This window comes from Antedon mediterranea, chromosome 4 (genome assembly GCF_964355755.1).
Source record: "Antedon mediterranea chromosome 4, ecAntMedi1.1, whole genome shotgun sequence".
NCBI classification, from domain to species: Eukaryota; Metazoa; Echinodermata; class Crinoidea; order Comatulida; family Antedonidae; genus Antedon; species Antedon mediterranea.
In genome coordinates, this window is record NC_092673.1 from 10,652,353 (window position 1) to 10,724,441 (window position 72,089).

Sequence of the window (72,089 nt, forward strand, 5' to 3'; positions counted from 1 at the left end):
GAGACGTTTTATACCATTTTGTGCATTTCGATGAAACTTGGTTACACAAAAACATCAAAGTGCTTAAAATCACATTTGAAACCATTTTAGACCATTTTGAGCATTTCGACAAAACTTTTTCACACAAAACATCAAAATGTACAATTTAGCTTCAAATCGCATTTGATGACGTTTTTGACCATTTTGTGCATTTCGATGAAACTTGGTTACACAAAAACATCAAAGTGTTTTAAATCACATTTGAAACCGTTTTAGATCATTTTGAGCATTTCGACAAAACTTTTTCACACAAAATATCAAATTGTACAAAATAACTTCAAATCGCATTTGGAGACGTTTTAGACCATTTTGAGCATTTCAATAAAACTTTTCACACTAAAACATCAAAGTGCACAAAATAGATTAATATCGTATTTAGAAACGTTTTAGACCATTTATCTCTATTGAAATAGCTTCAAATCGAATTTGGAGTTTTTTTAGACAATTTTGAACATTTCGATCAAACTTTTTCAAACAAAACATCAACATGTACAAAATATTTTCAAATATCATTTACAGACGTTTTAGACCATTTTGTGCATTTCGATGAAACTTGGTTACACAAAAACATCAAAGTCCATTTTGAGCATTTCGATAAAACTTTTCACACAAAAACATCAAAGTGCAAAAATCGCTTAGTATCGTATTTGGAAACGTTTTAGACCATTTTGAACATTTCGACAAAACTTTTTCACACAAAACATGAAATTGTACAAAATAACTTCAAATGGCATTTGGAGACGTTTTAGATCATTTTGAGCATTTCGACAAAACTTTTTCACACAAAATATCAAATTGTACAAAATAACTTCAAATCGCATTTAGAGACGTTTTAGACCATTTTGAGCATTTCAATCAAACTTTTCACACTAAAACATCAAAGTGCACAAAATAGATTAATATCGTATTTAGAAAGGTTTTAGACCATTTTGAGCATTTCGAAAAAAACATTTTCACACAAAATATAAAATTGTACAAAATAGCTTCAAATCGAATTTGGAAATGTTTTAGACAATTTTGAGCATTTCGATAACACTTTTCAAACAAAACATCAAAATGTACAAAATATCTTCAAATCTCATTTAGAGACGTTTTAGACCATTTTGTGCATTTCGATTAAACTTGGTTACACAAAAACATCAAAGTGCTTAAAATCACATTTGAAACCATTTTTGACCATTTTGAGCATTTCGATAAAACTGTTCACACAAAAACATCAAAGTGTACAAAATAACTTCAAATCGCATTTAGAGACGTTTTAGACCATTTTGAGCATTTCAATGAAACTTTTCACACTAAAACATCAAAGTGTACAAAATAGCTTAATATCGTATTTGGAAACGTTTTAGACCATTTTGAACATTTCGACAAATCTTTTTCACACAAAACATCAAATTGTACAACATAACTTCAAATCGCATTTGGAGACGTTTTAAACCATTTTGAGCATTTCATTAAAACTTTTCACACTAAGACTTCAAAGTGCACAAAATAGCTTAACATCGTATTTGGAAACGTTTTAGACAATTTTGAACATTTCGACAAAACTTTTTCACACAAAACATCAAATTGTACAAAATAGCTTCAAATCGCATTTGGAGACGTTTTAGACCATTTTGAGCATTTCAATGAAACTTTTCACACTGAAACATCAAAGTGCACAAAATAGATTAATATCGTATTTAGAAACGTTTTAGACCATTATGAGCATTTCGATAAAACTTTTTCACGCAAAACATCAAAATGTAGAAAATAGCTTAAAATCACATTTGAAACCGTTTTAGACCATTTTGAGCATTTCGATAAAACTTTTCACACAAAAACATCAAAGGGCACAAAATAGCTTAACATCGTATTTGGAAACGTTTTAGACCATTTTGAGCATTTCGATAAAACTTTTTCACACAAAACATCAAATTGTACGAAATAGCTTCAAATCGTATTTGGAGACGTTTAAACGTCAAATTGTACAAATTAGCTTCAAATCGCATTTGGACACGTTTTAGACCATTTTGAGTATTTCGACAAAACTTTTTTACACAAAACATCAAATTGTCATTACCAGTCTAAGCCTGGCTAACCGTTAGCTTTTAGTACCCCGGCTAGCCCAGGTAGTAGTTGTGTCTTTTTAATTAGGCTGACCATGAGTAATCATTTTACCATGATATATTAGGTGCAATCACCACCACCGAAAGGCTATTCACTATGCATCAGTAAACACAAGAAATTTGAGAACGCCTCTTTCTCTCAGTGATTAGATTGTTATTGAGCGCGAAATGTAGTAGGGCATTACAATATACTTATACTATTCCTTCTGTGTGAATTGTTATATTCCACTTTTAATAAAAATGTACAATACACCAGAATAAGAAATCTCGCCAGTCCAGGCCAGTGTTATATAGCAACGTAAAATCAAAACGTTTAAATCGGAAAGCAATGAATATTTGTCTCACCCACGTTTGGAATATGTATGTCATGTGACCAACCACCAGGCTATCCAACCAATCATGGTATAATTAGCAGGATAGGTACAGTATTGCTTTAATAGTAAGGCAGCTCTTAATATTGTACCATTCTCAAACACTTCACAATCGGAGAATCCGACTCCCACATTATTTAATCTAATTATTTTCTTTTATTTCAAAGTTAAAGATAATAATGTAGTCCCGGTTTATATAATCTTAATCAATCCATTAGTTTAAACATGGCACTGCAACACACTGGGCATCTTCGATGGCCAATAGATAATATCCCTTGCATCGAAAGGAATGGTGTTGTATACTTAGAAGTTAGGGAATCGTTTCAATTCCTTGGAATATGGCGTAGAAAAGAAAAGTATGGGTACGGACAAATTGATAAATTTATGAATGAGAACGGAATTGTTGTGAGAAATGAAATACTGACCAGCAATACTGGCAAAAGAACACATATAAGAAAAAAACAAACCTATACAGACATTCAAGAATATACACAAAAAATATTTGAGTTACGAGACTTTCTCCTATTAAAAGCCACTACCGCCGCAGTAAACCAAAGGGTTGTTATTGACGAAGATGACCCTATTATTATTAATCAAAACACAAGGCAAAAAAAGTCCACTTCCAATCTAGTAAGTGCCCTGGACAGAGCACCTGGAGAGAATGGGTATTTGCAACCCAAAAGTCCATCCCAAAAGCAATCTGTGTGGCGTTTGAATCGTCGAATCGATACGCAGCGAACTGCCTTAAAGAAACTTGCTTCCGATGTTCATGGGGGCTCAAAGCAAGACCTACTTCAGGGACTGGTTTGGTATGTATCATAACATTGATATTTAAATTCAAATAATAAATTCGTTAGGCGTCACAGTAAGACTCCTCTAATAATAATATATTTAATAAATTAAGTTCATACCGGTAATAAGCAAAAGTTAACATTTCTAACATAGCAGTATAATTTGCATAATTGAGTACGAACAAACCTAAATAATAATTCAACTCATATAAATTAATTATAGGGAGTTATCACGACCGGTGCTTGACAACGAGCCTGACGATTGGAATGGTCGTCTCCGTGCAGATGATCTTGTGTGGGTGTTAAAACAGACTAAGTCATCGTGTAACAAAGATCCGTCACTTTTTGATGAGATAGTCAGGTAAAATACAAAATAGTTTATTTTAATAAGATGTAAATTCTTAAGTAATATACTATGTTTTATTCCATAAAGTGCATATTCCGCAATGTCTATATACCCTGCCTATATGCAACTCCTTGATTTATAAAAGCTATATTATAATGTACACTAGCGGTCCTTTTTTATATTGTTTACACATAATAGGCTTAACAAGATAGGTTTTGTGTCTTTACAGGAAAGCAGCTGAGGATAAATACTTTTTAAGCGAAGAAAGAGTGCTCCATCTTGAAGACACATGCAATGTATCAGATGCAATTTCAGAACTAAGGAAATTTCTTCCCTGGTATGTTAGCTTCTGGATACAAGGTTAAGAAAGTAAAGGAAAAGCATAACAGAAACTTCCGAAACGTTTGGAAACCAATTGAAACAGCTGGAGGCTGGACCTTAAACGTACAAGCGTTATATGAAACACTTTGTATACGGTACGATTTCCTTGAAACGTTAAGAGGACTCCAGCTATGGCGATTATATATCGACGGGAGAACATACGGACGTCGACCAACGACGGTAGTCTCCATATCAAACATAAATGGCATTCAGGAGCTTAAGGGAAACAAAATTCATAGTCCTTCAATGTTTTGGAGAGTTGGGCTATTTAATTTTGGGGACGATCGATTCAACTTAGAAGCAAATCTGATATCTGGCACAGAATGTATTTACAATAAATGGATACGGTCTCATACAGCACAGGGGAATGAAGTCTTTCTCTCTTTTGATGCCAAGTGCCAGGATGCAATAGTTGGCGGCAAGGTGGGTCCATTGACGCAAGATGGGTTCAATATTTATATGTGCTGCACAAAAGAAAGCAACACAAAGTTTGACGCAACGACTGGACTTCGATCAACAATTCCAAAGGCGATCGACCGAGTGCATTCGGAACGTATCTCTGATATTAAGCTGGAAAATATGGGGATATGCATTGATCATGCGATCACCAGAACTATGGAGTATGAGCTCGAGAAGTTGGTTAATGATGTTCACAAGTATTCATTCTTTACTTGATCCATGGATAGCATATTGTTTCAAACTATTATTTTGTTGCAATTAGGCTATGTAAAACAACAGGGAATTGTAAAATAAGAAATACAATACTGTTGAGGGATACAACTGGTTTGGGGACTGTAATATCAAAGAACAGTACCTTGATAACACATTGTTAATACTGTTAAGTGTTATAAACCAAATCGACAACTGTTTTTTGTTGTATTTATAGGAAAACTTCGTTAATTGCTGGAAGAGAGGGCGTCCGATTTCGTTCTGGAAGGTCAAGAAGGCTCGAAGCCAACATTAAAGCCCGAGGTGTACATCGTGACAAAGACGGCGGATTCCACATCCGCTTTGATGAAAATGATAAGCTTCAAAAAATTTCTTTGAACAAGTCGTCAGCCCAGCTAATTCTGTACCCTGCCGACAAGACCTTTTTTGCATACGAAAATGATTGTCCATTTACAGATATTTTTGACGGAGAATTTTCAAAACAACTTGCCCGACGATTTGCAAATTTTGTTAAACGTCAACTATCACTTACAAAAGAGTGCATCAATTGATATTTTACCATCTGGCTATGATGTATAAAATTCTACGACAATGCCCACGTAGAGAGCGAGATGAAAATCTTGTTGAAAGCATTAATGAAGACGATTATGAGTGAGGCCTCAGCAATGACACCATCAAAGAATACACAAGGCACGCCGATTTATTTCATCGTCTTCAGGTGTTTCGGTTCGGCAATAAGTTTTCTCCGTACGAGATGAAGTTAATCGATGTTGTACTAATTTTGCTGAAATCGCTTCCGTTTCACAGTTTGATGCCTTTGTCGACTGAAGGGGGTGAACGTTCACATTATGTCGACATGTGTCATTTTTATCAGCACACGATGCGTGGTGGTGGAAAGGGAAAGGAAGATCCAATACTGAAACTATTTCAGTGGCAGTGGAGAAAACTTGTCCACGAAATATCAGAATGTTTTTGATGATGAGGGCGCTCTGGTCAGGAAACCAAGGTGACAGGCCAAACCAAGCTCTGAGTAAAATAGTTATTTTTACACCATATTTCACTGTAAAACGAGGACTAAGTAAGTAATCCTGATTTACATAAGGATTCTGAACAAAAAGAAGTTTGTCGTTTGGTATATTACGATAATATACTCAAGTTTAACGTGTAAAATCCAACGTAGCTTAATGGCTACATATCAACCGAAATCTCCCGCCGCTTCTACAGAGTCAGCGGGGGCTACGAGCAACCGAGTAAACAAAGCCGGTATGCAAACAACGCAACAACAAGGAGGTGTGAAGCCGGTGTTTTTAAAAGCAGACCAAATTCCAACCGATAAATCGTTCTTTAGAGATGAAGATCTATGCATTACATTAACAAAAATTATACCCGCCGATCACATCGTAGGTGTTCAGAAAATCCGGAATCTCTGGAGAATCTATGTCAATGATAGGAAAGACAGAGTGCAACTAATAACGAACGGTATTAACATAAGAAATTGTAATGTCACAGTGTTCGACATTAATCCATATCTTGCATATAACAAAACGGACAGTACGAGAATCCTCATTAAAGATATTCCGTTGTCTGTAGCGGACTCCGAGATAGCAAACCGGTTAAAAGCATTGGGTTGCAAACCAGTAAGTGATATAATGAGGCAAAAAATCAGAGTCAACGGACAACTGACAAGTTGGCTTAATGGTGATAGGGCTGTCTTTGTTGAAAAAATGTCATCCCCCATACCCAGGCAAATCGTTTTAAATGGTTTCAAAGCTCGTGTGTTTCACGAAGGACAAGAGATCAAATGTAACAAATGCTTGAAAAATGGACACGAAGCTTATCAATGTAAGGCTAATAGAGTATGCTTTAAATGTCACCAAGAAGGTCATACTATGAGCACTTGCAACAATGAAATAGGCCAACAGCAAATATCAGCCAACTCAATGGGATCAACAGGGGCATATATTAACCGTATGTGGGAATCATTTGTGCACACTCCAATACCAAAACAAATAACAGATAAAGACTTAAAGATAACAGATAAAGATAAATCACATGATAATGCAAACCCAAATTCAGACACAGAAATAGATATTGATGAAGTGTTCAGCTCACAAGATACTGCAGATGACAGCAGCGGAAGTGAATCTGATGAAGAACAAGAACATGTAAAAGACAAAGATATAATAATTTTGGACAGTGAGGAAAAGACCATTAGTGAAGCAAGTGAAAGCAAAGAACAGAAGAAGGTAACAGATTTTTTTGTTTCTTCCACTCAAAACTCAAAAAGTAACAATGAAAGGAAAGGGGCTACCACTGATGAAAGTAGAACTGAAAAAGATTTAAAGGAAACATCACCAGAAAATCCACCACAGAAAACCAAAAAAAAAATCAACCTAAGGAAAAGGGTTACAAGGAAGTAAGTTGCAGAACTACTGTATCATACTGTGCAATATGACTTCAAATGTTTATTATTACAATTTAGTTTTTTTATTTAAGATAAATTATAAAGTTTATAAAATGTTTTTATATTTAATAATCATATGACACCAAACATACACCTTTTATCATTAAATGTTAGAGGATTTAGAGAAAAACAAAAACAAATTAGTATTTTTAAATGGGTCAAAGACAACAAAGCAGATATCATCTTCATTCAAGAATCACATTTGACAAATGATAAAACCCAGTCACTGAATGATATATGGCAAGGTGATTCCTACCACTGCTTTGGCTCATCACACAGTAGAGGAACATCCACATTTATTGCTAGTAAAATTCAACACAGGGTAACAAAACAATACAAAGATATTAATGGTAGATTTTTACTTCTAAGAGTTGAAATAGATGACAACTATTTCATTCTTGTCAATTCATATGCCCCAAATTATGTAAAAGATCGATGTTCTTACTTCAGGACTTTACATAAAACAATTATTGACTTCAAAGAAAGCAAAAATGATAAAATAATTATAGGTGGTGACATGAATTGTGCTCTAGACAGAAAATTTGACCAAAAAGGTAGTGTCGATAGAGTAGATAATTCTGTTTTTACAATAACACATTTTATGAAAAATCTGAATCTTAATGACATCTGGAGAAAAAATAACCCGGATACATGTCAATTCACATGGCGAAGGAAATCCACCCAAACATACAGAAGGTTGGACTATTTTTTTATATCTAACGACTTATGTGAATATGTTAACACATGTGATATCAAGCCGTCAATCATGTCTGTAAAGTAAGTTTAACTAATGAAGAAAGAGGCCCAGGATTATGGAAAATGAACAATTCTCACTTAGATAATGAAGATTATATAAACAACATCAAAAACATAATAGAAAGAGCTAGATTAGAAGAACTTAACCCAAAGGATAAATGGGAAATGATTAAAGTAAAAATAAGGGAATTCTCCATAAAATATGGGAAAATGAAAAATAAAAATAAATGCAAAAGAAAAGAAATACTTCAACAGAAAATTGCTATCATTAATGATTTAATTATGAAAAAGGATAATACTGATAATAATATCCAGTATGAAACAGAATTAGATCAAAAAAAGAATGAACTTGAGCAAATTTACCTATTGGAAGCTAAAGGCGCTCAAATTAGGTCAAGAGTAAAGTGGATAGAAGATGGCGAACGAAACACTAAATACTTTCTTGGTTTAGAGAAAAATAATAGTAATAAAAAACATATTAAAAAATTAAAAAAAACAGGACGGATCCATTATATCAAATTCCACAGAGATATTGAAGGAAGAGGTTAATTTCTTCAAAAAAATATATGCAAAACAAGATGTTCCTTACAAATCAATTGATAAGTACCTATCTCATGTTAATTTAACTAAACTCACAGAGGCAGAACAAGAGATGTGTGAGGGTCATCTCTCTCTCTTCGAATGTGAGCAAGCAATAAAGAAAATGAAAAAAAATAAAGCTCCAGGCAGTGACGGTTTAACAGTTGAGTTTTATCAACTCTTCTGGTACCTTATCTGTGACCTTGTTTGTGATGCACTAAATTATGGTTTTGCCACACAAGAAATGTCTGTGTCACAAAGAAGGGGAATAATCAACCTTATTTACAAAAAAGGTGATCACAAAGATTTAAATAACTGGCGCCCTATCACTTTACTCAATATTGACTACAAAATAGCTTCTTTTGTTCTTACAACAAGATTACATCGAGTTGCAAAGTATATAATAAACAATGACCAAAAAGGGTATGTAAAAGGTCGCTTTGGTGGTGACAATATAAGACTAATAGAGGACATAATTACTTACATGGAAAATGAACAGCTTGAAGGTATACTTATAAGTTTAGATTTCCAAAAAGCATTTGACAGTGTCAATAGATCATTTTTAATAGAAGCCTTAAATAAATTCAATTTTGGTATTTCATTTGTGAACTGGGTAAAAGCACTGTATAACAATACAAATTGTATATTCACAAATAATGGTTGGCAATCAGAAAGTTTTGCAATGCACCAAGGTATTAGACAAGGATGTCCCTTGTCTGCTCTATTGTTTATTTTAGTAGCTGAAGTCCTAGCTACAAAAATAAGAGCATGCGATATGGTCAAAGGCCTGATTGTTCCTGCAGGCAATGGTATATTTAAAGATATAAAGATTGCACAGCTAGCAGATGACACTGTGCTTTTTCTAAAGGATATAAATAGTATAGATAACAGCATAAGTATTATTGAAAAGTTTGGAGAGGTTTCTGGATTAAAATTAAATAAGAATAAAACAAATGCTTTTTGGCTTGGCAGTTTAAGAGACTGCAAGGACACACATGGTAACATTTCTTGGACATCCACACCAATTCGGATATTAGGTATCTATGTTGGACATGATAAGGAATATTGTTATCAAAAGAACTGGAAAGAAAAAATAGACGCATTAGAAAATACCCTAAAAACATGGGAGAAAAGACACCTCACTTTTTTTGGAAGAATTACTATTGTAAAAACATTAGCGCTTTCAAAAATTATATACAATTCCTGCATTTTGCTAGTACCAGAAAAAGTAATAAAAGAGGTGGATAAATTAATTTTTAAATTCATTTGGGAAACTAAGAAAGAGAAAATAAAAAGAAAAACCATGTGTGCCAATTACAGTCAAGGTGGTCTAAAAATGGTAGAATTCAGATCTCAGGTAATATCTTTCCAAGTTAAATGGTACAGGAGACTGTATGAAAACGATGATGCCAAATGGAAATATTTACCTACATTTTATATAGAAAAGATAGGCCCAAAATCATTAACCTCAAATTTATCAAAAGTTCCGTGTAATATATCCGTACCACCATTTTACCTCTCAGTTATTAAGTCTATAGCAGTAGCTAATGCTTGTAATAATAGATTAAATAAGGAACCAATAAGCTATGATGACATTATTAATCAATCATTATGGGGTAATGAGTTTATATGTATTAAAAAGAAGCCGTTATATAACTGTAACTGGATTAGTTCAGGGTTTTTAAAAATATATGATGTAATAAATAATAATGTGTTTAAGCCTGCGATAGAGATAAAAAGAAGGTTAAGATGTACACAAAATTGGATCAGTGAATATTCATGTATATTGAAAGCCATTCCAAAAGAATGGAAATGTATTTTAAAATCAACACATGACATTAATGTAAATGATATACCTATTACAAACAATAAGGTCTTAAATATGACGTCTAGACAATTATATAGATTCATAATAGATGCTCAATATATTACACCTACGGCACAGGTTAAGTGGGAATCCATATTTGGTAATATGCCATGGACAAAAATATGGGTTAAGAAAGTTTCTGGTCTTAAAAAAAAAAAACTGGCACATTTTAATTTTAAATTGTTGCACAGAATATTGCCAACAAATGAAAGATTACATAGGTGGAGACTTGTAAATTCCCCATGTTGTGACACATGCAATGTTATTGAGAATGATAAACATATGTTAGTAGAGTGCATAACAGTAAAATGTTTATGGAGAGAGATAAAAGAAATAATTAGAGCAGTAAGCATACATATTCCTGTTTTTTCTTTCAAAAGACTTTTATTTGAAACTGACAATAATTACGTAAATAAATTATACACTTTAGGAGCATTTTGTATTTATAAAGTAAAGATATTAAGTTTATTGGAAAAAGAAAAAAAAATCAATCTCCTACAAATGTTTAAATCTGAAAAAAAGATAAGAAATATGTAAATCTGCAGGTATACTGTATATGCTCAACCAGATTAAGGAAGAAAATATGTAAATGAGATACCATGAATGATGAATCTATTATGTTTTTTTTTTTTTTTTTTTTTTTTTTTTTTTTTTCTACTATACTGTATATTTTGTAAATATGTATACCTTGATGATTTGAAAACAAAAAGACAAAATGTGAAAAGCTTTTTATAGATTGATGATAAAAAAAATGATGAAGGATAAGAAGGTTTAGGTTTAAGTGGTGAAGTGTTTTCATCAAAGCTTTCATATTATAGGTATATACCGTATATATGTAATTTGCACATTCTTACTGCATGTGGAATTTTGAAATGATAAAATGGTTAAAAAGAAAAAAAAATGTCAAATTTTGTTAATGGATCATTAAACACAAATGTTGTTAAATGATAATGTATGTATAAAAAAATAATAGAATAAATAATAAGTAAAAAAAAATAATTGAATGAACCCACATAGGAAAAAAAAGTTAAATGAAACTTTGATGGGTTATACTGTAGATGCAAAAAAGGATAATCTGTTGGAAATAAATTTTGTAAACATTTAAAGATCAAAAAAAAATCAATGTTAAAGGATGAGGAAAATATAATGTTAACAGTAAAAAGTTAGTAAGTAATTAGTATAACTGAGAATATGCATTGTTTTAAATGAAAATATGTTTGCATAGATAAATCCAAAGAAAAATAGAATGGGACAAACCCATGGGATGGATTTATTAAACATAAACGTATTATAATTGTATGAAATAAATATGCATGTAGATGAAAAAAAACCAAAAACAACTATGTAAGAAAAAATAAGCTTTGTTATTGAAAATGTGTTATAGATAATATGTATAAAAAGAGGAAACTATGTAATCAATGTGGTTAAATGATAATGTATGTATAAACAAAATAATATATGGAAATAGTTTTTTTTTTTTTTAAAGAAAATAAGTAAAAAAAAAAAGTGGAATGAATCCACATAAGAGAAGAAAGTAAAAAAGTTAAATGAAAATTTAAGAAGTTATAGATGCAAAAAAGGATCTGCTGGTTCTGTAAACATTAAAGAACAAAAATATTAATATTAATGTTAAAGGATGAGAACAATATTATGTTAACAGCAAACATTTAGTAAGTAATGAGTATAACAGAGAATATGCATTGTTAAATGAAAATGTGGTAGATGAAAAAAAATCAAAAACAACTATGTAAGAAAAAAAAAAAATAAGCTTGTTAATGAAAATGTGTTACAGATAATATGTTTAAAAAGAGGAAGCTATGTAATCAATGTGATAATATGTAAACAAATGAATAAAACTCTTTAAATAAGTATATGTATACAGATGATTAAACAAACATTGTAAATATAATGATATGTATAGTGTATAGTGAAAAATATATGTAAAGAGAACAGTGGTATGGAAATAAAAGTGGGATGAACCCACATAAGATAAAAAAAAAAATATCAGAATGTTCGGACACCGTACAGGAACGTTTCACTAAATTGGTAAACGACTCAGTAGCAGAGAACAATGAAACAGATAACAATTTAGATGAAACAATAGGCCCGAATGACGTGGAAATACACGATCTCACCAACCAACAATTAGATAGTGAAGAAGCAGCTCAACAATCATCGATGTGTGTTCTTAGTTGGAAAACAATCGTTCTTGCCGGTACGCTTTACAAATTGCAGAAGGAAATAGCTTCAACGAAACTTATTACGAAATTCGGGGGAACACTCTGGTCTATATCAAAGTCGACTTTGCCATCCCCATACATTCCACATCATAACCTAATCGTTGTGTCAACACAAAAAGAGTGCGACAAGGCCCATGGAAAAGTCCCTACTTTGCTTGCGGAGGCAGCACGACGCGGGGTTACAATTGTCAGCGATAACTTTTTGAAAGATATTGAGAACGGATGTATCGGAACACGGTCTCATAAGGATTACCTCCTTGATACATCGACATCCGAAAATGCACCAACAATGACTTTGCAGAGTTTACCACAGGATACTACACTTCAACAATATAAAAGGTACGTCAGGCTTCTTTTATAGTAAACAAACTAAATAATTATTTAATAATTTTTGTATGAGCCGACATACGCGTTAAAGTAGCAAAATCGTTTAATGCACATTACGTGTTATGTTTAATGTGATATCTAACCACCGGTGATCTAACACGATAAACAAATCAAAACTACAATGGTTCGAAATACATAACACTGGGCCCATTAAAGATAACATTTAAATAATAATATATAACAAAATCAGAATCAAATTGGTATAGATAATAATAATAATATAATGTTCTTTAGCAAACTTGTGGATAAATATCTATAATGTTTTGCGTTTAAAGTTGATATATACTGTATCCGTGTCGCAGTACAGTAAAGTAACTTCCAATGCGCATTACAGTACCTAGTTTTAATTGTATTCGGGGTGTAAACGCATTTTAATTCATTTTTAAAGGTTCAAGTTCAAGATGAAAATACACCTATCATAGCACAGAATCGCTTGACTAGTCAAAATCGAAGAGACGTTGAAAGATGGAATAATCTGACAAGGGACGAGAAGGAAGTGTGGAATACCAGAGCGCGTCTACTTAATGACAACAGACCGTAGGTAAAGCAGTTATTGAAGATGAAATAATTAAACTAAATTGGTAACAGAAACAAAAAACGCAAACTCCTGTATTTATTTATAAAAATATTAATATTTTAATATACGGTATTCACTCAATATTTAATTACCTAATTTAAATAGTGTGCTATCCAATTGAAGTGTGCTATCCAATTGAAGTAGTGTGCTAATCATTTGGAATGATGTGCTACCCAATTGAAATAGTGTGCTATCCATTTGGAATGATGTGCTACCCAATTGAAATAGTTTGTTATCCATTTGGAATGATGTGCTACCCAATTGAAATAGTGTGCTATCCATTTGGAATGATGTGCTACCCAATTGAAATAGTGTGCTATCCATTTAGAATGATGTGCTACCCAATTGAAATAGTGTGCTCTCCATTTGGAATGATGTGCTACCCAATTTAAATAGTGTGCTATCCATTTGGAATGATGTGCTATCCAATTGAAATAGTGTGCTGTCCATTTGGAATGATGTGCTACCCAATTGAAATAGTGTGCTATCCATTTGGAACGATGTGCTACCCAATTGAAATAGTGTGCAATCCATTTGGAACGATGTGCTACCCAATTGAAATAGTGTGCAATCCATTTGGAATGATGTGCTACCCAATTGAAATAGTGTGCTATCCATTTGGAATGATGTGCTACCCAATTGAAATAGTGTGCTCTCCATTTGGAATGATGTGCTATCCAATTGAAATAGTGTGCTATCCAATTGAAGTGTGCTATCCAATTGAAATAGTGTGCTATCCATTTGTGATGTGCTACCCAATTGAAATAGTGTGCTATCCATTTGGAATGATGTGCTACCCAATTGAAATAGTGTGCTATCCATTTGGAATGATGTGCTACCCAATTTAAATAGTGTGCTATCCATTTGGAATGATGTGCTATCCAATTGAAATAGTGTGCTGTCCATTTGGAATGATGTGCTACCCAATTGAAATAGTGTGCTATCCATTTGGAACGATGTGCTACCCAATTGAAATAGTGTGCTATCCATTTGGAATGATGTGCTCCCCAATTGAAATAGTGTGCTATCCATTTGGAATGATGTGCTACCCAATTGAAATAGTGTGCTATCCATTTGGAATGATGTGCTATCCAATTGAAATAGTGTGCTATCCAATTGAAGTGTGCTATCCAATTGAAATAGTGTGCTATCCATTTGTGATGTGCTACCCAATTGAAATAGTGTGCTATCCATTTGGAATGATGTGCTACCCAATTGAAATAGTGTGCTATCCATTTGGAATGATGTGCTACCCAATTTAAATAGTGTGCTATCCATTTGGAATGATGTGCTATCCAATTGAAATAGTGTGCTGTCCATTTGGAATGATGTGCTACCCAATTGAAATAGTGTGCTATCCATTTGGAATGATGTGCTATCCAATTGAAGTAGTGTATAGAGAGAGAGAGATAGATCAGAAAGAGAGAGATAGATCAGCGAGAAAGAAAGATAGGTCAGCGAGAGAGAGAGATAGATCAGCGAGAGAGAGATAGATCAGCGAGAGAGAGACAGATCAGCGAGAGAGAGATAGATAGATCTGCGAGAGAGAGATAGATCAACGAGAGAGAGATAGATCAGCGAGAGAGAGAGATAGATAGATCAGCGAGAGAGAGAGATAGATCAGAGAGAGATAGATCAGCGAGAGAGATAGATCAGTGAGAGAGAGATAGATCAGCGAGAGAGAGATAGATCAGCGAGAGAGAGATAGATCAGCGAGAGAGATAGATCAGCGAGATAGAGATAGATTAGCGAGAGAGAGATAGATAGATCAGCGAGAGAGATAGATCAGCGAGAGAGAGATAGATCAGCGAGAGAGATAGATAAGCGAGAGAGAGATAGATCAGCGAGAGAGAGAGAGAGAGAGATCAGCGAGAGAGAGAGAGAGATCAGCGAGAGAGAGATAGATCAGCGAGAGAGAGAGAGAGATAGATCAGCGAGAGAGAGAGATAGATCAGCGAGAGAGAGAGAGAGAGAGATCAGCGAGAGAGAGATAGATCAGCAAGAGAGAGATAGATCAGCGAGAGAGAGACAGATCAGCGAGAGAGAGATAGATAGATCTGCGAGAGAGAGATAGATCAACGAGAGAGAGATAGATCAGCGAGAGAGAGAGATAGATAGATCAGCGAGAGAGAGAGATAGATCAGAGAGAGATAGATCAGCGAGAGAGATAGATCAGTGAGAGAGAGATAGATCAGCGAGAGAGAGATAGATCAGCGAGAGAGAGATAGATCAGCGAGAGAGATAGATCAGCGAGATAGAGATAGATTAGCGAGAGAGAGATAGATAGATCAGCGAGAGAGATAGATCAGCGAGAGAGAGATAGATCAGCGAAAGAGATAGATAAGCGAGAGAGAGATAGATCAGCGAGAGAGAGAGAGAGAGATCAGCGAGAGAGAGAGAGAGAGAGATCAGCGAGAGAGAGATAGATCAGCGAGAGAGTGAGAGAGATAGATCAGCGAGAGAGAGAGATAGATCAGCGAGAGAGAGAGAGAGAGATCAGCGAGAGAGAGATAGATCAGCGAGAGAGAGAGATAGATCAGCGAGAGAGAGAGAGATAGATCAGCGAGAGAGAGATAGATCAGCGAGAGAGAGAGATAGATCAGCGAGAGAGAGATAGATCAGCGAGAGAGAGATAGATCAGAGAGAGAGAGAGATCTAGATCAGCGAGAGAGAGAGAGAGATAGATCAGCGAGAGAGAGAGAGAGAGATCAGCGAGAGAGAGATAGAGAGATAGATCAGCAAGAGCGAGATAGATCAGCGAGAGAGAGATAGATCAGGGAGAGAGAGACAGATCAGCGAGAGAGATATAGATCAGCGAGAGAGAGATAGATCAGCGAGAGAGAGATAGATCAGCGAGAGAGAGATAGATCAGTGAGAGAGAGATAGATCAGCGAGAGAGAGAGATATATCAGCGAGAGAGAGATAGATCAGCGAGAGAGAGATAGATCAGCAAGAGAGAGATAGATCAGCGAGAGAGAGATAGATCAGCGAGAGAGAGATAGATCAGCGAGAGCGAGATAGATCAGCGAGAGAGATAGATCAGCGAGAGAGAGAGATAGATCAGCGAGAGAGAGATAGATCAGCGAGAGAGAGAGAGAGAGATCAGCGAGAGAGAGAGAGAGAGATCAGCGAGAGAGAGATAGATCAGCGAGAGAGATAGAGAAAGATCAGCGAGAGAGATAGATCAGCGAGCGAGAGAGATAGATCAGCGAGAGAGAGATAGATCAGCGAGAGAGAGAGAGATAGATCAGCGAGAGAGAGAGAGAGAGATAGATCAGCGAGAGAGAGAGATAGATCAGCGAGAGAGATAGATTAGCGAGAGAGAGATAGATCAGCGAGAGGGAGAGAGAGAGAGATCAGCGAGAGAGAGATAGATCAGCGAGAGATAGATAAATCAGCGAGAGAGAGATAGATAGATCAGCGAGAGAGAGATAGATAGATCAGCGAGAGAGAGATAGATAGATAGATCAGCGAGAGAGAGATAGATAGATCAGCGAGAGAGAGAGATAGATAGATCAGCGAGAGAGAGATAGATCAGCGAGAGAGAGAGAGATAGATCAGCGAGAGAGAGAGATAGATCAGCGAGAGAGAGAGATAGATCAGAAAGAGAGAGATAGATCAGCGAGAGAGAGAGATAGATCAGCGAGAGAGAGATAGATCAGCGAGAGAGAGAGATAGATCAGCGAGAGTGAGATAGATCAGCGAGAGAGAGATAGATCAGCGAGAGAGAGATAGATCAGCGAGAGAGAGAGAAAGAGAGAGATAGATCAGCGAGAGAGAGATAGATCAGCGAGAGAGAGAGAGAGAGAGAGATAGATCAGCGAGAGAGAGAGATAGGTCAGCGAGAGAGAGAGAGATAGATCAGCGAGAGAGAGATAGATAGATCAGCGAGAGAGAGATAGATCAACGAGAGAGAGATAGATCAGCGAGAGAGAGATAGATAGATCAGCGAGAGAGAGAGATAGATGAGCGAGAGAGAGATAGATAGATCAGCGAGAGATAGATAGATCAGCAAGAGAGAGATAGATAGATCAGCGAGAGAGGGATAGATAGATCAGCGAGAGAGAGATAGATCAGCGAGAGAGAGATAGATAGATCAGCGACAGAGAGATAGATCAGCGAGAGAGAGATAGATAGATCAGCGAGAGAGAGATAGATCAGCGAGAGAGAGATAGATAGATCAGCGAGAGAGAGATAGATCAGCGAGAGAGAGATAGATCAGCGAGAGATAGATAGATCAGCGAGAGAGAGAGATAGATCAGCGAGAGAGAGAGATCAGCGAGAGAGAGATAGATCAGCGAGAGAGAGATAGATCAGCGAGAGATAGATAGATCAGCGAGAGAGATAGATCAGCAAGAGAGAGATAGATCAACGAGAGAGAGATAGATCAGCGAGAGATAGATAGATCAGCGAGAGAGAGATAGATAGATCAGCGAGAGAAAGATAGATAGATCAGCGAGAGAGAGATAGATAGATCAGCGAGAGAGAGATAGATAGATCAGCGAGAGAGAGATAGGTAGATCAGCGAGAGACAGATAGATAGATCAGCGAGAGACAGATAGATAGATCAGCGAGAGACAGATAGATAGATCAGCGAGAGAGAGAGAGAGAGAGAGATAGATCAGCGAGAGAGAGAGAGAGAGAGAGAGATAGATCAGCGAGATAGAGAGATAGATCAGCGAGAGTGATAGATCAGCGAGAAAGAGATAGATCAGCGAGATAGAGATAGATCAGCGAGAGAGAGATAGATCAGCGAGAGAAAGATAAATCAGCGAGAGAGAGATAGATCAGCGAGAGAGAGATAAATCAGCGAGAGAGAGATAGATCAGCGAGAGAGAGATAGATAGATCAGCGAGAGAAAGATAGATCAGCAAAAGATAGATAGATCAGCGAGAGAAAGATAGATCAGCGAGAGAGAGATAGATCAGAAGGCGAGAGATAGGTCAGCGAGAGATAGATAGATCAGCGAGAGGGAGAGAGAGAGAGATCAGCGAGAGAGAGATAGATCAGCGAGAGATAGATAAATCAGCGAGAGAGAGATAGATAAATCAGCGAGCGAGAGAGATAGATAGATCAGCGAGAGAGAGATAGATAGATCAGCGAGAGAGAGATAGATAGATCAGCGAGAGAGAGAGATAGATAGATCAGCGAGAGAGAGAGAGATAGATCAGCGAGAGAGAGAGAGAGATAAATCAGCGAGAGAGAGATAGATCAGCGAGAGAGAGAGATAGATCAGAAAGAGAGAGATAGATCAGCGAGAGAGAGAGATAGATCAGCGAGAGAGAGATAGATCAGCGAGAGAGAGATAGATCAGCGAGAGTGAGATAGATCAGCGAGAGAGAGATAGATCAGCGAGAGAGAGATAGATCAGCGAGAGAGAGATAGATCAGTGAGAGAGAGAGAGAGAGAGAGAGAGAGAGAGATAGATCAGCGAGAGAGAGATAGATCAGCGAGAGAGAGAGAGAGAGAGATAGATCAGCGAGAAACAGAGATAGGTCAGCGAGAGAGAGAGAGATAGATCAGCGAGAGAGAGATAGATCAGCGAGAGAGAGAGACAGATCAGCGAGAGAGAGATAGATAGATCAGCGAGAGAGAGATAGATCAACGAGAGAGAGATAGATCAGCGAGAGAGAGATAGATAGATCAGCGAGAGAGAGATAGATGAGCGAGAGAGAGATAGATAGATCAGCGAGAGATAGATAGATCAGCGAGAGAGAGATAGATAGATCAGCGAGAGAAAGATAGATAGATCAGCGAGAGAGATAGATCAGCGAGAGAGAGATAGATCAGCGAGAGAGAGATAGATAGATCAGCGAGAGAGAGATAGATCAGCGAGGGAGAGATAGATCAGCGAGAGAGAGATAGATAGATCAGCGAGAGAGAGATAGATCAGCGAGAGAGAGATAGATCAGCGAGAGATAGATAGATCAGCGAGAGAGAGAGATAGATCAGTGAGAGAGAGATAGATCAGCGAGAGAGAGAGATCAGCGAGAGAGAGATAGATCAGCGAGAGAGAGATAGATCAGCGAGAGATAGATAGATCAGCGAGAGAGATAGATCAGCGAGAGAGAGATAGATCAACGAGAGAGAGATAGATCAGCGAGAGATAGATAGATCAGCGAGAGAGAGATAGATAGATCAGCGAGAGAAAGATAGATAGATCAGCGAGAGAGAGATAGATAGATCAGCGAGAGAGAGATAGATAGATCAGCGAGAGAGAGATAGGTAGATCAGCGAGAGACAGATAGATAGATCAGCGAGAGACAGATAGATAGATCAGCGAGAGACAGATAGATAGATCAGCAAGGGAGAGATAGATAGATCAGCGAGAGAGAGAGAGAGAGAGAGAGAGAGAGAGAGAGAGAGAGAGAGAGAGAGAGAGAGAGAGAGAGAGAGAGATCAGCGAGAGAGAGAGAGAGATAGATCAGCGAGATAGAGAGATAGATCAGCGAGAGTGATAGATCAGCGAGAAAGAGATAGATCAGCGAGATAGAGATAGATCAGCGAGAGAGAGATAGATCAGCGAGAGAAAGATAAATCAGCGAGAGAGAGATAGATCAGCGAGAGAGAGATAAATCAGCGAGAGAGAGATAGATCAGCGAGAGAGAGATAGATAGATCAACGAGAGAGAGATAGATCAGCGAGAGATAGATAGATCAGCGAGAGAGAGATAGATCAGCGAGAGAGAGATAGATCAGAAGGCGAGAGATAGGTCAGCGAGAGAGAGATAGATCAGCGAGAGATAGATCAGCGAGAGATAGATAGATCAGCGAGAGATAGATAGATCAGCGAGAGAGAGATAGATCAGCGAGAGAGAGATAGATCAACGAGAGAGAGATAGATCAACGAGAGATAGATAGATCAGCTAGAGAGAGAGATAGATAGATAGATCAGCGAGAGAGAGATAGATAGATAAGCGAGAGAGAGAGATAGATAAGCGAGAGAAAGAGAGAGATAGATAGATCAGCGAGACAGATAGATAGATCAGCGAGAGAGATAGATAGATCAGCGAGAGAGAGATAGATCAGCGAGAGAGATAGATCAGCGAGAGAGAGATAGATCAGCGAGAGAGAGATAGATCAGCGAGAGAGAGATAGATCAGCGAGAGAGAGATAGATCAGCGAGAGAGAGATAGATCAACGAGAGATAGATAGATCAGCTACAGAGATAGATAGATAGATCAGCGAGAGAGAGATAGATAGATCAGCGAGAGAGATAGAGAGATAGATAGATCAGTGAGAGAGAGATAGATCAGCGAGAGCGAGATAGATCAGCGAGCGTGATATAGATCAGCGAGAGTGAGATAGATCAGCGAGAGAGAGATAGATCAGCGAGAGAGAGATAGATCTGCGAGAGAGAGAGAGAGATAGATCAGCGAGAGAGAGATAGATCAGCGAGAGAGAGAAAGAGATAGATCAGCGAGAAAGAGAGATAGGTCAGCGAGAGAGAGAGATAGATCAGCGAGAGAGAGAGAGATAGATCAGCGAGAGAGAGATAGATCAGCGAGAGAGAGACCGATCAGCGAGAGAGAGATAGATAGATCAGCGAGAGAGAGATAGATCAACAAGAGAGAGATAGATCAGTGAGAGAGAGATAGATAGATCAGCGAGAGAGAGATAGATGAGCGAGAGAGAGATAGATAGATAGATCAGCGAGAGATAGATAGATCAGTGAGAGAGAGATAGATAGATCAGCGGGAGAGAGATAGATAGATCAGCGAGAGAGAGATAGATGAGCGAGAGAGAGATAGATAGATCAGCGAGAGAGAGATAGATCAGCGAGAGAGAGATAGATAGATCAGCGAGAGAGAGATAGATCAGCGAGAGAGAGATAGATAGATCAGCGAGAGATAGATAGATCAGCGAGAGAGAGATAGATAGATCAGCGAGAGAGGGATAGATAGATCAGCGAGAGAGAGATAGATCAGCGAGAGAGAGAAAGATAGATCAGCGAGAGAGAGATAGATCAGCGAGAGAGAGATAGATAGATCAGCGAGAGAGAGATAGATCAGCGAGAGAGAGAAAGATAGATCAGCGAGAGAGAGATAGATCAGCGAGAGAGAGATAGATCAGCGAGAGATAGATAGATCAGCGAGAGAGAGATAGATCAGCGAGAGAGAGATAGATCAGCTTGAGAGAGAGAGAGATCAGCGAGAGAGAGATAGATCAGCGAGAGAGAGATAGATCTGCGAGAGATAGATAGATCAGCGAGAGAGATAGATCAGAGAAAGAGAGATAGATCAACGAGAGAGAGATAGATCAGCGAGAGATAGATAGATCAGCGAGAAAGAGATAGATAGATCAGCGAGAGAAAGATAGATAGATCAGCGAGAGAGAGATAGATAGATCAGCGAGAGAGAGATAGATAGATCAGCGAGAGAGAGATAGGTAGATCAGCGAGAGACAGATAGATAGATCAGCGAGAGACAGATAGATAGATCAGCGAGAGACAGATAGATAGATCAGCGAGGGAGAGATAGATAGATCAGCGAGAGAGAGAGAGAGAGAGATAGATCAGCGAGAGAGAGAGAGAGAGAGAGAGATAGATCAGCGAGAGAGAGAGAGAGAGAGAGAGAGAGACAGATCAGCGAGAGTGATAGATCAGCGAGAAAGAGATAGATCAGCAAGATAGAGATAGATCAGCGAGAGAGAGATAGATCAGCGAGAGAGAGATAAATCAGCGAGAGAGAGATAGATCAGCGAGAGAGAGATAAATCAGCGACAGAGAGATAGATCAGCGAGAGAGAGATAGATAGATCAGCGAGAGAGAGATAGATCAGCGAGAGATAGATAGATCAGCGAGAGAGAGATAGATCAGCGAGAGAGAGATAGATCATCGGGCGAGAGATAGATCAGCGAGAGAGATAGATCAGCGAGAGAGAGATAGATAGATCAACGAGAGAGAGAGATAGATCAGCGAGAGATAGATAGATCAGCGAGAGAGAGATAGATCAGCGAGAGAGAGATAGATCAGAAGGCGAGAGATAGGTCAGCGAGAGAGAGATAGATCAGCGAGAGATAGATCAGCGAGAGATAGATAGATCAGCGAGAGATAGATAGATCAGCGAGAGAGAGATAGATCAGCGAGAGAAAGATAGATCAACGAGAGAGAGATAGATCAACGAGAGATAGATAGATCAGCTAGAGAGAGAGATAGATAGATCAGCGAGAGAGAGATAGATAGATCAGCGAGAGAGAGAGATAGATAAGCGAGAGAGAGAGAGAGATAGATAGATCAGCGAGAGAGATAGATAGATCAGCGAGAGAGATAGATAGATCAGCGAGAGAGAGATAGATCAGCGAGAGAGATAGATCAGCGAGAGAGAGATAGATCAGCGAGAGAGAGATAGATCAGCGAGAGAGAGATAGATCAGCGAGAGAGAGATAGATCAGCGAGAGAGAGAGATAGATCAACGAGAGATAGATAGATCAGCTAGAGAGATAGATAGATAGATCAGCGAGAGAGAGATAGATAGATCAGCGAGAGAGATAGAGAGATAGATAGATCAGTGAGAGAGAGATAGATCAGCGAGAGAGAGATAGATCAGCGAGAGTGAGATAGATCAGCGAGAGTGAGGTAGATCAGCGAGAGAGAGATAAATCAGCTAGAGAGAAATAGATCTGCGAGAAAGAGAGAGAGATAGATCAGCGAGAGAGAGATAGATCAGCGAGAGAGAGAAAGAGATAGATCAGCGAGAAAGAGAGATAGGTCAGCGAGAGAGAGAGTTAGATCAGCGAGAGAGAGAGAGATAGATCAGCGAGAGAGAGATAGATCAGCGAGAGAGAGACCGATCAGCGAGAGAGAGATAGATAGATCAGCGAGAGAGAGATAGATCAACAAGAGAGAGATAGATCAGTGAGAGAGAGATAGATAGATCAGCGAGAGAGAGATAGATGAGCGAGAGAGAGATAGATAGATCAGCGAGAGATAGATAGATCAGTGAGAGAGAGATAGATAGATCAGCGGGAGAGAGATAGATAGATCAGCGAGAGAGAGATAGATCAGCGAGAGAGAGATAGATAGATCAGCGAGAGAGAGATAGATCAGCGAGAAAGAGATAGATAGATCAGCGAGAGAGAGATAGATAGATCAGCGAGAGATAAATAGATCAGCGAGAGAGAGATAGATAGATCAGCGAGAGAGGGATAGATAGATCAGCGAGAGAGAGATAGATCAGCGAGAGAGAGAAAGATAGATCAGCGAGAGAGAGATAGATCAGCGAGAGAGAGATAGATAGATCAGCGAGAGAGAGATAGATCAGCGAGAGAGAGATAGATAGATAAGCGAGAGAGAGATAGATCAGCGAGAGAGAGATAGATCAGCGAGAGATAGATAGATCAGCGAGAGAGAGATAGATCAGCGAGAAAGAGATAGATCAGCGAGAGAGAGAGAGATCAGCGAGAGAGAGATAGATCAGCGAGAGAGAGATAGATCAGCGAGAGATAGATAGATCAGCGAGAGAGATAGATCAGAAAAAGAGAGATAGATCAACGAGAGAGAGATAGATCAGCGAGAGATAGATAGATCAGCGAGAGAGAGATAGATAGATCAGCGAGAGAAAGATAGATAGATCAGCGAGAGAGAGATAGATAGATCAGCGAGAGAGAGATAAATAGATCAGCGAGAGAGAGATAGGTAGATCAGCGAGAGACAGATAGATAGATCAGCGAGAGACAGATAGATAGATCAGCGAGAGACAGATAGATAGATCAGCGAGGGAGAGATAGATAGATCAGCGAGAGAGAGAGAGAGAGAGATAGATCAGCGAGAGAGAGAGAGAGAGAGATAGATCAGCGAGAGAGAGAGAGAGAGAGAGACAGATCAGCGAGAGTGATAGATCAGCGAGAAAGAGATAGATCAGCGAGATAGAGATAGATCAGCGAGAGAGAGATAGATCAGCGAGAGAGAGATAAATCAGCGAGAGAGAGATAGATCAGCGAGAGAGAGATAAATCAGCGACAGAGAGATAGATCAGCGAGAGAGAGATAGATAGATCAGCGAGAGAGCGATAGATCAGCGAGAGATAGATAGATCAGCGAGAGAGAGATAGATCAGCGAGAGAGAGAGATAGATCATCGGGCGAGAGATAGATCAGCGAGAGAGATAGATCAGCGAGAGATAGATAGATCAGCGAGAGATAGATAGATCAGCGAGAGAGAGATAGATCAGCGAGAGAGAGAAAGATCAGCGAGAGAGAGATAGATCAACGAGAGATAGATAGATCAGCTAGAGAGAGAGAGATAGATAGATCAGCGAGAGAGAGATGGATAAATCAGCGAGAGAGAGATAGATAAATCAGCGAGATAGAGAGATAGATAAGCGAGAGAGAGAGATAGATAGATCAGCGAGAGAGATAGATAGATCAGCGAGAGAGATAGATAGATCAGCGAGAGAGAGATAGATCAGCGAGAGAGATAGATCAGAGAGAGAAAGATAGATCAACCAGAGAGAGATAGATCAGCGAATGAGAGATAGATCAGCGAGAGAGAGATAGATCAACGAGAGATAGATAGATCAGCTAGAGAGAGAGATAGATAGATCAGCGAGAGAGAGATAGATAGATCAGCGACAGAGATAGAGAGATAGATAGATCAACGAGAGAGATAGATAGATCAGCGAGAGAGAAAGATAGATCAGCGAGAGAGAGATAGATCAGCGAGAGTGAGGTAGATCAGCGAGAGAGAGATAGATCAGCGAGAGAGAGAGAGAGAGAGAGAGAGAGAGAGATAGATCAGCGAGAGAGATATAGATCAGCGAGAGAGAGAGAGAGAGATAGATCAGCGAGAAAGAAAGATAGGTCAGCGAGAGAGAGAGATAGATCAGCGAGAGAGAGAGAGATAGATCAGCGAGAAAGAGACAGATCAGCGAGAGAGAGATAGATAGATCAGCGAGAGAGAGAAAGATCAACGAGAGAGAGATAGATCAGTGAGAGAGAGATAGATAGATCAGCGAGAGAGAGATAGATGAGCGAGAGAGAGATAGATAGACCAGCGAGAGATAGATAGATCAGTGAGAGAGAGATAGATAGATCAGCAAGAGAGAAATAGATAGATCAGCGAGAGTGAGATAGATCAGCGAGAGAGAGATAGATCAGTGAGAGAGAGTTAGATCAGTGAGAGAGAGAGAGAGAGAGAGAGAGAGAGATAGATCAGCGAGAGAGAGATAGATCAGCGAGAGAGAGAGGGAGAGAGAGAGAGAGAGATAGATCAGCGAGAAAGAAAGATAGGTCAGCGAGAGAGAGAGATAGATCAGCGAGAGAGAGAGAGATAGATCAGCGAGAGAGAAATAGATAGATCAGCGAGAGAGAGATAGATCAACGAGAGAGAGATAGATCAGTGAGAGAGAGATAGATAGATCAGCGAGAGAGAGATAGATGAGCGAGACAGAGATAGATAGATCAGCGAGAGATAGATAGATCAGTGAGAGATAGATAAATCAGCGAGAGAGAGAGATAGATAAGCGAGAGAGAGAGATAGATAGATCAGCGAGAGAGATAGATAGATCAGCGAGAGAGATAGATAGATCAGCGAGAGAGAGAAAGATCAGCGAGAGAGATAGATCAGCGAGAGAGAGATAGATCAACCAGAGAGAGATAGATCAGCGAATGAGAGATAGATCAGCGAGAGAGAGATAGATCAACGAGAGATAGATAGATCAGCTAGAGAGAGAGATAGATAGATCAGCGAGAGAGAGATAGATAGATCAGCGACAGAGATAGAGAGATAGATAGATCAACGAGAGAGATAGATAGATCAGCGAGAGAGAGAGATAGATCAGCGAGAGAGAGATAGATCAGCGAGAGTGAGGTAGATCAGCGAGAGAGAGATAGATCAGCGAGAGAGAGAGAGAGAGAGAGAGAGAGAGAGAGAGATAGATCAGCGAGAGAGATATAGATCAGCGAGAGAGAGAGAGAGAGATAGATCAGCGAGAAAGAAAGATAGGTCAGCGAGAGAGAGAGATAGATCAGCGAGAGAGAGACAGATCAGCGAGAGAGAGATAGATAGATCAGCGAGAGAGAGATAGATCAACGAGAGAGAGATAGATCAGTGAGAGAGAGAGAGATAGATAGATCAGCGAGAGAGAGATAGATGAGCGAGAGAGAGATAGATAGACCAGCGAGAGATAGATAGATCAGTGAGAGAGAGATAGATAGATCAGCAAGAGAGAAATAGATAGATCAGCGAGAGTGAGATAGATCAGCGAGAGAGAGATAGATCAGTGAGAGAGAGTTAGATCAGTGAGAGAGAGAGAGAGAGAGAGAGAGAGATAGATCAGCGAGAGAGAGATAGATCAGCGAGAGAGAGAGAGAGAGAGAGAGAGAGATAGATCAGCGAGAAAGAAAGATAGGTCAGCGAGAGAGAGAGATAGATCAGCGAGAGAGAGAGAGATAGATCAGCGAGAGAGAAATAGATAGATCAGCGAGAGAGAGATAGATCAACGAGAGAGAGATAGATCAGTGAGAGAGAGATAGATAGATCAGCGAGAGAGAGATAGATGAGCGAGACAGAGATAGATAGATCAGCGAGAGATAGATAGATCAGTGAGAGAGAGATAGATAGATCAGCAAGAGAGAGATAGATAGATCAGCGAGAGAGAGATAGATCAGCGTGAGAGAGATAGATAGATCAGCGAGAGAGAGAGATAGATCAGCGAGAGAGAGATAGATAGATCAGCGAGAGAGAGATAGATCAGCGAGAGAGAGATAGATATATCAGCGAGAGAGATATAGATAGATCAGCGAGAGAGAGATAGATAGATCAGCGAGAGAGAGAGATAGATAGATCAGCGAGAGAGAGATAGATAGATAGATCAGCGAGAGAGAGATAGATCAGCGAGAGATAGATAGATCAGCGAGAGAGAGAGAGATAGATCAGCGAGAGAGAGATAGATCAGCGAGAGAGAGATAGATCAGCGAGAGAGAGATAGATCAGCGAGAGATAGATAGATCAGCGAGAGAGAGATAGATCAGCGAGAGAGAGAGATAGATCAGCGAGAGAGAGAGATCAGCGAGAGAGAGATAGATCAGCGAGAGAGAGATAGATCAGCGAGAGAGAGAGATAAATCAGCGAGAGAGAGAGATAGATCAGCGAGAGAGAGATAAATCAGCGAGAGAGAGATAGATCAGCGAGAGAGAGATAGATAGATAGATCAGCGAGAGAGAGATAGATCAGCGAGAGATAGATAGATCAGCAGGCGAGAGAGAGAGAGATAGATCAGCGAGAGAGATAGATAGATCAGCGAGAGAGAGAGATAGATCAGCGAGATATAGATAGATCAGCGAGAGAGAGATAGACCAGCGAGAGAGAGATAGAACAGCGGGTGAGAGATAGATCAGCGAGAGAGAGATAGATCAGCGAGAGATAGATAGATCAGCAAGAGATAGATAGATCAGCGAGAGAGAGAGATAGATCAGCGAGAGAGAGAGATAGATCAGCGAGAGAGAGATAGATCAACGAGAGATAGATAGATCAGCTAGAGAGAGAGATAGATAGATCAGCGAGAGAGAGATAGATAGATCAGCGAGAGAGAGAGATAGATAAGCGAGAGAGAGAGATAGATAGATCAGCGAGAGGGATAGATAGATCAGCGAGAGAGATAGATAGATCAGCGAGAGAGAGATAGATCAGCGAGAGAGATAGATCAGCGAGAGAGAGATAGATCAGCGAGAGAGAGATAGATGAGCGAGAGAGAGAGATAGATCAGCGAGAGAGAGATAGATCAACGAGAGATAGATAGATCAGCTAGAGAGAGAGAGATAGATAGATCAGCGAGAGAGAGATAGATAGATCAGCGAGAGAGATAGATATATCAGAGAGAGAGAGAGAGAGAGAGAGAGAGAGAGAGAGATAGATAGATCAACGAGAGAGATAGATAGATCAGCGGGAGAGATAGATAGATCAGCGAGAGAGATAGATAGATCAGCGAGAGAGAGATAGATAAGCGAGAGATAGATAGATCAGCGAGAGAGAGAGATAGATCAGCGGGACAGAGATAGATAGATCAGCGAGAGAGAGATAGATCAGCGAGAGAGAGATAGATAGATCAGCGAGAGAGAGATAGATGAGCGAGAGAGAGATAGATAGATCAGCGAGAGATAGATAGATCAGTGAGAGAGAGATAGATAGATCAGCGAGAGAGAGATAGATAGATCAGCGAGAGAGAGATAGATCAGCGAGAGAGAGATAGATCAGCGGGAGAGAGATAGATAGATCAGCGAGAGAGAGATAGATCAGCGAGAGAGAGATAGATAGATCAGCGAGAGAGAGATAGATCAGCGAGAGAGAGATAGATAGATCAGCGAGAGATAGATAGATCAGCGAGAGAGAGATAGATAGATCAGCGAGAGAGGGATAGATAGATCAGCGAGAGAGAGATAGATCAGCGAGAGAGAGATAGATAGATCAGCGAGAGAGAGATAGATCAGCGAGAGAGAGATAGATAGATCAGCGAGAGAGAGATAGATCAGCGAGAGAGAGATAGATAGATCAGCAAGAGAGAGATAGATCAGCGAGAGAGAGATAGATCAGCGAGAGATAGATAGATCAGCGAGAGAGATAGATCAGCGAGAGAGAGATAGATCAGCGAGAGAGAGAGAGATCAGCGAGAGAGAGATAGATCAGCGAGAGAAAGATAGATCAGCGAGAGATAGATAGATCAGCGAGAGAGATAGATCAGCGAAAGAGAGATAGATCAACGAGAGAGATAGATCAGCGAGAGATAGATAGATCAGCGAGAGAGAGATAGATAGATCAGCGAGAGAAAGATAGATAGATCAGCGAGAGAGAGATAGATAGATCAGCGAGAGAGAGATAGATAGATCAGCGAGAAAGAGATAGGTAGATCAGCGAGAGACAGATAGATAGATCAGCGAGAGACAGATAGATAGATCAGCGAGAGACAGATAGATAGATCAGCGAGGGAGAGATAGATAGATCAGCGAGAGAGAGAGAGAGAGAGAGAGAGATAGATCAGCGAGAGAGAGAGAGAGATAGATCAGCGAGAGAGAGAGAGAGAGATAGATCAGCGAGAGAGATAGATAGATCAGCGAGAGAGATAGATAGATCAGCGAGAGAGAGATAGATCAGCGAGAGAGATAGATCAGCGAGAGAGAGATAGATCAACCAGAGAGAGATAGATCAGCGAATGAGAGATAGATCAGCGAGAGAGAGATAGATCAACGAGAGATAGATAGATCAGCTAGAGAGAGAGATAGATAGATCAGCGAGAGAGAGATAGATAGATCAGCGACAGAGATAGAGAGATAGATAGATCAACGAGAGAGATAGATAGATCAGCGAGAGAGAGAGATAGATCAGCGAGAGTGAGGTAGATCAGCGAGAGAGAGATAGATCAGCGAGAGAGAGAGAGAGAGAGAGAGAGATAGATCAGCGAGAGAGATATAGATCAGCGAGAGAGAGAGAGAGAGATAGATCAGCGAGAAAGAAAGATAGGTCAGCGAGAGAGAGAGATAGATCAGCGAGAGAGAGAGAGATAGATCAGCGAGAGAGAGACAGATCAGCGAGAGAGAGATAGATAGATCAGCGAGAGAGAGATAGATCAACGAGAGAGAGATAGATCAGTGAGAGAGAGATAGATAGATCAGCGAGAGAGAGATAGATGAGCGAGAGAGAGATAGATAGACCAGCGAGAGATAGATAGATCAGTGAGAGAGAGATAGATAGATCAGCAAGAGAGAAATAGATAGATCAGCGAGAGTGAGATAGATCAGCGAGAGAGAGATAGATCAGTGAGAGAGAGTTAGATCAGTGAGAGAGAGAGAGAGAGAGAGAGAGAGAGAGAGATAGATCAGCAAGAGAGAGATAGATCAGCGAGAGAGAGAGAGAGAGAGAGATAGATCAGCGAGAAAGAAAGATAGGTCAGCGAGAGAGAGAGATAGATCAGCGAGAGAGAGAGAGATAGATCAGCGAGAGAGAAATAGATAGATCAGCGAGAGAGAGATAGATCAACGAGAGAGAGATAGATCAGTGAGAGAGAGATAGATAGATCAGCGAGAGAGAGATAGATGAGCGAGACAGAGATAGATAGATCAGCGAGAGATAGATAGATCAGTGAGAGAGAGATAGATAGATCAGCAAGAGAGAGATAGATAGATCAGCGAGAGAGAGATAGATCAGCGAGAGAGAGATAGATAGATCAGCGAGAGAGAGAGATAGATCAGCGAGAGAGAGATAGATAGATCAGCGAGAGAGAGATAGATCAGCGAGAGAGAGATAGATAGATCAGCGAGAGAGATATAGATAGATCAGCGAGAGAGAGATAGATAGATCAGCGAGAGAGAGAGATAGATAGATCAGCGAGAGAGAGATAGATAGATAGATCAGCGAGAGAGAGATAGATCAGCGAGAGATAGATAGATCAGCGAGAGAGAGAGAGATAGATCAGCGAGAGAGAGATAGATCAGCGAGAGAGAGATAGATCAGCGAGAGAGAGATAGATCAGCGAGAGATAGATAGATCAGCGAGAGAGAGATAGATCAGCGAGAGAGAGAGATAGATCAGCGAGAGAGAGAGATCAGCGAGAGAGAGATAGATCAGCGAGAGAGAGATAGATCAGCGAGAGAGAGAGATAAATCAGCGAGAGAGAGATAGATCAGCGAGAGAGAGATAAATCAGCGAGAGAGAGATAGATCAGCGAGAGAGAGATAGATAGATAGATCAGCGAGAGAGAGATAGATCAGCGAGAGATAGATAGATCAGCAGGCGAGAGAGAGAGAGATAGATCAGCGAGAGAGAGATAGATAGATCAGCGAGAGAGAGAGATAGATCAGCGAGATATAGATAGATCAGCGAGAGAGAGATAGACCAGCGAGAGAGAGATAGAACAGCGGGTGAGAGATAGATCAGCGAGAGAGAGATAGATCAGCGAGAGATAGATAGATCAGCAAGAGATAGATAGATCAGCGAGAGAGAGAGATAGATCAGCGAGAGAGAGAGATAGATCAGCGAGAGAGAGATAGATCAACGAGAGATAGATAGATCAGCTAGAGAGAGAGATAGATAGATCAGCGAGAGAGAGATAGATAGATCAGCGAGAGAGAGAGATAGATAAGCGAGAGAGAGAGAGATAGATAGATCAGCGAGAGGGATAGATAGATCAGCGAGAGAGATAGATAGATCAGCGAGAGAGAGATAGATCAGCGAGAGAGATAGATCAGCGAGAGAGAGATAGATCAGCGAGAGAGAGATAGATGAGCGAGAGAGAGAGATAGATCAGCGAGAGAGAGATAGATCAACGAGAGATAGATAGATCAGCTAGAGAGAGAGATAGATCAGCGAGAGAGAGATAGATCAGCGAGAGAGAGATAGATCAGCGAGAGATAGATAGATCAGCGAGAGAGAGATAGATCAGCGAGAGAGAGAGATAGATCAGCGAGAGAGAGAGATCAGCGAGAGAGAGATAGATCAGCGAGAGAGAGATAGATCAGCGAGAGAGAGAGATAAATCAGCGAGAGAGAGATAGATCAGCGAGAGAGAGATAAATCAGCGAGAGAGAGATAGATCAGCGAGAGAGAGATAGATAGATAGATCAGCGAGAGAGAGATAGATCAGCGAGAGATAGATAGATCAGCAGGCGAGAGAGAGAGAGATAGATCAGCGAGAGAGAGATAGATAGATCAGCGAGAGAGAGAGATAGATCAGCGAGATATAGATAGATCAGCGAGAGAGAGATAGACCAGCGAGAGAGAGATAGAACAGCGGGTGAGAGATAGATCAGCGAGAGAGAGATAGATCAGCGAGAGATAGATAGATCAGCAAGAGATAGATAGATCAGCGAGAGAGAGAGATAGATCAGCGAGAGAGAGAGATAGATCAGCGAGAGAGAGATAGATCAACGAGAGATAGATAGATCAGCTAGAGAGAGAGATAGATAGATCAGCGAGAGAGAGATAGATAGATCAGCGAGAGAGAGAGATAGATAAGCGAGAGAGAGAGAGATAGATAGATCAGCGAGAGGGATAGATAGATCAGCGAGAGAGATAGATAGATCAGCGAGAGAGAGATAGATCAGCGAGAGAGATAGATCAGCGAGAGAGAGATAGATCAGCGAGAGAGAGATAGATGAGCGAGAGAGAGAGATAGATCAGCGAGAGAGAGATAGATCAACGAGAGATAGATAGATCAGCTAGAGAGAGAGATAGATAGATCAGCGAGAGAGAGATAGATAGATCAGCGAGAGAGATAGATATATCAGAGAGAGAGAGAGAGAGAGAGAGAGAGAGAGAGAGAGAGAAAAAGAGAGAGCAGCGAGAGAGAGAGAGAGAGAGAGAGAGATCAGCGAGAGAGATAGATCAGCAAGAGAGAGAGAGAGAGAGAGAGAGAGAGAGAGAGAGATAGATCAGCGAGAGAGAGAGATAGATCAGCGAGAGAGAGAGAGAGAGAGAGAGATCAGCGAGAGAGATAGATCAGCGAGAGAGAGAGATAGATCAGCGAGAGAGAGAGAGATATATCAGCGAGAGAGAGATAGATCAGCGAGAGAGAGATAGATCAGCGAGAGAGAGAGATAGATCAGCGAGAGAGAGATAGATCAGCGAGAGATAGATAGATCAGCGAGAGAGAGATAGATCAGCGAGAGAGATAGATCAGCGGGCGAGAGATAGATCAGCGAGAGAGAGATAGATCAGCGAGAGATAGATAGATCAGCGAGAGATAGATAGATCAGCGAGAGAGAGAGATAGATCAACGAGAGAGAGATAGATCAGCGAGAGAGAGATAGATCAACGAGAGATAGATAGATCAGCTAGAGAGAGAGATAGATAGATCAGCGAGAGAGAGAGATAGATAGATCAGCGAGAGAGAGAGATAGATAAGCGAGAGAGAGAGAGAGATAGATAGATCAGCGAGAGAGATAGATAGATCAGCGAGAGAGATAGATAGATCAGCGAGAGAGAGATAGATCAGAAAGAGAGATAGATCAGCGACAGAGAGATAGATCAGCGAGAGAGAGATAGATCAGCGAGAGAGAGATAGATCAGCGAGAGAGAGATAGATCAACGAGAGATAGATAGATCAGCTAGAAAGAGAGATAGATAGATCAGCGAGAGAGAGATAGATAGATCAACGAGAGAGATAGATAGATCAGCGAGAGAGAGATAGATCAGTGAGAGAGAGATAGATCAGCGAAAGTGAGATAGATCCGCGAGAGAGAGATAGATCAGCGAGAGAGAGATAGATCAGCGAGAGAGAGAGAGAGAGAGATAGAGCAGCGAGAGAGAGAGATAGATCAGCGAGAGAGAGAGAGAGATAGATCAGCGAGAAAGAGAGATAGGTCAGCGAGAGAGAGAGATAGATCAGCGAGAGAGAGAGATAGATCAGCGAGAGAGAGATAGAACAGCGAGAGAGAGAGACAGATCAGCGAGAGAGAGATAGATAGATCAGCTAGAGAGAGATAGATCAACGAGAGAGAGATAGATAAGCGAGAGAGAGATAGATCGATCAGCGAGAGAGAGATAGATGAGCGAGAGAGAGGTAGATAGATCAGCGAGAGATAGATAGATCAGTGAGAGAGGGATAGATAGATCAGGGAGAGAGAGATAGATAGATCAGCGAGAGAGAGATAGATCAGCGAGAGAGAGATAGATAGATCAGCGAGAGAGAGATAGATCAGCGAGAGAGAGATAGAAAGATCAGCGAGAGAGAGAGATAGATCAGCGAGAGAGAGATAGATAGATCAGCGAGAGAGATATAGATAGATCAGCGAGAAAGAGATAGATAGATCAGCGAGAGAGAGATAGATAGATCAGCGAGAGAGAGATAGATAGATCAGCGAGAGAGAGATAGATAGATCAGCGAGAGAGAGATAGATAGATAGATCAGCGAGAGAGAGATAGATAGATCAGCGAGAGAGAGAGATAGATCAGCGAGAGAGAGATAGATCAGCGAGAGAGAGAGATAGATCAGCGAGAGAGAGATAGATCAGCGAGAGATAGATAGATCAGCGAGAGAGAGATAGATCAGCGAGAGAGAGATAGATCAGCGAGAGAGAGAGAGATCAGCGAGAGAGAGATAGATCAGCGAGAGATAGATAGATCAGCGAGAGAGAGATAGATCAGCGAGAGAAAGATAGATCAGCGAGAGAGAGAGATCAGCGAGAGAGAGATAGATCAGCGAGAGAGAGATAGATCAGCGAGAGATAGATAGATCAGCGAGAGAGATAGATCAGCGAGAGAGAGATAGATCAACGAGAGAGAGATAGATCAGCGAGAGATAGATAGATCAGCGAGAGAGAGATAGATAGATCAGCGAGAGAAAGATAGATAGATCAGCGAGAGAGAGATAGATAGATCAGCGAGAGAGAGATAGATAGATGAGCGAGAGAGAGATAGGTAGATCAGCGAGAGACAGATAGATAGATGAGCGAGAGACAGATAGATAGATCAGCGAGAGACAGATAGATAGATCAGCGAGGGAGAGATAGATAGATCAGCGAGATAGAGAGAGAGAGATAGATCAGCGAGAGAGAGAGAGATAGATAAACGAGAGAGAGATAGATCAGCGAGAGTGATAGATCAGCGAGAGAGAGAGATAGATCAGCGAGAGAGAGAGATAGATCAGCGAGAGAGAGATAGATCAGCGAGAGATAGATAGATCAGCGAGAGAGATAGATCAGCGAGAGAGAGATAGATCAACGAGAGAGAGATAGATCAGCGAGAGATAGATAGATCAGCGAGAGAGAGATAGATAGATCAGCGAGAGAAAGATAGATAGATCAGCGAGAGAGAGATAGATAGATCAGCGAGAGAGAGATAGATAGATCAGCGAGAGAGAGATAGGTATATCAGCGAGAGACAGATAGATAGATGAGCGAGAGACAGATAGATAGATCAGCGAGAGACAGATAGATAGATCAGCGAGGGAGAGATAGATAGATCAGCGAGAGAGAGAGAGAGATAGATCAGCGAGAGAGAGAGAGATAGATCAGCGAGAGAGAGAGATAGATCAGCGAGAGTGATAGATCAGCGAGAGAGAGAGATAGATCAGAGAGAGAGAGAGATAGATCAGCGAGAGAGAGATAGATCAGCGAGAGAGATAGATCAGCGAGATAGAGATAGATCAGCAAGAGAGAGGGAGAGAGAGAGAGAGAAATAGATCAGCGAGAGAGAGAGAGAGAGATAGATCAGCGAGAGAGAGAGATAGATCAGCGAGAGTGATTGATCAGCGAGAAAGAGATAGATCAGCGAGATAGAGATAGATCAGCGAGAGAGAGATAGATCAGCGAGAGAGAGATAAATCACCGAGAGAGAGATAGATAGATCAGCGAGAGAGAGATAAATCAGCGAGAGAGATATAGATCAGCGAGAGAGAGATAGATAGATCAGCGAGAGAGAGATAGATTAGCGAGAGATAGATAGATCAGCGAGAGAGAGAGATAAATCAGCCAGAAAGAGAGAGAGATAGATAAACGAGAGAGAGATAGATCAGCGAGAGTGATAGATCAGCGAGAGAGAGAGATAGATCAGCGAGAGAGAGAGATAGATCAGCGAGAGAGAGATAGATCAGCGAGAGATAGATAGATCAGCGAGAGAGATAGATCAGCGAGAGAGAGATAGATCAACGAGAGAGAGATAGATCAGCGAGAGATAGATAGATCAGCGAGAGAGAGATAGATAGATCAGCGAGAGAAAGATAGATAGATCAGCGAGAGAGAGATAGATAGATCAGCGAGAGAGAGATAGATAGATCAGCGAGAGAGAGATAGGTATATCAGCGAGAGACAGATAGATAGATGAGCGAGAGACAGATAGATAGATCAGCGAGAGACAGATAGATAGATCAGCGAGGGAGAGATAGATAGATCAGCGAGAGAGAGAGAGAGAGATAGATCAGCGAGAGAGAGAGAGATAGATCAGCGAGAGAGAGAGATAGATCAGCGAGAGTGATAGATCAGCGAGAGAGAGAGATAGATCAGAGAGAGAGAGAGATAGATCAGCGAGAGAGAGATAGATCAGCGAGAGAGATAGATCAGCGAGATAGAGATAGATCAGCAAGAGAGAGGGAGAGAGAGAGAGAGAAATAGATCAGCGAGAGAGAGAGAGAGATAGATCAGCGAGAGAGAGAGATAGATCAGCGAGAGTGATTGATCAGCGAGAAAGAGATAGATCAGCGAGATAGAGATAGATCAGCGAGAGAGAGATAGATCAGCGAGAGAGAGATAAATCACCGAGAGAGAGATAGATCAGCGAGAGAGAGATAAATCAGCGAGAGAGATATAGATCAGCGAGAGAGAGATAGATAGATCAGCGAGAGAGAGATAGATTAGCGAGAGATAGATAGATCAGCGAGAGAGAGATAGATCAGCGAGAGAAAGATAGATCAGCGGGCGAGAGATAGATCAGCGAGAGAGAGATAGATCAGCGAGAGATAGATAGATCAGCGAGAGATAGATAGATCAGCGAGAGAGAGATAGATCAGCGAGAGAGAGATAGATAGATCAGCGAGAGAGAGATAGATCAACGAGAGATAGATAGATCAGCTAGAGAGAGAGATAGATAGATCAGCAAGAGAGAGATAGATAGATCAGCGAAAGAGAGAGATAGATAAGCGAGAGAGAGAGAGAGAGAGATAGATCAGCGAGAGAGAGATAGATCAGCGAGAGAGAGATAGATCAGCGAGAGAGATAGATCAACGAGAGATAGATAGATCAGCTAGAGAGAGAGATAGATAGATCAGCGAGAGAGAGATAGATAGATCAGCGAGAGAGATATATATATCAGCGAGAGAGAGAGAGATAGATAGATCAACGAGAGAGATAGATAGATCAGCGAGAGAGAGATAGATCAGCGAGAGAGAGATAGATCAGCGAGAGTGAGATAGATCAGCGAGAGAGAGATAGATCAGCGAGAGAGAGATAGATCAGCGAGAGAGAGAGAGATAGATCAGCGAGAGAGAGATAGATCAGCGAGAGAGAGAGAGAGAGAGATAGATCAGCGAGAGAGAGATAGATAGATCAGCGAGAGAGATATAGATAGATCAGCGAGAGAGAGATAGATAGATCAGCGAGAGAGAGATATAGATAGATCAGCGAGAGAGAGATTGATAGATAGATCAGCGAGAGAGAGATAGATCAGCGAGAGATAGATAGATCAGAGAGAGAGAGAGATAGATCAGCGAGAGAGAGATAGATCAGCGAGAGAGAGATAGATCAGCGAGAGAGAGATAGATCAGTGGGAGAGAGAGAGAGAGATAGATCAGCGTGAAAGAGAGATAGATCAGCGAGAAAGAGAGAGAGAGATCAGCGGGAGAGAGATAGATCAGTGAGAGAGAGAGATAGATCAGTGAGAGAGAGAGATAGATCAGCGAGAGAGAGATAGATCAGCGAGAGAGAGATAGATCAGCAAGAGAGATAGATCAGCGAGATAGAGATAGATCAGCGAGAGAGAGATAGATAGATCAGCGAGAGAGAGAGATAGATAGATCAGCGAGAGAGAGATAGATCAGCGAGAGAGAGATAGATCAGCGAGAGAGAGAGAGAGAGAGATCAGCGAGAGAGAGAGAGAGAGAGAGAGATCAGCGAGAGAGAGATAGATAGATCAGCGAGAGAGAGAGAGAGAGAGAGAGATAGATCAGCGAGAGAGAGAGATAGATCAGCGAGAGAGAGAAAGAGAGGGAGAGAGAGAGATCAGCGAGAGAGATTGATCAGCGAGAGAGAGAGAGAGATAGATCAGCGAGAGAGAGAGATAGATCAGCGAGAGAGAGATAGATCAGCGAGAGAGAGAGATAGATCAGCGAGAGAGAGAGATAGATCAGCGAGAGAGAGATAGATCAGCGAGAGATAGATAGATCAGCGAGAGAGAGATAGATCAGCGAGAGAGAGATAGATCAGCGAGAGAGAGATAGATCAGCGAGAGAGAGATAGATCAGCGAGAGAGATAGATCAGCGAGAGAGAGATAGATCAGCGAGAGAGAGATAGATCAACGAGAGAGAGATAGATCAACGAGAGATAGATAGATCAGCTAGAGAGAGAGATAGATAGATCAGCGAGAGAGAGATAGATTGATCAGCGAGAGAGAGAGATAGATAAGCGAGAGAGAGAGATAGATAGATCAGCGAGAGAGATAGATAGATCAGCGAGAGAGATAGATAGATCAGCGAGAGAGAGATAGATAAGCAAGAGAGATAGATCAGCGAGAGAGAGATAGATCAGCGAGAGAGAGATAGATCAGCGAGAGAGAGATAGATCAGCGAGAGAGAGATAGATCAACGAGAGATAGATAGATCAGCTAGAGAGAGAGATAGATAGATCAGTGAGAGAGAGATAGATAGATCAACGAGAGAGATAGATAGATCAGCGAGAGAGAGATAGATCAGCGAGAGAGAGATAGATCAGCGAGAGTGAGATAGATCAGCGAGAGAGAGATAGATCAGCGAGAGAGAGATAGATCAGCGAGAGAGAGAGAGAGAGAGAGAGATAGATCAGCGAGAGAGAGATAGATCAGCGAGAGAGAGAGAGAGAGAGAGAGAGAGATAGATCAGCGAGAAAGAGAGATAGGTCAGCGAGAGAGAGAGATAGATAAGCGAGAGAGAGAGAGATAGATCAGCGAGAGAGAGATAGATAAGCGAGAGGGAGAGACAGATCAGCGAGAGAGGGATAGATAGATCAGCGAGAGAGATAGATCAACGAGAGAGAGAGATAGATCAGCGAGAGAGAGATAGATAGATCAGCGAGAGAGAGATAGATGAGCGAGAGAGAGATAGATAGATCAGCGAGAGATAGATAGATCAGTGAGAGAGAGATAGATAGATCAGCGAGAGAGAGATAGATAGATCAGCAAGAGAGAGATAGATCAGCGAGAGAGAGATAGATAGATCAGCGAGAGAGAGATAGATCAGCGAGAGAGAGATAGATAGATCAGCGAGAGAGAGAGATAGATCAACGAGAGAGAGATAGATAGATCAGCGAGAGAGATATAGATAGATCAGCGAGAGAGAGATAGATAGATCAGCGAGAGAGAGAGATAGATAGATCAGCGAGAGAGAGATAGATAGATAGATCAGCGAGAGAGAGATAGATCAGCGAGAGATAGATAGATCAGCGAGAGAGAGATAGATCAGCGAGAGAGATAGATCAGCGAGAGAGAGATAGATCAGCGAGAGAGAGATAGATCAGCGAGAGATAGATAGATCAGCGAGAAATAGATAGATCAGCGAGAGAAAGATAGATAGATAAGCGAGAGAGAGATAGATAGATCAGCGAGAGAGAGATAGATAGATCAGCGAGAGAGAGATAGGTAGATCAGCGAGAGACAGATAGATAGATGAGCGAGAGACAGATAGATAGATCAGCGAGAGACAGATAGATAGATCAGCGAGGGAGAGATAGATAGATCAGCGAGAGAGAAAGAGAGAGATAGATCAGCGAGAGAGAGAGAGATAGATCAGTGAGAGAGAGAGATAGATCAGCGAGAGTGATAGATCAGCGAGAGAGAGATAGATCAGCGAGATAGAGAAAGATCAGCGAGAGAGAGAGATAGATCAGCGAGAAAGAGAGATAAATCAGCGAGAGAGAGATAGATCAGCGAGAGAGAGATAATTCAGCGAGAGAGAGATAGATCAGCGAGAGAGAGATAGATAGATCAGCGAGAGAGAGATAGATCAGCGAGAGAGAGATAGATCAGCGAGAAATAGATAGATCAGCGAGAGAGAGAGATAGATCAGCGAGAGAGAGATAGATCAGCGGGCGAGAGATAGATCAGCGAGAGAGAGATAGATCAGCGAGAGATAGATAGATCAGCGAGAGATAGATAGATCAGCGAGAGAGAGATAGATCAGCGAGAGAGAGAGAGATATATCAGCGAGAGAGAGATAGATCAACGAGAGATAGATAGATCAGCTAGAGAGAGAGATAGATAGATCAGCGAGAGAGAGATAGATAGATCAGCGAGAGAGAGAGATAGATAAGCGAGAGAGAGAGAGAGAGATAGATAGATCAGCGAGATAGAGATAGATCAGCGAAAGAGATAGATCAGCGAGAGAGAGATAGATCAGCGAGAGAGAGATAGATCAGCGAGAGAGAGATAGATCAGCGAGAGAGAGATATATCAACGAGAGATAGATAGATCAGCTAGAGAGAGAGAGAGAGATAGATCAGCGAGAGAGAGATAGATAGATCAGCGAGAGAGATAGATATATCAGAGAGAGAGAGAGAGAGAGAGATAGATAGATCAACGAGAGAGATAGATAGATCAGCGAGAGAGATAGATAGATCAGCGAGAGAGATAGATAGATCAGCGAGAGAGAGATAGATAAGCGAGAGATAGATAGATCAGCGAGAGAGAGATAGATCAGCGGGACAGAGATAGATCAGCAAGAGAGAGATAGATCAGCAAGAGATAGATAGATCAGCGAGAAAGAGATAGATCAGCAAGAGAGAGAGATAGATCAGCGAGAGAGAAATAGATCAGCGGGGGAGAGAGAGAGAAATATCAGCGAGAGAGATAGATCAGCGAGAGAGAGAGATAGATCAGCAAGAGAGAGATAGATCAGCGAGAGAGAGAGAGATAGATCAGCGAGAGAGAGAGATAGATCAGCGAGAGAGAGAGAGAGATAGATCAGCGAGAGAGAGAGAGAGAGAGAGAGAGAGAGAGAGATAGATCAGCGAGAGAGAGAGAGAGAGATAAGCGAGAGAGAGATAGATCAGCGAGAGAGAGAGAGAGAGATCAGTGAGAAAGAGATAGATCAGCGAGAGAGAGAGAGAGAGATCAGCGAGAGAGAGATAGATCAGCTAGAGAGAGATAGATCAGCGAGAGAGATAGATAGATCAGCGAGAGAGATAGATAGATCAGCGAGAGAGAGATAGATAAGCGAGAGATAGATAGATCAGCGAGAGAAAGATAGATCAGCGGGACAGAGATAGACCAGCAAGAGAGAGATAGATCAGCGAGAGATAGATAGATCAGCGAGAAAGAGATAGATCAGCGAGAGAGAGATAGATCAGCGTGAGAGAGAGATAGATCAGGGAGAGAGAGATAGATCAGCGAGAGAGAGATAGATCAGCGAGAGAGAGATAGATCAGCGGGGGAGAGAGAGAGAAATATCAGCGAGAGAGATAGATCAGCGAGAGAGAGAGAGATAGATCAGCGAGAGAGAGATAGATCAGCGAGAGAGATAGATCAGCGAGAGAGAGATAGATCAACGAGAGAGAGATAGATCAGCGAGAGATAGATAGATCAGCGAGAGAGAGATAGATAGATCAGCGAGAGAAAGATAGATAGATCAGCGAGAGAGAGATAGATAGATCAGCGAGAGAGAGATAGATAGATCAGCGAGAGAGAGATAGGTAGATCAGCGAGAGACAGATAGATAGATGAGCGAGAGACAGATAGATAGATCAGCGAGAGACAGATAGATAGATCAGCGAGGGAGAGATAGATAGATCAGCGAGAGAGAAAGAGAGAGATAGATCAGCGAGAGAGAGAGAGATAGATCAGCGAGAGAGAGAGATAGATCAGCGAGAGTGATAGATCAGCGAGAGAGAGAGATAGATCAGCGAGAGAGAGATAGATAGATAAGCGAGAGAGATATAGATAGATCAGCGAGAGAGAGATAGATAGATCAGTGAGAGAGAGAGATAGATAGATCAGCGAGAGAGAGATAGATAGATAGATCAGCGAGAGAGAGATAGATCAGCGAGAGATAGATAGATCAGCGAGAGAGAGAGATAGATCAGCGAGAGAGAGATAGATCAGCGAGAAAGAGATAGATCAGCGAGAGAGAGATAGATCCGCGAGAGATAGATAGATCAGCGAGAGAGAGATAGATCAGCGAGAGAGAGATAGATCAGCGAGAGAGAGAGATCAGCGAGAGAGATAGATCAGCGAGAGAGAGATAGATCAGCGAGAGATAGATAGATCAGCGAGAGAGATAGATCAGCGAGAGAGAGATAGATCAACGAGAGAGAGATAGATCAGCGAGAGATAGATAGATCAGCGAGAGAGAGATAGATAGATCAGCGAGAGAAAGATAGATAGATCAGCGAGAGAGAGATAGATAGATCAGCGAGAGAGAGATAGATAGATCAGCGAGAGAGAGATAGGTAGATCAGCGAGAGACAGATATATAGATGAGCGAGAGACAGATAGATAGATCAGCGAGAGACAGATAGATAGATCAGCGAGGGAGAGATAGATAGATCAGCGAGAAAGAAAGAGAGAGATAGATCAGCGAGAGAGAGAGAGAGAAAGATCAGTGAGAGAGAGAGATAGATCAGCGAGAGTGATAGATTAGCGAGAGAGAGATAGATCAGCGAGATAGAGATAGATCAGCGAGAGAGAGAGATAGATCAGCGAGAAAGAGAGATAAATCAGCGAGAGAGAGATAGATCAGCGAGAGAGAGATAATTCAGCGAGAGAGATAGATCAGCGAGAGAGAGATAGATAGATCAGCGAGAGAGAGAGATAGATCAGAGAGAGAGAGATAGATCAGCGAGAAATAGATAGATCAGCGAGAGAGAGAGATAGATCAGCGAGAGAGAGATAGATCAGCGGGCGAGAGATAGATCAGCGAGAGAGAGATAGATCAGCGAGAGATAGATAGATCAGCGAGAGATAGATAGATCAGCGAGAGAGAGATAGATCAGCGAGAGAGAGAGAGATATATCAGCGAGAGAGATAGATCAACGAGAGATAGATAGATCAGCTAGAGAGAGAGATAGATAGATCAGCGAGAGAGAGATAGATAGATCAGCGAGAGAGAGAGATAGATAAGCGAGAGAGAGAGAGAGAGATAGATAGATCAGCGAGAGGGATAGATAGATCAGCGAGAGAGATAGATAGATCAGCGAGAGAGATAGATCAGCGAAAGAGATAGATCAGCGAGAGAGAGATAGATCAGCGAGAGAGAGATAGATCAGCGAAAGAGAGAGATAGATCAGCGAGAGAGAGATAGATCAACGAGAGGTAGATAGATCAGCTAGAGAGAGAGAGAGAGAGATAGATCAGCGAGAGAGAGATAGATATATCAGAGAGAGAGAGAGAGAGAGATAGATAGATCAACGAGAGAGATAGATAGATCAGCGAGAGAGATAGATAGATCAGCGAGAGAGATAGATAGATCAGCGAGAGAGAGATAGATAAGCGAGAGATAGATAGATAGATCAGCGGGACAGAGATAGATCAGCAAGAGAGAGATAGATCAGCGAGAGATAGATAGATCAGCGAGTAAGAGATAGATCAGCGAGAGAGAGAGATAGATCAGCGAGAGAGAGATAGATCAGCGTGAGAGAGAGATAGATCAGCGAGAGAGAGATAGATCAGCGAGAGAGAGATAGATCAGCGAGAGAGAGATAGATCAGCGGGGGAGAGAGAGAGAAATATCAGCGAGAGAGATAGATCAGCGAGAGAGAGAGAGATAGATCAGCGAGAGAGAGATAGATCAGCGAGAGAGAGAGAGATAGATCAGCGAGAGAGAGAGATAGATCAGCGAGAGAGAGAGAGAGAGATAGATCAGCGATAGAGAGAGAGAGAGAGAGAGATAGATCAGCGAGAGAGAGAGAGAGATAAGCAAGAGAGAGATAGATCAGCGAGAGAGAGAGAGAGAGATCAGTGAGAAAGAGATAGATCAGCGAGAGAGAGAGAGAGAGATCAGCGAGAGAGAGATAGATCAGCTAGAGAGAGATAGATCAGCGAGAGAGATAGATAGATCAGCGAGAGAGCTAGATAGATCAGCGAGAGAGAGATAGATAAGCGAGAGATAGATAGATCAGCGAGAGAGATAGATCAGCGAGAGAGAGAGATAGATCAGCGAGAGAGAGAGAGAGAGAGAGAGAGATAGATCAGCGAGAGAGAGAGAGAGAGAGAGAGAGATAGATCAGCGAGAGAGAGAGAGAGAGATAGATCAGCGAGAGAGATAGATCAGCGAGAGAGAGAGAGAGATAGATCAGCGAGAGAGAGAGATAGATCAGCGAGGAGGAGAGATAGATCAGCGAGAGAGAGATAGATCAGCGACAGAGAGAGAGAGAGAGAGAGATAGATCAGCGACAGAGAGAGATAGATCAGCGACAGAGAGAGATAGATCAGCAAGAGAGAGAGATAGATCAGCGACAGAGAGCTAGAGATAGATCAGCGAGAGAGATAGATAGATCAACGAGAGAGAGAGATAGAACAGCGAGAGAGAGAGAGATAGATCAGCGAGAGAGAGAGAGATCAGCGAGAAAGAGATAGATCAGCGAGAGAGAGATAGATCAGCGTGAGAGAGAGATAGATCAGGGAGAGAGAGATAGATCAGCGAGAGAGAGATAGATCAGCGAGAGAGAGATAGATCAGCGGGGGAGAGAGAGAGAAATATCAGCGAGAGAGATAGATCAGCGAGAGAGAGAGAGATAGATCAGCGAGAGAGAGATAGATCAGCGAGAGAGAGAGAGAGAGAGATAGATCAGCGAGAGAGAGAGATAGATTAGCGAGAGAGAGAGAGAGAGAGATAGATCAGCGAGAGAGAGAGAGAGAGAGAGAGAGATAGATGAGCCAGAGAGAGAGAGAGATAAGCGAGAGAGAGATAGATCAGCGAGAGAGAGAGAGAGAGAGAGAGAGATCAGCGAGAGGGATAGATAGATCAGCGAGAGAGATAGATAGATCAGCGAGAGAGATAGATCAGCGAAAGAGATAGATCAGCGAGAGAGAGATAGATCAGCGAGAGAGAGATAGATCAGCGAAAGAGAGAGATAGATCAGCGAGAGAGAGATAGATCAACGAGAGGTAGATAGATCAGCTAGAGAGAGAGAGAGAGAGATAGATCAGCGAGAGAGAGATAGATATATCAGAGAGAGAGAGAGAGAGAGATAGATAGATCAACGAGAGAGATAGATAGATCAGCGAGAGAGATAGATAGATCAGCGAGAGAGATAGATAGATCAGCGAGAGAGAGATAGATAAGCGAGAGATAGATAGATAGATCAGCGGGACAGAGATAGATCAGCAAGAGAGAGATAGATCAGCGAGAGATAGATAGATCAGCGAGTAAGAGATAGATCAGCGAGAGAGAGAGATAGATCAGCGAGAGAGAGATAGATCAGCGTGAGAGAGAGATAGATCAGCGAGAGAGAGATAGATCAGCGAGAGAGAGATAGATCAGCGAGAGAGAGATAGATCAGCGGGGGAGAGAGAGAGAAATATCAGCGAGAGAGATAGATCAGCGAGAGAGAGAGAGATAGATCAGCGAGAGAGAGATAGATCAGCGAGAGAGAGAGAGATAGATCAGCGAGAGAGAGAGATAGATCAGCGAGAGAGAGAGAGAGAGATAGATCAGCGATAGAGAGAGAGAGAGAGAGAGATAGATCAGCGAGAGAGAGAGAGAGATAAGCAAGAGAGAGATAGATCAGCGAGAGAGAGAGAGAGAGATCAGTGAGAAAGAGATAGATCAGCGAGAGAGAGAGAGAGAGATCAGCGAGAGAGAGATAGATCAGCTAGAGAGAGATAGATCAGCGAGAGAGATAGATAGATCAGCGAGAGAGCTAGATAGATCAGCGAGAGAGAGATAGATAAGCGAGAGATAGATAGATCAGCGAGAGAGATAGATCAGCGAGAGAGAGAGATAGATCAGCGAGAGAGAGAGAGAGAGAGAGAGAGATAGATCAGCGAGAGAGAGAGAGAGAGAGAGAGAGATAGATCAGCGAGAGAGAGAGAGAGAGATAGATCAGCGAGAGAGATAGATCAGCGAGAGAGAGAGAGAGATAGATCAGCGAGAGAGAGAGATAGATCAGCGAGGAGGAGAGATAGATCAGCGAGAGAGAGATAGATCAGCGACAGAGAGAGAGAGAGAGAGAGATAGATCAGCGACAGAGAGAGATAGATCAGCGACAGAGAGAGATAGATCAGCAAGAGAGAGAGATAGATCAGCGACAGAGAGCTAGAGATAGATCAGCGAGAGAGATAGATAGATCAACGAGAGAGAGAGATAGAACAGCGAGAGAGAGAGAGATAGATCAGCGAGAGAGAGAGAGATCAGCGAGAAAGAGATAGATCAGCGAGAGAGAGATAGATCAGCGTGAGAGAGAGATAGATCAGGGAGAGAGAGATAGATCAGCGAGAGAGAGATAGATCAGCGAGAGAGAGATAGATCAGCGGGGGAGAGAGAGAGAAATATCAGCGAGAGAGATAGATCAGCGAGAGAGAGAGAGATAGATCAGCGAGAGAGAGATAGATCAGCGAGAGAGAGAGAGAGAGAGATAGATCAGCGAGAGAGAGAGATAGATTAGCGAGAGAGAGAGAGAGAGAGATAGATCAGCGAGAGAGAGAGAGAGAGAGAGAGAGATAGATGAGCCAGAGAGAGAGAGAGATAAGCGAGAGAGAGATAGATCAGCGAGAGAGAGAGAGAGAGAGAGAGAGATCAGTGAGAAAGAGATAGATCAGCGAGAGAGAGAGAGAGAGAGATCAGCGAGAGAGAGATAGATCAGCTAGAGAGAGATAGATCAGCGAGAGAGATAGATAGATCAGCGAGAGAGATAGATAGATCAGCGAGAGAGAGATAGATAAGCGAGAGATAGATAGATCAGCGAGAGAGAGATAGATCAGCGGGACAGAGATAGATCAGCAAGAGAGAGATAGATCAGCGAGAGATAGATAGATCAGCGAGAAAGAGATAGATCAGCGAGAGAGAGAGATAGATCAGCGAGAGAGAGAGATAGATCAGCGTGAGAGAGAGATAGATCAGCGAGAGAAAGATAGATCAGCGAGAGAGAGATAGATCAGCGAGAAAGAGATAGATCAGCGGGGGAGAGAGAGAGAAATATCAGCGAGAGAGATAGATCAGCGAGAGAGAGAGAGAGAGATAGATCAGCGAGAGAGAGATAGATCAGCGAGAGAGAGAGAGAGAGAGAGAGAGATAGATCAGCGAGAGAGAGAGATAGATCAGCGAGAGAGAGAGAGAGATAGATCAGCGAGAGAGAGAGAGAGAGATAGATCAGCGAGAGAGAGAGATAAGCGAGAGAGAGATAGATCAGCGAGAGAGAGAGAGAGAGATCAGTGAGAAAGAGATAGATCAGCGAGAGAGAGAGAGAGAGATCAGCGAGAGAGAGATAGATCAGCTAGAGAGAGATAGATCAGCGAGAGAGAGAGAGAGAGATATCAGCGAGAGAGAGAGAGAGAGATATAGATCAGCGAGAGAGAGAGAGATAGATCAGCGAGAGAGAGAGAGATCAGCGAGAGAGAGAGAGAGAGATAGATCAGCAAGAGCGAGATAGATCAGCGAGAGAGAGATAGATCAGCGAGAGAGAGATAGATCAGCGAGAGAGAGATAGATCAGCGAGAGAGATATAGATCAGCGAGAGAGAGATAGATCAGCGAGAGAGAGATAGATCAGCGAGAGAGAGATAGATCAGTGAGAGAGAGATAGATCAGCGAGAGAGAGAGATATATCAGCGAGAGAGAGATAGATCAGCGAGAGAGAGATAGATCAGCAAGAGAGAGATAGATCAGCGAGAGAGAGATAGATCAGCGAGAGAGAGATAGATCAGCGAGAGATAGATAGATCAGCGAGAAAGAGATAGATCAGCGAGAGAGAGATAGATCAGCGTGAGAGAGAGATAGATCAGCGAGAGAGAGATAGATCAGCGAGAGAGAGATAGATCAGCGAGAGAGAGATAGATCAGCGGGGGAGAGAGAGAGAAATATCAGCGAGAGCGATAGATCAGCGAGAGAGAGAGAGATAGATCAGCGAGAGAGAGATAGATCAGCGAGAGAGAGAGAGAGATAGATCAGCGAGAGAGAGAGATAGATCAGCGAGAGAGAGAGAGAGAGAGATAGATCAGCGAGAGAGAGAGAGAGATAAGCGAGAGAGAGATAGATCAGCGAGAGAGAGAGAGAGATCAGTGAGAAAGAGATAGATCAGCGAGAGAGAGAGAGAGATCAGCGAGAGAGAGATAGATCAGCTAGAGAGAGATAGATCAGCGAGAGAGAGAGAGAGAGAGAGATATCAGCGAGAGAGAGAGAGAGATATAGATTAGCGAGAGAGAGAGAGATAGATCAGCGAGAGAGAGAGATAGATCAGCAAGAGCGAGATAGATCAGCGAGAGAGAGATAGATCAGCGAGAGAGAGATAGATCAGCGAGAGAGAGATAGATCAGCGAGAGAGATATAGGTCAGCGAGAGAGAGATAGATCAGCGAGAGAGAGATAGATCAGCGAGAGAGAGATAGATCAGTGAGAGAGAGATAGATCAGCGAGAGAGAGAGATATATCAGCGAGAGAGAGATAGATCAGCGAGAGAGAGATAGATCAGCAAGAGAGAGATAGATCAGCGAGAGAGAGATAGATCAGCGAGAGAGAGATAGATCAGCGAGAGAGAGATAGATCAGCGAGAGAGATAGATCAGCGAGAGAGAGAGTGTCACAAGTGATTTAATTTTTGTTCCATTGTACCGTATGAGGGGGGTCATTCATGCGTAGCGGCCTCTTATTGGATGATGGGTTGATATATAAAGTGTGTGCGGGAACGGCGCGAGGTTGAAAACAAAGAGTTGGGAGTAAGCTGAGTGTTGCATTTCTTGATTGGGTGTGGCAAACTACTATTGTTGTATTGATAAGTTGCTAAGCAGAGAAAATAAAGAAAACCACAAAGTAAGAGATATAGATATTTGATGCACACTTCAGCGATATTGTAGTCGTGTAATAAATAACTCCTTAATTTCTAATCTGAGGTCTCTTTTTACGACTGTTAATTGAGTGGTAGGCTGCATTGAAGAACGGATTGACTAATTGAATTTATAACTAAAGGACTCTGACAACCAGAACACTTGTGAGTACGGAATAGTAACGATATTTGAATTGAACTAGACGGAAAGGAAAAACTTACTACTAGTACGACACACCATTGAATTGGAGACATTAAAGAAAAACGTTAAAGAAAAGAAGGACGGGTACAGAAATAATGCGTGGAATGTTACATACAACGGCTACTGGTGTGTGAAATAGCCACCTGATTGGAACTTACATGGCATTATCAACGTGTAAACTTATTGTAATTATATATATATATATATATATGGAATAGATAGATGAATTATGAAATAATAAATAGTATATGTGTGGAAAAGAATAGAATAGTATATGAATTTAAGAAATATTGTGAAACAACTTATTGTAATTATATATATGGAATAGATAGATGAATTATGAAATAACGAATATTATTATGTGTGGAAAAGAATAGAATAATTTACGAACTTAAGAAATAGTGTGAAACAAAGTTTTGTTATTATAAATATGGAATAGATACTGAATTATGAATTAACGAGTATTATATAATTATGTGAAAAAGAAACGAACATAAATAAGACAAATTGATAAAATTAGTAGCTAAAATATATTAGAAGATGAATGATTTATAATCGAAGTATATAAGACGAGATAGAGAAATTGTTGTATTAATTGGATCATAGGGAATGGGGATAGTAATTTAAGAGGGTAATTCGAGATTTATATGATAAAATTAATTGAATAATATTGTAAAGTGTAACGATTATGCAAGTATACGTATGGCGGAATTAGGGTAGAGTGTATTTGGAATAGAAGTAATTATTTATTTATTGTTGTATTCATTTATTTGTTTATTGTATTTAATTGGGTTTTGAGTATTAGGAAAGGGGTAAAGGCCATCTCTAGAGATAACTGGGGGAGTAAAGGGAACTTGTAAGATATTTAGTTATGTGTTTATTGTTAACGGGTATTTATTTATTAGATGTTATTGAATGGTTAAATGTGAAACTTCATATGAATGCTCGTTTGAGCCTGAGGTATAAATATTTAAAAGAAAAGGAAAAAAAAAAATTAAAATAACGATAGAAGTGCTTGAAGTAATTTGTAATTGTTTTCTGTATAACTAAATTGGAAAGGTTTCGTGACAGAGAGATAGATCAGCGAGAAAGAGATAGATCAGCGAGAGAGAGAGATCAGCGAAAGAGAGAGAGAGAGATCAGTGAGAGAGAGATAGATCAGCGAGAGAGATAGAGAAAGATCAGCGAGAGAGATAGATCAGCGAGCGAGAGAGATAGATCAGCGAGAGAGAGAGATAGATCAGCGAGAGAGAGAGAGATAGATCAGCGAGAGATAGAGAGAGATAGATCAGCGAGAGAGAGATAGATCAGCGAGAGAGAGAGAGATAGATCAGCGAGAGAGATAGATTAGCAAGAGAGAGATAGATCAGCGAGAGAGAGAGAGAGAGATCAGCGAGAGAGAGATAGATCAGCGAGAGATAGATAAATCAGCGAGAGAGAGATATATAGATCAGCGAGAGAGAGATAGATAGATCAGCGAGAGAGAGATAGATAGATCAGCGAGAGAGAGAGATAGATAGATCAGCGAGAGAGAGATAGATAGATCAGCGAGAGAGAGAGAGAGATAGATCAGCGAGAGAGAGAGATAGATCAGCGAGAGAGAGATAGATCAGCGAGAGAGAGAGATATATCAGAAAGAGAGAGATAGATCAGCGAGAGAGAGAGAGAGATAGATCAGCGAAAGAGAGATAGATCAGCGAGAGAGAGATAGATCAGCGAGATTGAGATAGATCAGCGAGAGAGAGATAGATCAGAGAGAGAGAGAGATAGATCAGCGAGAGAGAGATAGATCAGCGAGAGAGAGAGAGAGATAGATCAGCAAGAGAGAGAGAGATCGGTGAGGGAGAGATAGATCAGCGAGAGAGAGATAGATCAGCAAAAGAGAGATAGATCAACGAGAGAGAGAGAGATAGATCAACGAGAGAGAGAGATAGATAGATCAGCGAGAGAGAGTTAGATCAGCGAGAGAGAGATAGATCAGCGAGAGAGATATAGATCAGCGAGAGAGAGATAGATAGATCAGCAAGAGAGAGATAGATCAGCGAAAGAGAGATAGATCAGCGAGAGAGAGAGATAGATCAACGAGAGGGAGATAGATTTTTCAGCGAGAGAGATAGATCAGCGAGAGAGAGATAGATCAGCGAGAGAGATAGATCAGCGAGAGAGAGATATATAGATCAGCAAGAGAGAGATAGGTCAGCGAGAGAGAGATAGATCAGCGAGAGAGAGAGAGAGAGAGATAGATCAGCGAGAGAGAGATAGATCAGCGAGAGAGAGAGAGAGATAGATCAGCGATAGAGAGATAGATCAGCGAGAGAGAGAGATAGATCAGCAAGAGAGAGAGATAGATCAGCGAGAGAGAGATAGATCAGCGAGAGAGAGATAGATCAGCGAGAGAGAGAGAGAAATAGATCAGCGAGAGAAAGATAGATCAGCGAGATAGAGATAGATCAGCGAGAAAGAGAGAGATAGATCAGCGAGAGAGAGATAGATCAGCGAGGGAGAGATAGATCAGCGAGAGAGAGATAGTTCAGCGAGAGAGAGAGATAGATCAGCGAGAGAGAGAGATAGATCAGCGAGAGAGAGATAGATCAGCGAGAGAGAGATAGATCAGCGAGATTGAGATAGATCAGTGAGAGAGAGATAGATCAGAGAGAGAGAGATAGATCAGCGAGAGAGAGATAGATCAGCGAGAGAGAGAGAGAGAGATAGATCAGCAAGAGAGAGAGAGATCGGTGAGGGAGAGATAGATCAGCGAGAGAGAGATAGATCAGCAAAAGAGAGATAGATCAACGAGAGAGAGAGATAGATCAACGAGAGAGAGATAGATAGATCAGCGAGAGAGAGTTAGATCAGCGAGAGAGAGATAGATCAGCGAGAGAGATATAGATCAGCGAGAGAGAGATAGATAGATCAGCAAGAGAGAGATAGATCAGCGAAAGAGAGATAGATCAGCGAGAGAGAGAGATAGATCAACGAGAGGGAGATAGATTTTTCAGCGAGAGAGATAGATCAGCGAGAGAGAGATAGATCAGCGAGAGAGATAGATCAGCGAGAGAGAGATATATAGATCAGCAAGAGAGAGATAGGTCAGCGGGAGAGAGATAGATCAGCGAGAGAGAGAGAGAGATAGATCAGCGAGAGAGAGATAGATCAGCGAGAGAGAGAGAGATAGATCAGCGATAGAGAGATAGATCAGCGAGAGAGAGAGATAGATCAGCGAGAGAGAGATAGATCAGCGAGAGAGAGATAGATCAGCGAGAGAGAGATAGATCAGCGAGAGAGAGAGAGAGAAATAGATCAGCGAGAGAGATAGATCAGCGAGATAGAGATAGATCAGCGAGCAAGAGAGAGATAGATCAGCGAGAGAGAGATAGATCAGCGAGAGAGAGATAGATCAGCGAGAGAGAGAGATAGATCAGCGAGAGAGAAGATAGATCAGCGAGAGAGAGAGATAGATAAGCGAGAGAGATAGATCAGCGAGAAAGAGATAGATCAGCGAGAGAGAGATAGATCAGCGAGATTGAGATAGATAAGCGAGAGAGAGATAGATCAGCGAGAGAGAGATAGATAGATCAGCGAGAGAGAGATAGATCAGCGAGAGATAGATAGATCAGCGAGAGAGAGATAGATCAGCGAGAGAGAGATAGATCAGCGAGAGAGAGATAGATCAGCGAGAGAGAGATAGATCAGCGAGAGAGAGATAGATCAGTGAGAGAGAGATAGATCAGCGAGAGAGAGATAGATCAGCGAGAGAGAGAGAGATAGATCAGCGAGAGAGAGATAGATCAGCGATAGAGAGATAGATCAGCGAGAGAGTGAGATAGATAAGCGATAGAGAGATAGATTAGCGAGAGAGAGAGATATATCAGCGAGAGAGAGATAGATCAGCAAGAGAGAGAGATAGATTAGCGAGAGAGAGATAGATCAGCGAGAGATAGATCAGCGAGAGAGATAGATAGATCAGCGAGAGAGATAGATCAGCGAGAGAGATAGATCAGCGAAAAAGATAGATCAGCGAGAAAGATAGATCAGCGAGAGAGATAGATCAGCGAGAGATCAGCGAGAGAGAGATAGATCAGCGAGAAAAAGATAGATCAGCGAGAGAGAGATAGATAAGCGAGAGAGAGATAGATCAGCGAGAGAGAGATAGATAGATCAGCGAGAGAGAGATAGATAGATCAGCGAGAGAGAGATAGATCAGCGAGAGAGAGAGAAAGAGATAGATCAGCGAGAGAGAGAGATAGATCAGCGAGAGAGAGATAGATCAGCGAGAGAGAGAGAGATAGATCAGCGAGAGAGAGATATATCAGCGAGAGAGAGAGATAGAGAGATAGATCAGCGATAGAGAGATAGATCAGCGAGAGAGAGATAGATAGATCAGCGAGAGAGAGATAGATCAGCGAGAGATAGATAGATCAGCGAAAGAGAGATAGATCAGCGAAAGAGAGATAGATCAGCAACAGAGAGATAGATCAGCGAGAGAGAGATAGATCAGCGAGAGAGAGATAGATCAGCGACAGAGAGATAGATCAGCGACAGAGAGATAGATCAGCGAGAGAGAGAGAGATAGATCAGCGAGAGAGAGATAGATCAGCGAGAGAGAGAGAGATAGATCAGCGATAGAGAGATAGATCAGCGAGAGAGAGAGATAGATAAGCGATAGAGAGATAGATTAGCGAGAGAGAGAGATAGATCAGCGAGAGAGAGATAGATCAGCGAGAGAGAGAGAGAGATAGATCAGCAAGAGAGAGAGAGATCGGTGAGGGAGAGATAGATCAGCGAGAGAGAGATAGATCAGCAAAAGAGAGATAGATCAACGAGAGAGAGAGATAGATCAACGAGAGAGAGATAGATAGATCAGCGAGAGAGAGTTAGATCAGCGAGAGAGAGATAGATCAGCGAGAGAGATATAGATCAGCGAGAGAGAGATAGATAGATCAGCAAGAGAGAGATAGATCAGCGAAAGAGAGATAGATCAGCGAGAGAGAGAGATAGATCAACGAGAGAGAGATAGATTTTTCAGCGAGAGAGATAGATCAGCGAGAGAGAGATAGATCAGCGAGAGAGATAGATCAGCGAGAGAGAGATATATAGATCAGCAAGAGAGAGATAGGTCAGCGAGAGAGAGATAGATCAGCGAGAGAGAGAGAGAGATAGATCAGCGAGAGAGAGATAGATCAGCGAGAGAGAGAGAGAGATAGCTCAGCGATAGAGAGATAGATCAGCGAGAGAGAGAGATAGATCAGCGAGAGAGAGATAGATCAGCGAGAGAGAGATAGATCAGCGAGAAAGAGATAGATCAGCGAGAGAGAGAGAGAGAAATAGATCAGCGAGAGAGATAGATCAGCGAGATAGAGATAGATCAGCGAGAAAGAGAGAGATAGATCAGCGAGAGAGAGATAGATCAGCGAGAGAGAGATAGATCAGCGAGAGAGAGATAGATCAGCGAGAGAGAGAGATAGATCAGCGAGAGAGAGAGATAGATCAGCGAGAGAGATAGATCAGCGAGAAAGAGATAGATCAGCGAGAGAGAGATAGATCAGCGAGATTGAGATAGATAAGCGAGAGAGAGATAGATCAGCGAGAGAGAGATAGATAGATCAGCGAGAGAGAGATAGATCAGCGAGAGATAGATAGATCAGCGAGAGAGAGATAGATCAGCGAGAGAGAGATAGATCAGCGAGAGAGAGATAGATCAGCGAGAGAGAGATAGATCAGCGTGAGAGAGATAGATCAGTGAGAGAGATATAGATCAGCGAGAGAGAGATAGATCAGCGAGAGAGAGAGAGATAGATCAGCGAGAGAGAGATAGATCAGGGAGAGAGAGAGAGATAGATCAGCGATAGAGAGATAGATCAGCGAGAGAGTGAGATAGATAAGCGATAGAGAGATAGATTAGCGAGAGAGAAAGATATATCAGCGAGAGAGAGATAGATCAGCAAGAGAGAGAGATAGATTAGCGAGAGAGAGATAGATCAGCGAGAGATAGATCAGCGAGAGAGATAGATAGATCAGCGAGAGAGATAGATCAGCGAGAGAGATAGATCAGCGAGAGAGATAGATCAGCGAGAAAGATAGATCAGCGAGAGAGATAGATCAGCGAGAGATCAGCGAGAGAGAGATAGATCAGCGAGAAAAAGATAGATCAGCGAGAGAGAGATAGATCAGCGAGAGAGAGATAGATCAGCGAGAGAGAGATAGATAGATCAGCGAGAGAGAGATAGATAGATCAGCGAGAGAGAGAGAGAAAGAGATAGATCAGCGAGAGAGAGAGATAGATCAGCGAGAGAGAGAGATAGATCAGCGAGAGAGAGATAGATCAGCGAGAGAGAGATAGATCAGCGAGAGAGAGAGAGATAGATCAGCGAGAGAGAGATATATCAGCGAGAGAGAGAGAGATAGAGAGATAGATCAGCGATAGAGAGATAGATCAGCGAGAGAGAGATAGATAGATCAGCGAGAGAGATAGATCAGCGAGAGAGATAGATCAGCGAGAGAGATAGATCAGCGAGAGAGATAGATCAGCGAGAGATCAGCGAGAGAGAGATAGATCAGCGAGAAAGAGATAGATCAGCGAGAGAAAGATAGATCAGCGAGAGAGAGATAGATCAGCGAGAGAGAGAGAGATAGATAGATCAGCGAGAGAGAGATAGATAGATCAGCGAGAGAGAGAGAGAGAAAGAGATAGATCAGCGAGAGAGAGGGAGAGAGAGATAGATCAGCGAGAGAGAGATAGATCAGCGAGAGAGAGATAGATCAGCGAGAGAGAGAGAGATGGATCAGCGAGAGAGAGATAGATCAGCGAGAGAGAGAGAGATAGATCAGCGATAGAGAGATAGATCAGCGAGAAAGAGAGATAGATCAGCGATAGAGAGATAGATCAGCGAGAGAGAGATAGATCAGCGAGAGAGAGATAGATCAGCGAGAGAGATAGATAGATCAGCGAGAGAGAGATAGATCAGCGAGAGAAAGATAGATCAGCGAGAGAGAGATAGATCAACGAGAGAGAGATAGATCAGCGAGAGAGAGATAGATCAGCGAGAGAGAGAGAGATAGATCAGCGAGAGAGAGATAGATAGATCATCGAGAGAGATAGATCAGCGAGAGAGAGATAGATCAGCGAGAAAGAGATAGATCAGCAAGAGAGAGATAGATCAGCGAGAGAGAGATAGATCAACGAGAGAGAGATAGATCAGCGAGAGAGAGATAGATCAGCGACAGAGAGATAGATCAGCGAGAGAGAGAGATAGATAGATCAGCGGGAGAGAGATAGATCAGCGAGAGAGAGAGATAGATCAGCGAGAGAGAGGTAGATAGATCAGCGAGAGAGAAATAGATCAGCGATAGAGAGAGATAGATCAGCGAGAGAGAGATAGATCAGCGACAGAGAGATAGATCAGCGAGAGAGAGATAGATCAGCAAGAGAGAGAGATAGATCAGCGAGAGAGAGATAGATCAGCGAGAGAGAGAGAGATAGATCAGCGATAGAGAGATAGATCAGCGAGAGAGAGAGAGATAGATAAGCGATAGAGAAATAGATTAGCGAGAGAGAGAGATAGATCAGCGAGAGAGAGATAGATCAGTAAGGGAGAGAGAGATAGATCAGCGAGAGAGAGATAGATCAGCGAGAGATAGATCAGCGAGAGAGATAGATAGATCAGCGAGAGAGATAGATCAGCGAGAGAGATAGATCAGCGAGAGAGATAGATCAGCGAGAAAGATAGATCAGCGAGAGATCAGCGAGAGAGAGATAGATCAGCCAGAAAGAGATAGATCAGCGAGAGAGAGATAGATCAGCGAGAGAGAGATAGATCAGCGAGAGAGAGATAGATAGATCAGCGAGAGAGAGATAGATAGATCAGCGAGAGAGAGATAGATCAGCGAGAGAGAGAGAGAGAGAGAGAAAGAGATAGATCAGCGAGAGAGAGAGAGAGATAGTTCAGCGAGAGAGAGATAGATCAGCGAGAGAGAGATAGATCAGCGAGAGAGAGATAGATCAGCGAGAGAGAGATAGATCAGCGAGAGAGAGAGATAGATCAGCGAGAGAGATAGATCAGCGAGAGAGAGAGAGAGATAGATAAGCGATAGAGAGAGAGATCAGCGAGAGAGAGATAGATCAGCGAGAGAGAGAGATAGATCAGTGAGAGAGAGATAGATCAGCGAGAGAGAGATAGATCAGCGAGAGAGAGATAGATCAGCGAGAGAGAAAGATCAGCGAGAGAGAGAGAGATCAACGAGAGAGAGATAGATCAGCGAGAGAGAGATAGATCAGCGAGAGAGAGAGAGAGAGATAGATCAGCGATAGAGAGATAGATCAGCGAGAGAGAGAGAGATAGATAAGCGATAGAGAAATAGATTAGCGAGAGAGAGAGATAGATCAGCGAGAGAGAGATAGATCAGTAAGGGAGAGAGAGATAGATCAGCGAGAGAGAGATAGATCAGCGAGAGATAGATCAGCGAGAGAGATAGATAGATCAGCGAGAGAGATAGATCAGCGAGAGAGATAGATCAGCGAGAGAGATAGATCAGCGAGAGATCAGCGAGAGAGAGATAGATCAGCCAGAAAGAGATAGATCAGCGAGAGAGAGATAGATCAGCGAGAGAGAGATAGATCAGCGAGAGAGAGATAGATAGATCAGCGAGAGAGAGATAGATAGATCAGCGAGAGAGAGATAGATCAGCGAGAGAGAGAGAGAGAGAGAAAGAGATAGATCAGCGAGAGAGAGAGAGAGAGATAGTTCAGCGAGAGAGAGATAGATCAGCGAGAGAGAGATAGATCAGCGAGAGAGAGATAGATCAGCGAGAGAGAGATAGATCAGCGAGAGAGAGAGATAGATCAGCGAGAGAGATAGATTAGCGAGAGAGAGAAAGAGAGATAGATAAGCGATAGAGAGAAAGATCAGCGAGAGAGAGAGATAGATCAGCGAGAGAGAGAGATAGATCAGTGAGAGAGAGATAGATCAGCGAGAGAGAGATAGATCAGCGAGAGAGAGATAGATCAGCGAGAGAGAAAGATCAGCGAGAGAGAGAGAGATCAACGAGAGAGAGATAGATCAGCGAGAGAGAGATAGATCAGCGAGAGAGAGAGAGATAGATCAGCGAGAGAGAGATAGATAGATCAGCGAGAGAGATAGATCAGCGAGAGAGAGATAGATCAGCGAGAGAGAGATAGATCAGCGAGAGAGAGATAGATCAGCGAGAGAGATAGATCAACGAGAGAGAGATAGATCAGCGAGAGAGAGATAGATCAGCGAGAGAGAGATAGATCAGCGAGAGAGAGAGATAGATAGATCAGCGAGAGAGAGAGATAGATCAGCGAGAGAGAGATAGATCAGCGAGAGAGAGGTAGATAGATCAGCAAGAGAGAGGTAGATCAGCGATAGAGATAGATAGATCAGCGAGAGAGAGAGATAGATTAGCGAGAGAGAGATAGATCAGCGAGAGAGAGATAGATCAGCGAGAGAGAGATAGATAGATCAGCGAGAGAGAGATAGATCAGTGAGAGAGAGATAGATCAGCGAGAGAGAGAGATCAGTGAAGGAGAGATAGATCAGCGAGAGAGATAGATCAGCGAAAGAGAGATAGATCAACAAGAGAGAGAGATAGATCAACGAGAGAGAGATAGATAGATCAGCGAGAGAGAGTTAGATCAGCGAGAGAGAGATAGATCAGCGAGAGAGATATAGATCAGCGAGAGAGAGATAGATAGATAAACAAGAGAGAGATAGATCAGCGAAAGAGAGATAGATCAGCGAGAGAGAGAGATAGATCAACGAGAGAGAGATAGATAGATCAGCGAGATAGAGATAGATCAGCGAGAGAGATAGATCAGCGAGAGAGAGAGAAATAGATCAGCGAGAGAGAGATAGATCAGCGAGATAGAGATAGATCAGCGAGAGAGATAGATCAGCGAGAGAGAGAGAGAGAGTGATAGATCAGCGAGAGAGAGAAAGATCAGCGAGAGAGAGATAGATCAGCGAGAGAGAGGGATAGATCAGCGAGAGAGAGAGATAGATCAGCGAGAGAGATAGATCAGCGAGAGAGATAGATCAGCGAGAGAGACATAGATCAGCGAGATTGAGATAGATAAGCGAGAGAGAGATAGATCAGCGAGAGAGAGATAGATAGATCAGCGAGAGAGAGATAGATCAGCGAGAGATAGATAGATCAGCGACAGAGAGATAGATCAGCGAGAGAGAGATAGATCAGCGAGAGAGAGATAAATCAGCGAGAGAGAGATAGATCAGCGAGAGATAGGTAGATCAGCAAGAGAGAGATAGATCAGTGAGAGAGAGATAGATCAGCGAGAGAGAGATAGATCAGCGAGAGAGAGAGAGAGAGAGAGATAGATCAGCGAGAGAGAGATAGATCAGCGAGAGAGAGAGATAGATCAGCGATAGAGAGATAGATCAGCGAGAGAGAGAGAGAGATAGATCAGCGATAGAGAGATAGATCAGCGAGAGAGAGAGATAGATCAGCGAGAGAGAGATAGATCAGCGAGAGAGAGAGATAGATCAGCGATAGAGAGATAGATCAGCGAGAGATAGATCAGCGAGAGAGATAGATAGATCAGAGAGAGAGAGATAGATCAGCGAGAGAGATAGATTAGCAAGAGAGATAGATCAGCGAGAGAGAGATAGATCAGCGAGAGAGAGATAGATCAGCGAGAAAGAGATAGATCAGCGAGAGAGAGATAGATCAGCGAGAGAGAGATAGATCAGCGAGAGAGAGATAGATCAGCGAGAGAGAGATAGATAGATCAGCGAGAGAGATAGATCAACGAGAGAGAGAGATAGATCAGCGAGAGAGAGAGAGATAGATCAGCGATAGAGAGATAGATCAGCGAGAGAGAGAGAGAGATAGATCAGCGAGAGAGAGATAGATCAGCGATAGAGAGATAGATCAGCGAGAAAGAGAGATAGATAAGCGATAGAGAGATAGATTAGCGAGAGAGAGAGATAGATCAGCGAGAGAGATATAGATCAGCAAGAGAGAGAGATAGATCAGCGAGAGAGAGATAGATCAGCGAGAGAGATAGATAGATCAGCGAGAGAGATAGATCAGCGAGAGAGATAGATCAGCAAGAGAGATAGATCAGCGAGAGAGATAGATCAGCGAGAGATCAGCGAGAGAGAGATAGATCAGCGAGAAAGAGATAGATCAGCGAGAGAGAGATAGATCAGCGAGAGAGAGATAGATCAGCGAGAGAGAGATAGATAGATCAGCGAGAGAGAGATAGATAGATCAGCGAGAGAGAGATAGATCAGCGAGAGAGAGAGAGAGAAAGAGATAGATCAGCGAGAGAGAGAGATAGATCAGCGAGAGAGAAATAGATCAGCGAGAGAGAGATAGATCAGCGAGAAAGAGATAGATCAGCGAGAGAGAGAGATAGATCAGCGAGAGAGATAGATCAGCGAGAGAGAGAGAGAGAGATAGATCAGCGATAGAGAGATAGATCAGCGAGAGAGAGAGATAGATCAGCGATAGAGATAGATAGATCAGCGAGAGATAGATAGATCAGCGAGAGAGAGATAGATCAGCGAGAGAGAGATAGATCAGCGACAGAGAGATAGATCAGCGAGAGAGAGATAGATAGATCAGCGAGAGAGAGATAGATCAGCGAGAGAGAGATAGATCAGCGAGAGAGAGATAGATAGATCAGCGAGAGATAGATAGATCAGCGAGAGAAAGATAGATCAGCGAGAGAGAGAGAGATATAGATAGATCAGCGAGAGAGAGATAGATGATCGAGAGAGAGATAGATCAGCCAGAGAGAGATAGATCAGCGAGAGAGAGATAGATCAGCGAGAGAGAGATAGATCAGCGAGAGATAAATAGATCAGCGAGAGATAGATAGATAGATCAGCGAGAGAGAGATAGATAGATCAGCGAGAGAGAGATAGATAGATCAGCGAGAGGGAGATAGATAAATCAGCGAGAGAGAGATAGATAGATCAGCGAGAGAGAGATAGATAGATCAGCGAGAGACAGATAGATAGATCAGCGAGAGACAGATAGATAGATCATCGAGAGAAAGAGATAGATAGATCAGCGAGAGAGAGAGAGACAGATAGATCAGCGAGAGAGATAGATAAATCAGCGAGGGAGAGATAGATCAGCGAGAGAGAGATAGATCAGTGAGAGAGAGATAGATAAGCAAGAGAGAGATAGATCTGCGAGAGAGAGATAGATAGATCAGCGAGAGAGAGATAGATGAGAGAGAGATAGATAGATCAGCGAGAGAGAGAGATAAATCAGCCAGAAAGAGAGAGAGATAGATCAGCGAGAGATAGATAGATCAGCGAGAGAGACATAGATCAGCGAGAGAGAGATAGATAGATCAGCGAGAGAGAGATAGATCAGCGAGAGATAGATAGATCAGCGAGAGAGAGATAGATCAGCGAGAGAGTGATAGATCAGCGAGAGAGAGATAGATCAGCGAGAGAGAGATAGATCAGCGAGAGATATATAGATCAGCGAGAGAGAGATAGATCACCGAGAGAGAGGTAGATAGATCAGCGAGAGAGAGATATATCAGCGAGAGATAGATAGATCAGCGAGAGAGAGATAGATAGATCAGCGAGAGAGAGATAGATAGATCAGCGAGAGACAGATAGATAGATCAGCGAGAGACAGATAGATAGATCAGCGAGAGACAGATAGATAGATCAGAGAGAAACAGATAGATAGATCAGCGAGAGAGAGAGATAGATCAGCGAGAGAGGGATAGATCAGCGAGAGAGATAGATCAGCGAGATAGAGATAGATCAGCGAGATAGAGATAGATCAGCGAGAGAGAGATAGATCAGCGAGAGAGAGATAGATCAGCGAGAGAGAGATAGATAGATCAGCGAGAGAAAGATAGATCAGCGAGAGAGAGATAGATCAGCGAGAGAGAGATAGATCAGCGAGAGAGAGATAGATCAGCGAGAGAGAGGTAGATCAGCGAGAGAGAGATAGATCAGCGAGAGATAGATAGATCAGCGAGAGAGAGATAGATCAGCGAGAGAGATAGATCAGCGAGAGAGAGATTGATAGATCAGCGAGAGAAAGATAGATCAGCGAGAGATAGATAGATCAGCGAGAGAGAGATAGACCAGCGAGAGAGAGAGATAGATCAGCGAGAGAGAGATAGATCAGCGAGAGAGAGATATATCAGAGAGAGAGAGATAGATCAGCGAGATAGAGATAGATCAGCGAGAGAGAGTAAATTTTCGCCATTTTTCGAAAAAAAATCTTATGGTCCCCAGCAGGAAAATTTTTCGAAAAATGGCGAAATTTTGACCCTTTTATTTTTTGACATAACTAGTTACTATGGCTCTATAAGATGATGTTAACACAATATATTTGCATAAATGGCAATATTATATCATAATTATATAATTTTAAAAATTGAAAATTTTTGGCCCCTTTTAAAAAAAAATCCTATTGTCCCCCAGAGGAAATTTTCGAAAATTGGCAAAATTTTGACCCTTTTCTTTTTTAACATATCTAGTTACGATGGCTCTATAAGAAGATAATGCTAACATATTTGCATAAATGCCAAAAAAATAATAGCATAACTATTGAATTTTAAAAAGTGGAAATTTTGGCCATTTTTCGAAAAATTCCTATGGTCCCCCGCATCGAAATTTTCGATAAATTGTTAAATTTTGATCCTTTTATTTTTTGACATAACTAGTTACGATGGCTCTATAAGAAGATGATGCTAACACAATATATTTGCATAAATGCCAAAAAAATAATAGCATAATTATTGAATTTTAAAAAGTGGAAATTTTGGCCATTTTTCGAAAAAATTCCCACAGTCCCCCGCAGGGATATTTTCGCAAAAATGGCCAAATTTCGACCCTTTTATTTTTTGACATAACTAGTTACTATTGCTTTTTAAGATAACTAGTTACTATGGCTCTATAAGATGATGTTAGCACAATATATGTGCATAAATAGAAATATTATAGCATAATTTTTGAATGTTAAAAAGTGGAAATTTTAGTCATTTTTCGAAAAAAATTCCTATGGCTCCCCCGCCCCTAGGGAAATTTTCGCAAAAATGGCCAAATTTTAACCCTTTTATTTTTTTACATAACTAGTTACTATGGCTCTATAAGATGATGTTAGCACAATATATTTGGAAAAATGGCAATATTATAGCATAATTATTGAATTTTCGAATTTTAAAAAGTGTAAATTTTCGCAATTTTTCGAAAAAAAATCTTATGGTCCCCCTCGGGAAAATTTTTGAAAAATGGCCAAATTTAGACCCTTTTATTTTAATAGTCTATTTATATGAAATGAATGATCAATCAATGAAAAATAATGCCATGCAACTTTTTTTCTGATTGAACAAAATGTCCACTTGTTTAGGCCTGACATTTACAACGCTCAAAATATCTCACTTTCAAAAACAATATTTATTTTCAAAAAAAAAAAAAATATCCTTACAGGTTCGAACCCACTACTGGGAACACTCAAAACTGAGCATTACCCGTTATGCCATAATGTAGTACATGACAGAACAGTTTATAATAGTCTATTTATAAGTGTATTACGTAATTCATCATTACGTCATAAATGGCCAGTTAGCTCAGACGACTGAGCGTCGTGTTGATGTGGTGGAAACGACCCCAAGGCCGTGGCAGGACCTTAGTGCTGAGGCAGGGAGAGCACATTTTAAATTTTTTTTTTGGCTTTCGCTACATGTATTTGATCTCGTAAATTTTATGTTTAGCGTCCTCAATTTAATGTAAAAAGAAATTAATTTATCTTCGTTACGTGTTTAGAAGAGAACGTATGTCTCACCGTAGTTTGGTATGCCGTTTGTTATTATGCAAATGAGTTTTTGCAGGTGTAGTGGGAAAGATGGTATTGTTAGTAATTCGCGGTCAACACGCCACACTGTTGAATTTTGATTTTGTTAATCAATGTTGCTACATTGGTAGCGAAATGTCCGATTCATGCAAGATATTGTATTGTAATATGTTATGAATAAACATTTATGGATGGTAGTTGGTGTGTATGGCCGCACCGTCCAAGAATAAACATGTTTTAAACAGATAACTTGTCTCCGATGATTTTTGTATGGGGTTAATGGAGAGTGAAATAGATCAAATATAGAAAATTTGCAAAGATACCGATATCCAGACTGATTTCGAAACTTAGACTAATTCCGCCGCCGGGTTAGGCCTTAGGCATATACGAAGTCGAGTTTTTAAAGTAGAAAACTCTACCTAAACTTTTGAATTCGCATCTGGATAGTTGAATTTTTAACAAATATCATAAATATCATAGGTGATTATGTATGGTAATAAGTATAAGTATAAGTGCAATTCTGGGCTCTATTTTCATTCTTAGCTCTGCCCCAAACATGGTGGGCTAGTAGGCCTACTGGAGACCTAATATTTAATTTCATATTTCAATGAATAGGTGCAATTTTCGGGACAAGCTCTATTGTCCTTGTTAGTTTTATATATTTTGTTTCATATAATTTCAAATCATGTAAAGTACCATTTTCAGGCGGGAGTCTGTGCAACTCTATTTTTTTATTTTATAAAGTTTGGTATGCCGTCGTGGTTGTTATGCAAATGAGCTTGTGCACGTGTATTATGGAGAAGATAATATGTTAATCATTCGCGGTCAACGCGCCACACTGTTAAATTTTGATGCTGTTAATATTTACATTAGAATATTGTTCAAATCATGTAAATAAAACATTTTCCGGGCGGGAACCCAGCAGCTCTCGAAAAGAACTCCAGGTGGAAAAGAAGCTCACCCATGAGTACTGAATATGAAGGAGCACATTGGCTTCTTTTGGAGGCTTTATGGCAGTCTTTTTACATGTATTTGATTTCAAAAACAATATTTATTTTCAATTTAAAAAAAAAAGAAAAAAATATTCCTAGAGGTTCGAACCCATTACTGAGAGAACTCAAACCTGAGCATTACCGGTTACGCCACAAACCAGTAGATGAGTGAAGAGCTGATAATAGTCTATTTATATGAAATGAATGATCCATCAATGTAAAATGATGTTATGCAACTTTGTTTCTGATTTAAAAAAAAGGTCCACTTGGTTAGGCTTGACATTTAAAACCATAAAAATATCTCACTTTCAAAAACAATATTTATTTTCAAATAAAAAAAAAAGACAAAAAATATCCCTAGAAGTTCGAACCCACTATTGAAATCACTCAAACCTGAGCATTACCCGTTACGCCGCAAACCAGTATACGACTGAAGAGCTGATAATAATCTATTTATATGAAATAGATGATCAATCAATGAAAAATAATGCCATGCAACTTTGTTTCTGATTTTAAAAAAGGTTCACTTGTTTAGGCCTGACAGTTGCAACCCTCAAAATATCTCACTTTCTAAAACAATATTTATTTTCAATTAAAAAAAAAAGAAAAAAATACCCGTATAGGTTCGAACCCACTACTGAGAGCACTCAAACCTGAGCATTATCCGTTACACCACAAGCCAGTAGATGACTGAGGAGCTGATAATAGTCTATTTATATGAAATGAATGATCAATCAATGAAAAATAATGCCATGCAACTTTGTTTCTGATTTTAAAAAAGGTCCACTTGTTTAGGCCTGACATTTACAACCCTCAAAATATCTCACTTTCAAAAACAATATTTATTTTCAATTTAAAAAAAAAAAGAAAAAAATTATTCGTAGAGGTTCGAACCCACTACTGCGAGAACTCAAACCTGAGCACTACCGGTTACGCCACAAACCAGTAGATGACTGAAGAGCTGATAACAGTCTATTTATATGAAATGAATGATCAATCAATGAAAAATAATGCCATGCAAATTTGTTTCTGATTGAAAACAAGCACGAATGTGCAATACTCGGGGTACAGCGAAAGAAGCTGTAATGACGTCATGAGACCGGATGTAACGTCACATACACATCAATAACCGCGCTACCAAATACGGCTATACGGTACCATCTTCGAGACGTGATATGGCTGCATCCGGTTTGAAATTAAAAAATCCGGCTCTATAGCTTTGAGGACATGTCCCTGTAGTATATTCATGCTAAATCCGAGCTCAATAAAGGGTGGAGTAGTACTTTATAAATCGCACTTTTTGCTCAATAGTGTACGTCCGGATGGAAGAAGAAGAGGAAAATGTGAGAGAGTCCTAGACTCAGGTACCCCGAGTAATAAAACGAGATATACTCTTTATCATATTACGTATACAGTATATTTCACCATAAAGTGTTAAAGAAAAAAAGGTTTCGTCAGGGCTTGAACCGGGACCTTCTGCGTGTTACAAAACCTCTTACTCTAGAAATGTGGGTTACACAAAGTTTTTTAATCCATTTAAATTGCAAATAAATATGGTAATAAGCACAAAGCAAAATAAACATGTGTAAAAGTGATAATTACCGATTACACAAAATAAGTATTAAAAAAAATAATAAAAATAAGATATACTGTGTATAATTATCATATTATCGTATACAGTACTTTTCACCATAAAGTTAAAAAAAAAAGTTACGTCACATAATCGGAAATGGCATAATTACAGTAAATTATGTAATCTCAAAGTGATTTTCTTTTCAAAGATACTAAACACGTCTATAATCCGAAGATTTTCGTAAACTGGAAGTGACGTCACATAACCGGAAATGACATTATTGTAAAAATTATGAATCTTCCTTGAAAAAAAAAAGAAAAGAAGAAATATCCTTTTTAAGTGATACGAAACACGGCTTATTTTCCAGGGTTGAGTTCATTGCATGCTACGGATTTTTAGGGTAGATTTAGACGATAAGGATTTTGTCAGGGTGGGTTCATGATACGTTTTGCCAGGTTGAGTTCATTCCATAAATTGGATTTCATCAGGATGGGTTAATAGACGATACGGATTTGATGAGGATTTTGTAGGGTGGGTTCATTATTTTCATTTTGTAAACCTAGTCATATATCTGGGGTTACCCTACACTTGTTTTCATTGATTTAGATAAATTATGACATAGATAGGTAATAAATTATATTCAGGAAAGCAATGCAGAAATAAACTATAATATAAGATTTCATAAAAACATCATTTAATCAATTCATAAACATAAATCAATAATATTCATTCAAGGAAGCTAAAACAAGTTGCATCATGATCAGAATAGTATACTGGATGGAGGAAATGATCAACGTTATTTTCCATGTTGTGGTACACGTGATCCAGTATTCTACCTTCTATGTGCGTTGATTCGTTGATTATTTGCGTGAAGCCAAGATTTGTCAAACTTTCAAATAATTTGTTTCCTGTAGGATCGGTGTTTATATCGCCGCAGATCACGGTTTTCTTGTTGTTTGATATACAACGTAAAAGTGCCTCTGTAAATTCTGTGATCGGACTATTTGGAGACCTATAAACACAGATGAGTTCAAAATTTGACAAGCCGATTTTTAGTATTTGATAGTTCTTCTTAGCCTCTGAATGAAGAGGTGATACAGTGTACTTTGACTTCACGTATATTGCTACTCCTTTACCACGACCTTCACTACATGTGAACAGTTTGTATCTTGGTAGCGGTATAATGTCAATTTGGACATTCTTCAATAACCATGTTTCTGTAAGGCAGATGCAGTCTGCATTCATAAGTTCGAAATCAGAACTAATATCAACTAGATGTTTACGCAATGATCGAATATTCAGCTGCACTAGTTTAGTTTTGGTTGATTTGACGTCAGTCCATTCTCGGTATCGAGTGTTGATAGCTGAATTTTTTATCAACTGGGCTGTTAGCAGTGCGCCTGGATTCACGTTTATCATTTTCTCCGCATCAAAACATGTTAGGAACAACTGATCTTGTTTCTGATACGACCGAAGAGCACATAAGCTTGTGATGGGTGAAAAATCTTATCCATGTGACCGACTAATTTAGTTGGCGTGCGCCTTCCTTCAGTTTGAGTGTACTTTGAAATGGTGTATTATTCAGGCAACCATCTCTACCGATCTTAGGATTGTAGGTTTTCTGTGTAGGGTGTATATTTACCGCATGTATCGTATATTCAGTACCTTCTAGATCACTCAGTCTCTCATCATTGAAATGGTTCACTTCTGCGTTAGTTCCAAACAAATGTATCCCATCTATGGGGATATCTTTAGTAACTCTCTTTTTCAGGAGATCGATATCAGGCTGTTCTTTCAGGCCATATCGGATACGTCCTAGAACTTCTGCGTATTCACGATGATCGCCTTGACGATGGTTATAACGTAACTCTATCATAGTAAAGAGATCCTATAAGGAACGGAGTGTGAAAGAAAGAGCGAAATTCTCGTTTGATGGCTCATCGAAAATATATCTTGCTGATACGGGTCGGAGCTGAAGTAGATCACCGAACAGGACAATAAAAATTCCAGCAAAGTCTCGCTGATTTCCCAATATCTCTTGAAGTCGTAGATTCAACTGATACAACTGGTCTGCTTTTACCATTGACATTTCATCTATCACGACTAACTTCAATCCTTGTAACAACGATCTCATTGCATCTCGCTTTTAATCACTCAAACTGATAAATTTGTTTCCAAAGGGCAGATTGAACGCTGTATGCATAGTCAGACCTTTGATGTTACTGGCTGCAGTTCCTGTTGGAGCAGCAAGGATCACAAGTGGTTGATCGGGATTTCTGTCATCGTCTATTCTCAGTGTGGCTTCTGCCCACTGTGCTATTACACGTATCAACTCTGATTTTCCCGAACCTGCACCTCCATGAACTACCAAAAGTGGGGGATGTTTTACCCTGGTCCCGATTTGAGTAGATTTTCGTATATCTCTCAAGTATTTCAGTACCCAAGTGAAAGCTTGTCGTTGATCCTCATCAAGTTTTGTCACTGACTGACAAATTTGTTCTTTATCAGATATGTCAATTTGCCTGAATATCGATCCAAGATCACTGGTTACTTCGTCATTTGTATCGACGATACCCTCTGGTTCAGTTGCTAGGTTCTGAACGTTGACATTTGTACCAATCTCACGCTGTTCATCATTCTCCTGTTCCAGTGATGGATCCAGCATATCACCAATATGGTTAGCACCATTATCCTGCGATTCGATGAAGTTTCGACCCGCTTCTACATTGTTACGATGAGGGAATAGCATATTTTTCACTATGTTTATCTCGTTTAGTTTGCTCTCATACAAATCTAAGCACTTTTGGAAGTCATCGCTTATGCAATCACTTTCTTTCAGCCACGGCCAGTAAAGTAAGAGCTCCGAGTAGGCAAACTGATGTGGTTCTTTTATCTGATTGCATTTATGTTGACGTAATATAGCTGGTCGTTGACGTAGTTTCATATACAATGTATCAGTGAGTTTGATCAATGCTGGTAGGAATTCGGTGGGTCTCACATCCGCAGTAACAATAGGTTTATCACTCACACCATGTACTCGGTCTGTAAAGACTTTTCCTTTCGTTTGACTGAATGGACAAGTATCATACATGGTGCTGAACTGAGCAAGGGTCATAATACGTATGGGACCAGGTCGTTTCTCGAATTTCTCATGTATCGAGAGGTTTCGCTGAACGTATTTACCTTTTTTGCCAGGTATAGTAATGAAATTGCTATTTGCTCTGTTAGATTTTTTTATTGTACGATTATTCTCGTCATCGTCATCGTCAGGCTCAGACATTGCGGGATCTGCATCATCACTGTAATCACCATCATCTATTTGCATGAGGAATTTCCTCCGTTTTTCCGGAAGATTAGTGTCAACCCAAACAGGCTTTATGTTGGAATTTGTCAGATGAAGGCTACTAGGATCCATAAGGTAAATGGCCTCAAATTTGCCTTTCTCTCTGTATGTCAAGAATACTCTTGCTAGGTATCTCATTTTCTCTTGGTTACTTTTATCGCTCCCACGCATTTCTTTGGCAGCATCTATGAGATATTTCATCGTTCCGGTATCATCCTTCATGTAATAGTCGGTAATATAAGTGATCACTGCATAATAGTCCAAACAGACCTGTAGATTCATATTACCATCCCACGCTCGTATCCATTCTTTGTTGTAATTGTTGACCATTCACCGCTCGTTTCAGTACAATTACTGTGCCTTTACTGTGCCTTTCTCGCTAACTTCGAGCGCTCTGTAATAGTCTTCGTGTGAAACATCCGCTAATCGCAGTAGTTGATCTATTGATGTTTCGTCTAATTTATTCTTTTTCTGCAGATCTAGCAAGGTTTTCCTCACTGCTTCCAGTGTAGTATGATGATTGCCCAGTATCTGTTTGTATTCATCATCAGTCAGTTGTGATTTGTTCAAGGGCTGTGCGATGATCGTTCTTTCACTAGGAAAACGTGGGAATCCGAATCTGCAATCTGTTCCATACTTGCGACAGGATTTAGTGTGACTGTGAGTTTGCAGTTGTTTGGCAATATAATATAGATCGTTTTCCGGTTTTGTATCACAGGTGATGAAATTATCTACCAACTTTACTGTCACATCTTTTTGACTATCAGAGAGATGCTTGTTCTGCCGCAGGGAATCAATAGATGATGTAATTCCTGGAAAATCTTCTTCTAGTTTCTCAAAAGTTGGCCAACAGACTCCATGAATGTGTCCAGCACCCCGTTTTTGAAACTCTACCCTGTAGTTATAGGATTCACTATGCATAGGACTGTTTGTACCCATCATTATGTTTTTGATAAATGCCTTCACTCTTTGGTTGAAATTACGTGCCACTATATCCGTGTTTTCTTGAAGTAACTTGCGCAAGTTGTCTATTTTTATTCTTCCTTCGTCCGTATACTCTAGTGGTTCACCATCAACATATATAGTTTCGATCCCATCTTCCATTTGGTAACTGATGTCATGGTTCCGTGAAAGGATAGACGTGATGTTTTCTGGCCATCGTGTATCGGCACAGGAAAGTGTGAAAAAGAAAAGAAACGAACCAAGATTCTCTAGTCGTGCGAACATTATATTTCGCTGTTTTTTCCACATCCACGTCAAACAGCGAAAATGGGACATTAAGTGTTCCGAGAGCCGTTTTCATTGTTTAAGTTAGCCGGAGCCTTTTTCGATTGGCTATAAATAGAAAGTTACCGAGCATTTCGAGCAACGCGAGTTCTGACTTCCGTGTTTTATAGGCTGTCTAAATTTCCCTTTTAACGGGTTTATATTAAATTATATTGTTGTTTGATTTATTTCTGTTTATAAAGAACATTTATATTAAACAAAAACCACAACAATAGCAATTTTAGTTGATTATGGATTAATTTATTCGAATTCTAAGATAAACGTCTAAGCCAAGTGTAAACGTAAACAAAGCGAGTCATACGGCGAAAACAAAAAAGTGAAAACTAACTAATTTGTTAAAATAGCTAACATTAATTTGCAATTTTTAAATGAAATTCTGAAAACGCTATAATATAGTCTTATATGCATTTTCAAAGATTTCCAAAAAAAAGCTTGGGGTTATTTTTCAAACAAATTCTATAAGGAGTTGAAGATAGTGTATTTTGAGCGAAAGTGCGGTGCGCGTAGACCTAGGAAGACGCGGCAGGGCTGGAATACTCGTTTCCTTAGGCGACGAGAACGACGGAAGATGCGCTCCATCACTGTGCTCTCAATTCTAGTTCTTGTTAAGTGGATGATGCAGAATCTTATAATATGGGCTTATAAATTTTAAAATAAAGTGCTCAACTTTTATTTTTCTTAAAATTATGAAGATTAGTGTGAAGTGGGGACTGTCTGCATGCCTGAAC